General features: G+C 39.6%; 2 protein-coding genes and 1 pseudogene across 2 annotated transcripts; 1 reads left to right on the top strand and 2 right to left on the bottom strand.

Moving 5' to 3' along the window:
* Positions 1 to 9981: 9981 nt before the first annotated feature.
* On the bottom strand, positions 9982 to 10826 carry LOC105048376 (RING-H2 finger protein ATL32). The gene has a single exon (XM_010927677.4). It carries the CDS (start codon positions 10770 to 10772, stop codon positions 10260 to 10262), a length of 513 nt encoding a protein of 170 aa, XP_010925979.3. The 5' UTR covers positions 10773 to 10826; the 3' UTR covers positions 9982 to 10259.
* A 3777-nt stretch (positions 10827 to 14603) lies between these two features.
* Positions 14604 to 22622, top strand: LOC105048169 (protein IQ-DOMAIN 9-like; annotated as a pseudogene).
* Positions 22623 to 50885: 28263 nt separating this feature from the next.
* LOC105048170 (transcription factor TCP4) lies at positions 50886 to 53819 on the bottom strand. Its single transcript, XM_010927386.4, is given in 4 exon segments — positions 50886 to 51186; positions 51281 to 52203; positions 52206 to 53012; positions 53176 to 53819. Coding segments are annotated over 3 exon segments (1686 nt in total). The 5' UTR covers positions 53179 to 53819; the 3' UTR covers positions 50886 to 51186; positions 51281 to 51327.
* Between the last annotated feature and the right edge of the window lie 18270 nt (positions 53820 to 72089).

The following is a 72089-nucleotide window of genomic DNA, read 5'->3' as shown; positions in this document are numbered from 1 at the left end:
TTGGTATGATCGCACCCGGCTACTACATTATTTTAGAGCACAAATACTTTAGATTAGAAATACACTTTTTGCCTGTCAATTATGTACATTATTTATTAAATTTGGCTTACCTCTTTGGAAATAGTGTTATAACATTTAAATATAAAAACATACCTAACAAAGTGAGTGCTTATAACAGTACTCACTTAGTAAATGGTTAAAGCACAACATGGGATAAGGCGATTTAGCAGGCCACAAAGTCTTTCACAATTATATAGTACCCGACACATTTAAAAGATCCACAGCACTCATCATCAGCTATATCACTGTCGTGAAGGTATAAAATACCTCAGGGAGTTGTTTGTGTTGCGGTGATTTTTAAAAAAATAACTCTTCTATATGTTGTGACGAGGGTGTTGTGGAGTGGAATCTAGTCATCGGATCTCCTTGCGATGTTCAAATTGGAGTCACCTTCGGAGTGGTCCCCTGGCTCCAATACCGCATCTGTAATTAAATCACGCCACAACTATTGGAGCGGGACAAGTGAGCTGCCATGTGACCAATTCTTACGCTAAAAGTTCCACTCCTCGCATGACACGATGTGGAAAGCAGCGAGATATAGTTGTTAGATATACTGACTACATCAAAAGATACCCTCGTCTCTCGTCTTGCTCCAAGGATCTTCCATTATTTGCTTATTTATTAAACAGAGAGATAAGATCTATTGATATCCTCATGCTCTAATCGGTCACCTTCATTTCCTTCTTTCGAGCACTTAGCCTTAAACAACTTCTTTCTTAGTTTAATCCGTATGCTAGGCATTAATAAGCTAAAGAATCCAAAAACATGAATAGGCCACGTAAGAAGGAATGATTATAATGCTTAGAGGCATCTAAATGTAGTGTGAGAATCAATACAAGTGCGTATTTAATTTTATGTTGACTATGTATTAGATAAATCTTGAATACTTATATAAAACCAAGAAACTCAAATAACATCCTTCAGCTAATCTTTTCAGACGATGCTCTGGATCATTATAAGTGGTATCAAACTATATTTAGTCTATGACCCATGTGAACTTGGAGACTATGCATCATAGGTTTATTTGGGTTGAATTTAAATTTCTAATCTAGCTAAAATGCCAAAGCTTAATAAGGAAGAACATATAAAGACCTATGTAGACATATGTTTATTCTCGTATCGACTTTGCCTCAATAGAACTTCGATATTTATATAGGGTTAAAGAACTTAAATAACACTTCATGGATAGTTATTTTAAAGAGGTCTTGAATTGTTATATATAATCAACATAAAAATAAATAAATAGCCAAGTTGATGTTCAAAGCATTGTATCTTTGATAACATCAACTGTATATGATGGCTCCATCTCTCTTTTGGGAAATGAAGGGCAATGATGTCCACAATGGTTCTTATTTTTCTGAATGATTCATATATTTAAGGTTTGGTGAAGCATGTGGACATGCTTTTACTAACTTGCGTCTGTAGACCCGTGTTCTAATTGTAAAGATAACTCTATTAAAGAGGGCGCCAACTAGCTAAAGCTAGTAAAGTCATGCAAGATATCTAACTCTGGTTACATCTTCACTTGAATATTTGGCCATGTTTTTGCCCATCTTAATTCTCAAAAAATAATAATAATTATCGTTAGATTTTTTATTTTATCCTTCATTTTCTATAGGAGGAATATTAAATAAAAAGGAAATCTTTGTAGTGTGTAACATGTTTTGTTCTTACCTATATATGTAGCATAATACATCTTGATATCATAGTTACACAACCAAATTCCCACCATATTATCATGAAGTTATGGTGATATTTTCCACCAATGAAATATAACTTCTTTCTTAGTTTTATTTGAAAACAATTAAATTAATGCCATTTTTCCCTGAATGGAAAGCGTAAAGACCACCTTTTTCTCACTAGGGGATGCATCCGAAGCTAGACTTGCATACAACATCTTTTCCTATATAACTTTGGTCCCAAAGCATCATTTCCTTGCTTGGCTCTCAAGTGGGTACAGCATTTTGAAGCAACTCCATCAATTTATTGTTGTGCTAATATGAAAGGTGTGGTGGCAGGGTGGTTGTGTGGCAGGCTAGCTACAAGGTTGTGTGGGAGCACTCATCAACCTGCCATCTAGATAGGCATGCCTGAAAGAGGCCATATCATGTGGGCAAGGAGCTAGAGAAAGTGCCTTCCATGGGCATGACAACTCCAATGGGTAGGTCATTCACATGCAACTCATGTGCATCTCAGACTGCGAAAGGTGAAAGGGACTTGGACCGACCCATTGGTAGAAAGAAGTTGTAGCCAGTTCTGTGTGGGAGCCCCATCCAAGTACCCTGCCAAATTGGAAATCTATGAGATTGGATTGGAAATGCTCCATGGCTGAAAAATTTTTGGAAGCAAAGTATGACAGGAAAGTTGGATCCAAGGCCTGAGCTGGCTTGTCGTGACACATTGAACCATTAAGTTCATCTACTCGCCCTCCCAAAAAGAGAACCATTGCGTCCATTATTTCACTCTCAATTTGGTAGTGCATGGTCATACCGAGGAGGGGACCAGACACATCTTTGTTTGGTCAGTGGCTGGATAGTTACAAAAGAGATGGTTGTACTCGAATTTTGCATACTGTTACATTATATGACATATAAAGTTGCGAGGATCCTTTTCTTTACTTGCGATGCTCTCCATGATGCATCTCAGTTTCATCATTCACATACTCTAGGCCAGCCAGCACAAATTTATCTGGTTGGCAGTTCACTTCGCTTGAAAAGGATCCAAAACATGATGCAAAACATGAAGCAGTACCCCTGTTCTGTTTCTCAAAAATTTCTCATACAATCAAGGTAAAATATTGGAGTCCTCTCATATTATGCGTCCAGAGAATGTGATTCTGATTGCACAAAAACCTGTGACTCTTTTCCTAAGTAGTTGGTAGCCATCCTATCACACAAACGATGGAGTGATCTTTAAGGCTTTACGATGTTTTATACCTTCTTGGAAGGTCATTCAAGATTGGTTGGCAGCGGGTGGGACTCCGATCTTTGACACCTCGGTTGTTGAGGCAGAATTGAGGGCTGTTGGGGCTAATGTTTCCTATACTCGACATATCTTGAGAGCCGGCTCCATCCTGTTAGAGGATGACTCTACTACGGTGATAGATTGGATCCGGCGGCAAAGGCAGTGGGGATAGCACGCATCCTCTTCTGCGAGATATTTGGCAATTGACAAGTCGATTCACCTCCTTCTATGTAAGACAAAGCTATCAGAAAACAAACAAAACTACGGACTGGATGGCCTCCTTTGCTTATAAGCATTATGGAGAGACATTATGGACCGACTTCCGATCAATTTTAAAAGATTCAAAGATATTTTATTTTTTAATTTTTGTAATATATTTATATTAGAATCGTGTGAATCACCCACTTTTGCATTAAAAGAAAAAAAAGACTCTCAATTGGTTCATAAATTCAGAGAAGAAACGAAGATAAAGCCCAACCGCTTGGTCATGCAGATTCAAAGGACATGACGGCCCATTAAATGCTTAAATTGCGGCAAACTCCATCGTATATGACGAATGAACAGCTTTGATTTGTCTGTTTTCCGCAGTTGCCAACTGCAATTTCTGTCGTCGAGGTTCAGACGTGCCGTTCCGCACCGTCTTCTTTTACCATCGCTGGAACGGATACTAATTAAAGAACGGTCAAACTGTACATTTTCTTTTACCATCGAGGTTTAACTTCAAACTTCCCTTCATGTGACCACATAATTTGTTATTTTGTTAAAAAACGCATGAATCACTTCTTAAATTATTGAGGCAAGTTAGTCAAACGCTAGATAGCCAACTGGCCCTTTTTTTATGTCAAATGTTTTTGATGAGGGATTTTGGGCCTTTTTTTTATGTCAAATGTTTTTGGTGAGGGATTTTGTTCTTGTTTTATCTTCCGTAAAGACCACTTCAAGAAGCAACAAATGTGAACAATAATTATTTTTTATTTGTCAGACTAATCGGATTGTTTTCTGGGGAACATAATAGATTTTCAATGGGATGACGAGGACTGTGTATATTTGCATTTAGGGGCTATTTTTAATTATTTTGTTCCCTTTTTGTACCAATACACACACACACATATGCGCGCGCGCGCCCATTCTTTTATCGTGGTTAATGATGATTTGGATGCATATTTAAGCAAGCTTAATGAGACGCTATGTCTTGCATTGACCAATTACGTGTGTTGAGCTAGAAATTATAGCTAGCCGAGCCCCTAACCTCCCCAATCATGCATCCTATGCGTCACACTCCATTGCCACATTGGTTCACACTTCAACAACCACCAGGCAAACATGGTAGTCCCCTTCGATTACTTCTGATTCAACTTAGAATTGACGCACACTAAATCCAGACCGCTTGGTTGTCAGCCAAGAATTCGCCCTAACGATTAGGGGCACAAATGGGTTGGATCAGTTCCGGTCATGAATGATTCTGATCCGATTCAATTTGTTGATCGAATTCTAATATTACATCTAAATCCAACTCAATAGAAGATTGGATCATATCAGATCAGATGCATGGTCAAGATTTTTGATCCAATATATCATTTAGATTAGATCGAATCTATATATAATCCAATCTCAACTTGAAAAATTCGAATTCGAATCGGATCTGAGTTAAACATAGACAACTATCTTTTAATTAACTCATAACCAACTACTGTTAATCACATAAAATAAATAATAAATAATATTTTTTCATAAAATATTTGGATATAAAAATAATTTTTAAATTTATATTTATACTAAAGATATTATACAAATTTTAAATAACAATTTAAAGATTCAAACACGTTCGAATCCTAATGATATATCAGATTTGGATTGGGTCATATTCGAATTAAGTAAATCCAGACCTCACCTGAAAAATGTGGCTGGTCCAATTTTGAAACCTGATCCGATCCAACAGATCCTTTAAAATAAGTCGGATCGGATCCAAACGAGCCATCGAATCATGGGTCAACCCGACCTAGGTCACCAATGGACTAAGTATAGGTCTCGACCTGGCCCAAGTACCGCAATATGAAATCAATTTTGGCCCATGCCTGACAATTTATCTCGTCGAATAAAAGCATCATACAACAAAAAAAATTCTTTGTGCATTGCGTGCGATGTAGAAAATCTAAGATTGAGCATACTATCTTATCCAATTGGTCTACGTAGTCATCATTTTTCAATGCACATTTAATATCTGCAGCTGTACTTTTTCATTTAAAATTTTACATGACGAAAATACTTCGGTTTTTTAAAATAATTATAATATCCTATATCCATATTATGACATCTTGAGTATAAAAAGTCATAATTTTTGTCCACAGAATGTCATAATAGAATGCAAGATGTCATAATATGTACATGATGTCATAATTTTTTTTCAAAAAACAGGATATTTTCATCGTTCAAAATTTTTAAACGAAAAAGAGAAGCTGCAGGCATTAAATGCACGTTGGAAAGTGGTTGGACAAAAATGCCCCTTTCATATGATAACATCCTGAGCCATATCATGATATTCTGAGCCATATCATGACATTCTGAGCCATATCATGACATCCTGCATGCAGGAAGTCAAAATTTGATGCAGGATGTCATAATATGCACGGCATGTCATAAATTTTTAGACCATATTATATTATGATATCCTGCATACAAGAAGTCATAATATGTCATAGAATATTATAATTTTTTTTCAAAAGATAAAAATATTTTCGTCATATAAAATTTTTAAATAAAAAAATGAAATTATATGCATTAAATGTATGTTGAAAAATAATGGCTATATGAACCAATCACGTAAAGTGATACATATAAAAAAAATATAGAATAAATTTTTTATTTTATTATATTTTCTTAAAGCAGAAGTCCAAAAGCGAGGACTTCTCCGACCAACAGCCTTGTGATTTAAAAAAAAAAAAACAAAAAAGGAAACGAAATCCTGTGCTTAAGTAAGGACATGGGAAGGTTGACGTCTATTTCATAAACCTTACCACTTCGTAGTTTGTGTACTGCACAGAATCGATCCGGCAAACACTTCCATTTTACATCAATGTTTTCTCTTATCTCGATTTAACGGACATAATCTAACAATAAAACGTCTGCTGGCTTATGCTGAAAGCCGAAAAAGACACACCGTTCCCACAAGCAAAACCCAGACCATTTCAAATACCATCAGCAGTGAAAAATCTTCGCTTACAACATGAAATTAACCTCACCATCGACATCCCATCCCAACCCCTGTCATTTTTTTCTTTTTTGAACTTTGGATGTAAACCTCACCATTATCTTGTCCAAGAGAAGTGGACGCATAAAGCAAAATAAAGTATAACTAGCCGCATCTTCTGTTGTGGCAGAAAGGACGAGTTGTATCTTTCAAAAAAGAAGAAGGAGAAGAAGAAGAAATTTTCGAATCATCCACGGTTCATTTTAAGATCTATGCAGATGAATGAAAGATAGGATTGAGAATGCTTTGAAATATGTGTTGGTGATCCAATGCTGGATTCATTTGAAGAAAGAAAAAAAAAAAAAATTTTATGCAAAAGATACTACCGGTGTCTTGCTCTCATTTCCTTTCCTGCAGTTAGTTCCACATGTTTCCTTATGATTTTAATATATGCACAAAAAATTCTATCAAATTTCTTTTATGTATGCATCAAGTGAAAAAAAAATAAAAAAGAAAAAGAAAAGTAGCTTAGAGATTGCAGGTGATTCACCATTGTCCCACTAAACTTCAACAACGCCTCTTGCACCAATTCACATAATCAATCACTTGACTATTATCTTATTCTCCGGAACGAAGATCCCTGCTGCCAGCTGGCGGCACCTTTTGCAGTTGTCCCCTTAAAGGCACCACCGGCAAAGTTAGTGGGGCCAATTCCTCACCGACCTCCACTGTCTCGGCCACTTTAGACAGTGCAGTGGGCAAGTCAAGTGGGAATGTAACCGCACGTCAAAGCACTCAAGGTGGAACATGTGTTTGCATTTGGACGGCAGCCTCACCATCTCTCCTTCGTGAGCTAGGTCAAGAGTGATTGCACGCTGTACCAACGTGCCATTGTCTTTGCCATTGCCATCAAGAGCTCTTCAATAGGTCCAATGGCCCCCATAGGCCCATAAGCCAGGCTAAAATTAGCCTGGGGCTATGTTAAGGCGAGGCTGCTATCCGTTGTCTTAGTCCCACATTGATTAATTAAAGATATGTCCCATAAGTTATTAGCCTAAGCCGGTCCTCTTTCCAATAGCTTAAGCTTTTGAATAACGAGCCTATGACAAATGATATCAAAGTCAAGTCTACCGTGCATCATCATCTTTATTACTAACTAATTAAAAGGATACCATTTAGGTTTATTAGCCTAGATTGGTCCTCTATCCAACAGTTTAAACTTTTGGACTATAAGTTCTTGATATCGGACTCTCCTATTTTCTCTCTCCATATAGCTTTTGGACCATGAGTTCTTGACATCGAGCTCCCCTCTTTTCCTCTCCATGTGTGCTCCCTACCCCCATCACCCTCTTACCCTCCCTTCCTCTCCTCTCATTGAGCACAACTACCACCACACACCCTTTATCATGGATGCCTCCTATCATGCCACCTTCTAGCGACCATCTTGCTTTTTTTTCTTCATTGCTTTCTCACTCTCTTTTCTCTTCTCTCTGTCTAGCCAGTAGCCGTAATTCCTCTTTCTTTCTCTGTTTTCTCTCAATGTCATCCAAGCCTTTCTTCGACATGATCTATTCTCTTTCATTCTCACATTTTCTTCTATTTTCTCTCTCTATTACATAAAAATCTCTAATATTCTCTCTTCATCTCTATCAAAATTTTATGGCACACAATCTAACCCTTGATTTTGTTACTTGTGTAGGAAAAGATAACCACTGCTTTGGGAGAGAAGATATCGGATTGGAGGTCCGACTCTAGCTAGAGGTACAATTACGATAATTTTTAGCACTATTTTCATATTGTTTGTAGTTTTAGAGTAGATTTTGGAAAGCCCTAGGTCTAGGTCTATATCATTGATTATGTTCGACATGTTCCAGCTACATGTCCATATCTTTAGAGCTCTCATTTTCAATGGGTTCCAAAAAAACCAACTTCATAAAATTTAAAGACATTTTGATTAGTGTAGATTATTTTTATTATGGAAAGTGCCTAGATCTAAAATTGAAGGTTCTATAGGGACTTCTTGATTTGGCTAAAAATAGTCATAAATAAGTTTTCCTTTTCGACTGAAATATTTTTTCACCAAGTTTCATAATTTTTTAAATTTTATTTTGTTAATTAAAAATATTTGTGCCATGTATGGAATTTCAGGTGTTAATTGAATTAAAGATAATGTAGGTTTTAATGAGGTACTTGGATCTATCAGATGACTCGAGAGGCTATAGTTTGATGTTTTAATTATTTGAAATTGTTCGGTTACATGGAGAAGTTGGTTTGTATGGTGCCTTTGTTGGACTTGGTTATATAGAGAAGTTGGTTTGTATGGTGTCTATATTGGACTTAGACATATTAGTAAATAATACTCTATCAATTGCAACTCTATATTTTATATTTATGTGGCACTTTATCCTCTATGTGCATGTTTAAGGGTGTATTTATACTCATTAAAATTAATTTCAGATCTAAAATAAAATTTTGAGTGTTTAGCCATACTCTAAAAGTAATTATAGACTGTTTTTAAGATCCCTAAAAAATATAGTTTACATAAGGAAAGTTGATTTTTATTAAAAAAAATTAAGTGTTATCCTCTCATCTCCATCCATTACATTCCTTTTTTGCCGACTTCCTTATGTATCACAGCTCCTTCTTTCACTAATCTCTTCTTATGTCCATTTACGACGAATACATGAAGGTAATTTTGAAAGAAATAAAAAAATAATTTTAAAAAATATATAAAAAAGATGAAAAAAATAAAATAAAAATTTTATATCCATCATTTTTTATCATTTTGTCATTAAAAAATAATTTTTTAATCCGTTAACCAAACATACCGTAAATTATTTCTATGGCTTCAAAATAATTTAGACTATTGACAACCAAAACAAAAAAATTACTTTGGCATAAAATAGTTTTTGACATCAAGATGCAGTAGCTTTTACTTAAAATTATTTTTTCACCAAAAGCTGCAGCATCCCAAACAGATCCTGTAAACCTAAACTCCATGCAAGTAACAGAACAGACAATAACAAACTAAGGCGTGCGCCCTTTTTTTTGTCAGTTAAGAAGAGGAACTGAAAGCTAGACTAAAACATAAGAAACGAAGCGTAAGGTTACATCACAAAGACTAACAACCATACACCCTGTACAAAATTTGGAATCCCAGCATAGATACAACTCAGAAGTGAGCACCAAAACTATGAAGTGTTGTAGATGATCCATCCAGATACCAGTAGAAAGACGAAAGTTGAGATGCTGAGACTCCTCCATAGTAGCAGTCCACCAATGAAAATGGAGTGTATATAAAGCCAGCCACGATAAGATACAGCATATGTTATGTCGAAGAAAATAAAAGTAATGGATCCAGGTAATGTTTCAGCATGTGTCCAAGTATTCCACATAGCAGACATTGCTCCAGAATCAGTCTCCCAGCGATATATCCTACAGATCCTGATGACCTGAAAGGTAAAGCTAAACATTACAGCCCGAGGAAATATAGTAGGAGGAGCAGCAGTTATCAATATAACATTCATGTTAAGCCTTATCATCCCACAAATTGGTGTATCATATGTTCCCAGGACAAAGTAATCATTCATCATCGCCTGTGAAGCAGAACTGAAGTCTTCTATAACATTGACAGTCCAAACAGGTCCCCATGGTTGCTTGAATTCAGAACATATGGATCGGCCTTTTCACCGAGTACCAATTCTCTGAAGCTTCCACTCCGCCATTAATTAGCCAATCACCACCCAAAACCATGAAAACATGCTTGCAGATAAACACAACCCGAGCAGGCAAGCCCTTCACTAAACAGAATTCCTAGAGCAGGAACCCTTCATTTCTCTCAAATTTACAAGTCATCCATATAATTTACACGAAAATAAGGTAAATCAAAGAATAAATATACAGAATTTCACAAGTTAGGACTGCTTCTCCAAGTTTTCTCTCTCTTCAAAACTCAGCATCATCCAGAAGGGCGAATCCATTCTTGAAGCTAACCCCCTGCCTTTGAGCCCAACAAGCTCTCTCGCACTGCCACCACAATATCAACGACTCAGACGGCGGCGGCTGCAAGGTCGACGTCGCCTGCCACCGCCTTCTTGGCCGTCTTCCTGGGCTCGGCCGCGGTCCGACATAAGGGACAGGTGGAGTGGGAGTACAACCACATATCGATGCACTGTACATGGAAAACATGCTTACAGTTCGGCAGCAGTCTCACCTCCTCCCCGTCCTCCACCACGCTGATGCAGACCGCGCACTCCGCTGATGTCCCCTGTTTGCCCCCGTTGCCGGAGCCCTGATAGGTGGCTCTTCGGTAGGCGAAGGTGGGCAGGGCGCGGATGGCGGAGCGGTCGAGCCCGGCCGTAGCGCGCTCATGCCAGGTGTTCCCAAGCAAGCTGCGGGAGAAGAAGAAGACGATAAAAAGGATGGTGCAGGAACCCAAGAAGATGCCGAGGAGCACGAGTGTCGCCACCACGCTGCAGCAGCTCCCTGTTTGCTCCTCCATGGCGTGCCATCCGTTGCTGGACATGATGCTCTGGTTGGTAGAATCTTTTCTCCCCCCCATCTCTCTCTGTTATATATCTCTTAATCAACTTAACGACAAAAATTAAGCTATCACAATTGCTATGAGCGAACAGGGTATAGGGATGCGATGTGGCAAGAAACTTATGGTTTAAGATATCTGCCTGGAGTTCGACTCAAAAGATATTTTTGAAAGGACTGGATAAGTTGTGAGCGATAGAAACTCGATGTCTATCTCCATTTTTAAAAAAAAGAATTAAAGAAACTTGATGTCTATCAGCTGATACTCTTTTTTTTTGTTTTTGTTGGTAAACATCAACTGGTACTTCACTCGGTTCTTTTAGAGCTCAATACTGCGGTAGCCCCTGGTTTGGTGAGATGCGGAGGATATACTTTCGTTCTTTTGGAGCCCAATACTATTAAAAAATTATTGATCTGATCCGATTCATAGTGGAGCATAAATAATTTTATTTTATTTTATCCTCTCTTTTTTTGTTTCATGTGAAATAACAGCACATATTATCTTATATTTAATGTATTTTTGTATATTTTTTTTTTATTTTCTAACTAATAAATTATTCATATTCCACTGTAAATGAAGTCCAACAAATAATTTTTCCGGAGCCGCCGGTTGGGCGAGATGCACACGACGGGAGAGGATGAGGTGAGCCAGCATCTAGCATCTTGTGCCCCGTCGTTATAGCGCCAACTAGGACAAGGCTAAATTAACAAGAATCGTTCGTATACTTTTGGAACAAACATTTAAAATAATAATGAGGGATTGTCAGCTCCCAGACAATCACAGGACAAGTAGGAGCCGTTCGCCGCCGGACGGCTGCGATGACACGATTGTTCATGTTGAGTATCTATACTTATCCTACGAATCCGCTGCACCTTAAACAGAGAAGAATTCTTTGTGCGCCGCAGGTAATATAAAAAATGAATCATACCATCTTGTCCCTTATTTTTCAACACATATTTAATATTTAATTAATTTTTTTATTTAAAAATTTTATATAATAAAAATATTTTTATTTTTAAAAAAAAATTATAATATTTTATAACATAATATGATTCAAAATATTATAATATAATTTAAAATATTATAATATGAAAAAAATATTTTTATCTAACTATTTTCTAATGCACATTTAATGTCTACAGATCAATTTTTTCGTTTAAAAATTTTGAATGATGAAAATATTTTTATTATTTAAAAAAAATTATGATATCCTATACATATTACGACATCCCGCACTATATTATAATATCGTATGGACAAAAATTATGATTTTCTGAATGTAGGATGTCATAATTTGGACATAAAATGTCATAATTTTTTCAAAAAATAAAGATATTTTTATCATATAAAATTTTTAAATAAAAAAATTGATCTGTAAGTATTAAATACGTATTAAAAAATGATGATTATATGGTTCAATCGGATAAGATGATGCACTCTACATCAAATTTTTTAGGGCGCTTACGATGCACATAGTATTCCGCCTTAAACAAATTGAGTCTGCTTTTGAGATGCTTTGGACCAGAGGTGATGTATTGCTCAATGAACGTCCCAAGCCCACATAAGTCACGTTGGTTTGTGTGTATTTCATATATAACCGCACAAGTGGCTCTAGTTGCATTTTAGACTTGCACTACACATTTCATCTCATTTAAATTCAAGTTTAGCAGCTAGATTCAACCTGACCCACTTCGGGTCAAATCAAATAGTTTGAAAATACTAATTTTAATGAGGAATAAAAGTTAAGTAGGTGGATTGGGCTAAATACCAGTCCAATCATAGTTTTGATGTTGGATCCATGATTTGTACCTAGGAAATTCTGCAATAAATTACCCATGGTCAAAAACTTGAGAAATAACTCTGCTAATAAAAACTCCAAATTTGACGCCTTGCTTGCTTCCAAGCAAGGGATGACCATTGAACCAATTTAGCCTCTTCTTTTATTTTTTACAATATGATAGAGGGCTGGAGCTAATATATGCTAGGCAAAATGTATTTTTGTATCATCAATTTTTAGGTTACTAGCTAGCAATTAAGACTGAACTTTTAGATTTATCAAATTAGTCAGTAATCTTGATAAATCATGCAAAAATAGAAAGTCATACTAACATAACTCAACACTATTTGCTCTTTAACATCACATGGCCACACATAACTTTTTTCTAAATTTGCATCTAATGGATTGCAAAATTGCCATCTTGAAAGGCAATCCTCCATCCATTGAGCCCAATATTTAACATAGTGAAAGCTTTATTATTACCAAAACAAAGCTTGCACTATGTTAAATATCTTTTAACACCCATACAAGATTATCAAAACTAGTGAAATTAGTTCGCTAATTATTGTTGCCTTTCGAAATATTCCAATCCATCTGCACTCTTTATGTTGACTAGTTCAGCATCTTTCGAAAATGATGATCCTAGCCGTGATGTCAGCATGATTTCCTTCAACCCCGTCGGATCCTCGGCAGCCCCATCATTACACGCAGCCCAGACGGTCAGTTGTCTCCACTCACCCCAAACATAATTTACAATAATAAGATAAATAAGTCTACCAAATTTTGTAAATTATGGTCCCGTAGCTCAGTTGGTTAGAGCGTTGGTCTTATGAGCCGAAGGTCGCGAGTTGGGAACGGGTGATGGACCAAGTAAAAAAAAAGGGGAAGAATCGTCGGAAAGATGCATAGCATTGAGCATTTTCATCAAATTAAGAAACAAATACTTTATTTTATAAGACTCCATTAATTAGAACTATCACACAAAATACTATAAAGATTTTTTATTTTACAAATCTTTTCAAGCATTTTATGTGAGCCAACTATTAATCATGTTCGGAGAAGAAAGAGACCTCTTTCAACTCCAATCCCCCTTCAAGTAAGTTGTTTTTCCTTCGAATTTTGTGTAAATCAAACATGAAGTAAGTTATAAAGAAATATATCCTTCTAAATAATTTCAAAATTTTATCATCATAATCATATTGCTTTTTTTTTAAAAAAAATTTTGTGGATGAGTTGTGCTTGGTGGCACAAAAACATCCCCTCCAAAAGTCATATTTGAGATGTGCAATTAATCTTGTGCACCTTTATGCGATGGAGTCACAGTTAAGATTGTCTGTTAGGTGATGAACAACCAAGCTGCACTTTATTAATGTAATATTTTTATGTAAAATTTGTGTGTTACTTTATCATTACTCTTTGAGGAAAAAGGAGATTCAGGAAGATCCTAGTCAACCATCAAATGTACGGACTGTATAAAAAATATCTTTATTAGAGGACCATGCAATAGTTTTGTTATAACGTTCCCCAAAAAAAAAGAAAGAATAATTACAAAAACCCCTTAAAGCTTATATTTATTATATCTAATTAAATTAATAATATTAGTGCAATCATTTACCTCATGTGAAAGAAAAAAATATCTTTAGATGAGAAAGGCGATGCACATATTTTTCTTATATCGTTATATGGGTATTATGTTACTTAAAATTATTTTTATTATTTTTTTGAATTTTTTTTGATGTGATATTTAAATCTCATTTAAAATTAACGGTTTGATTGATGTTTTGTTAAATTATAGATTAAAATATTAAAAAAATAAATATCAACGGGATGAGTGCAAATTTTTTAAATTATTGAATGTAAATAAAATTTATCTTTAATTTAGACAGAATTTTTATAATTTACTTAAAAAAAAAATCCTTTAGCCGTATTCCCTTAATCCAAGCAAGCATGCTTGTATTCCACGTCGACAGATCAAATTATTGCGGCAGGATTGTCTTCAGATTATCTTGCAAGACTATAAAACATTTAAATTCCTTCACATTGTTTGTTTCCCCTGTCGCTGTACTGATGTCCGAACCCAGCAACAGCCCGCCCTGCCGAATTATGTCTGGAGACGCTTCGGTTGTACTCAATTTGAGGTCTTCTTTTCCCTTTTTGATCCTTTGAAGAGGGAAAAAGAGAAACCAAGCCCGAAGGCTAAAAGAAAAGCGAAAAGGCGAATAGACAAGGCAGTGGAGCCGGGCCATGGCAATAGATATCGTCCCCACCCGCGCCCTTCTTTCTCTGACTACTAATCCACATTGCTTCGTCTGGGTGGCTTCTGTCTTCCTCTACACCGACCTCTCCTCCTTTGAAAGCCTCACACCACCATTAGCCTCTTTTCCTCCATCTTTACAGGCCTTTGCTACAGGGTGCTGCCGCCACTTCAGTTTCTTATTCCACAGTGGAGTTGATGCACACGACGTTTATGTAGATTTTTCCCCGGATTTGTCAGAACAGAGGTTGGTGAGAATTTGTGGGTTTAGATTAGTTCTCGTGTTTCGATGGTCTTGATGTTTGGTACAATTTAATGGTAGTCCTTGTCATGTAAAGTTTTTATGGTCTGGTGGGCTGTTTTGCAAACCGAGCAATGATATATGCTTTCAGTTTAGACATGCTTGATGGTTTGCTTATACGTTATAGATTTGCTGCAATTGATGAAATTACTTGGGTGCGGAGAGTGGGATCTGAGTTTCTCAGAGATTGTTAGGCCGTGCGTTTCATAATTTGGTTATACCGTGAACTTTTCTTCTGAAATTATTTATGTTTGTTCTATCTGTGTTCTCGTTAATCTATAACTCTCTGGCATTGTGGATTAATCTGCTCACGTATTGGATGTTTGAGTTCATGATTGTCATTATTCAGTAGCTATTTAATTTGGTTAGATAAGAGTGGTTGGGTTAATGCGTCAACAGGCCTTAAATTCATGAATAATTGAAAGGAATGTGATTAACTGATGTATTTGGCAATATTCTGCTGATAAAAAGAAATTCAGGAAATGTTATGGTTGGATGTTTCACCTTTCTAATGCTCCTTTTACCTATGCATCTTCAATCATATGAATATAGAAACAGCTTGATAGGATTTGAGATATGTAGAGAGTAGAATGAATTGCTGTTTGAGTCAAATCCTCAGTAAGGCCTAGAGGATTTCAATTGTAAGGACTAGGGCATTGTGGATCAATAGCTTGTTTTTTGCAGGTTGTGTGCACTGGATGATGTATTTAGAGTCAAAATCCTCAATAAGGCTTAGGGGATTTCAATTGTAAAGACTAGGGCATTGTGGATCTAGTAGCTTGTTTTTTGCAGGTTGTGTGCACTGGATGATGTATTCTTGTGCTAATGAAGCTGTTCATCAAGATAAGGTTATTCTGGATCTAACAGTTTGTTTTTACAGGTTTTCTATGCTGAGTGATGTATTTTTGTGCTTCTGTTCAGTAAGGAGCTGCAAACATTGGTTACTTACAAATGTAACTAAGGCACTGCACCTTTAGGTTGTTTTTTTTTTGCAAAATTTAGTTTTATAGCCATATGTTGTTTTCCATCATAAAAGGTTTTAGAGAGTAGCTAGCCTCATTATGTTGAAGAATTATACTTATTTTCATCCATGCCTGCTCGAATTTCTTGGAGTTGGATAACCAATATGGAACAACAGCCACACCAGCTAAGCTGTAACTCAACAATATGTCACCAGGACTTCATTATATTAGAAGCCTGTTAATTTTTAAATCTACATGTCATATATCACATATACCTTGTTTAAATAAATCATCTTAGCTGGACATCTAGCATCCTCAATTCTGTATCTACCATAATTTCACCTGTTATTCTGTCTCCACATTCTATGAAAACAGGGTTATATGGCCCATGGTAATTTGTTTGCATGATGATTCATTTGTCATTTTGCTATCAAGGTTACATTAACCTAAGTTTTGTGCCAGGCTTCGTGTTTTATGCCAAACATTAAGTGAATTGCACATAAAGAAAATGGGTTCTGGAGATTGGCTTAAAACAATTATCAGCTGGAAGAAAACAAAGCAATCTCAGTCAAAGCAAGTGAAGGTAAAACATTAACTTATTTGATTGGTTATCTGCTTCTTCTTTTGACCATGCTCTAACTTTGTCTAGCTTGAATGAGAAGAGGATGCATGCCTATGCTGGAGTGTATTGAGATTCTTAAAATATCCCAGAAGTTGGAAAGTCTAGGAAATATGAAGTAATCTTAGCAATAGTGAAGTGCTAGATATTGACTTCTACAGAATCCTGGAAAAAGCATAAAGTTGAGCATTTAATATATGTTTTGCTTGTAGATCTGTACTTGGTAAATGCAATGTGATGATCATAGATTATGCTTAACTAATGAGGGAGTTGGATGTGCCAAGGAGAGATGCAGTCATGAATACTGCAAAAATCAACTTCTGTGACATTGGTTTGGGCCCGCATGGGCACCTTCATAATCTAGGTACATAAACACATGGCATTTTAGTAAAGCCCTAATGCTCTTAAAGCATCATGGTTGATGCCTCTGCACCTAGACAGACAACTTCAGATTTAAAGTGGTGTCAATAACACATAGTAGTGCTTAATAAATTTGAAAAATGAACGACACTATAACTGATTTCTATCATGCATTAACATGTAACGAGAACTGGTTTCAGCATCATTTGGAGAATCTAAAAGTATGTACCTGACTTTTTTTTGGTGCATTTTCACTCCATCATCTTATGGTGTAGTTTTAAAACCTGTAAAGGTGAATATGCAGTACAAAAGTACATAGTGCAAACTGTCTTCCAGTCTTCTCCGATAGGCTATTAGATGTGCTGCTTCATACTTCGGTAGGCAAGGAATAGAGGGCTTGATATGGAAAAACACTTAAATTGTGTTTGAAGGGTCCAGCAGGTTTACAAAGTTATCCTTATCTGTTCTTTGTTGCTTAACAGAAACATGCAAAAATTGATTGGTTGCAGAGTGGGGGATGAACCATGGTCTGTTCCAAACTAGGTTGAAGGTGTGGCTTATAGACCACAATGAGGTAAATATAAGAGACTTGGTAAAGCTTAACATCAACATTTAAAAATAAATAAGAATTACAGTAATGGGATTTGAATTACAGTATCTATCTCGACATTCTAGCTAACTCAGAGTTTAGGATCGATACAGGGACATGATGTTGCTTTGTAAGTTTTTTTGTCAAGATAAAAGGTCGAATATCATTGACCATTCCCAAATTATAGAAACAATCAAATAGGGTTTCATTTTTTACTGGAAAAGAAGAAAAGATGAATTGGAAAGTTGAATTGATGATATGGAATTATTAAACTTTAGCTAGCTGCAAGGTTTAGGCAGATGTTATAAGGAAAATTGAAATAAGTCTGGTGACTTCATTTATTTATGAAAAAATAGAATACCTTGTACACAGGCAAGTAAACAAGAGAAGAAAAAAAGAAGATGGCATAAAAACATTATCTGTTAAGACTAAAAAGTTGGTGTTATAGCTGTAGAAGCAAAGCAACTGGGTCAGATCAAGTTAGGCAATGGTAGCAATACTGTAGCAGGAATCCTAGATACAATTACCAATTGTTCCCCTAAACAATGGGGCTCAGTAAGTGGGGGAAGAAATGAACCCTCTTAACAAATAAATTGCTCACCAGTACTTATTTCTTTATCTAGTTAAAATGCCATATGGCTAGATGTATAATTTAGTATATTTGCTCATAATATGGATATGGATGATGGTTTTAAATTGCTATTGTTGGATGTACTGGTTGATGTTGATGTTGGTTCTCTAATAGTCACCTTCTGTTTATTCACATCAATCAGCAATTGTTTCTTGCATTTCAACTTGTTCATGATTCACACATATGCTGCCTCGAACAGGGCACTTCTTGTCAACAATCAAATGGGTTCAAGTGGAGAAATCAATCTCACAGAAAATCTAATAAATTATATAATGGTGCTTTCAGTGAGAACCCTCATTGTGGTAGCATGAGTATTGAGGATTTAGCAGCCATTTGTATTCAAACCGCATTTCGAGGCTTCAGGGTATATATGAAAACATTTTATGCTATATGCCCTTCCATGTCTTCTTCCATAAATGTTTATGTTTGGATTTTATGCATAGTATGATGTCATTCAATTTGATATGAGTTTCTTTCTCAGTTCATTGTGGAGCATGATTTTTATTGAATCATATTGCTGCTGCATCCATGCAATCAGCTGTTACCTGTAAAATTGTTTCGTGAAAACATTTTAAGCTGTATTACCTACTTCATCCCTATTTGTGCATCAGCTAGTGCTGTAAATTATGGAAAAGAGGTAAGGTGGGGGCAGGTTGCTTAAGTCTAGAGTTTTTGTTCTGTTGGTCTGCGAAAAAAGGGTTGGGAAGTGAAAAAGGGATTATAGAAACCTCTCGCCTCTGGGCTAAAGAAATGTATCATGCCATGTTGACATGAATATGAGTGGATTTGCATCGTAGAGACTATTATTTATTTGTTTTGGCATGTACCATGCACATGGTTTAATCAAGATGGTGGAGCATTTGATGGATGCTCGTGGTAGCCTCATCCATTAGAAAGGCTGATCATCAAGAAGCATCAACAAAGAGAGACATTCTGATAGTACGATATCTGCAGGCAAGAAATTCTCAAAGGAATAATATATAAGCCATGTGTCTGTTTGTATTTATAGATGTGTGTGAATGAATGAGAGATGCCAGAACTTACATTTAAAAAGTGTCATGATGTCCAACCACCATGCATGGCCGGATCCTAACTCTTTGCCATTATAAAACATTGTAGATGTAGAGTGTGACTACAAAATATCAGACAGCCATTCATCTAGCAACCATTTTCATTTTCCCTCAATTAATTACTTTCATGATCATCCTATGCTTTGATTAATGCCTCCATGGTACCATCATTTGCTTTGTTGTCCTTGTCCACCTCACTTTTAGACTACAATTACCTGATTTGGCTAGTGAATGTTTTAATTAACTCTTCACTTCTGGCTTCTATATGTCAGCTGGAGATTCCCTCATCCTCTTGAAAAGAAAGAAACATATTATTGTGTTGCTCAACTGCCAAGGAAATGTGTTAGTGCTAAATTTCATGATGCTAAAGAGGTTGTGTGGCTCCATTACATTGTCGATGATGCTAGTGTAACATCTAATTCCATGACTTTGGTATATCATGATCATTGAAGTGCTATGCTAGTATCAATCTTGAGTTTTTTCTCAAGTTGAGAAACCACAATATGATTGATTTCCACTACCGTTACCACTTTTTCCACATATACATATCCAATCTATATAACAATGCCCAGAATTCGTTACCAATATTCATACTGCCATCTCTCTCATTTTATCTGGAAATTTCTCTGCTGGTGATCCATTGAGGGGATATGCCACAGATCCATGTACAGTAGTATTATGTGACTTGCCTTTTATTGGTGGATTTATTGCATTTTAACATGGAATCTTTTAACTCTTCAAAATGCAATTTTTTGTTTGTTTGTTATATGATAACCTCATTATGACATGTTGAGATCTTCAGCATTTGCAGTGAATATAGTCGTATTCAATTTTCACAATTTTCTCGTGACTAACTCCTTGTTAGTGAAGGGAACATTATGGTGTCTCATGCTCGGTAGCTTTATATGGTAAATATCTGATGTCCTTTTCTTTCTCCTCCCCAAAATTACCCACCTCCAATTATGGATTGGGTCATAGTAATGGACCTTTTTTTCTTATGATGGCTTTTGTTAAGTGGCTTTACTACTAATCTATTTCATATCCAAATACAGATTCTTTGTCATGAAACTGTATTGATCTGTCACAGCAGGTATCTCCCATGTTGATCTGCAGATCCTTGTTAGTGAAGGGAACATTATGGTGTCTCATGCTCGGTAGCTTTATATGGTAAATATCTGATGTCCTTTTCTTTCTCCTCCCCAAAATTACCCACCTCCAATTATGGATTGGGTCATAGTAATGGACCTTTTTTTCTTATGATGGCTTTTGTTAAGTGGCTTTACTACTAATCTATTTCATATCCAAATACAGATTCTTTGTCATGAAACTGTATTGATCTGTCACAGCAGGTATCTCCCATGTTGATGTGCAGATCCTTGTTAGTGAAGGGAACATTATGGTGTCTCATGCTCAGTAGCTTTATATGGTAAATATCTGATGTCCTTTTCTTTCTCCTCCCCAAAATTACCCACCTCCAATTATGGATTGGGTCATAGTAATGGACCTTTTTTTCTTATGATGGCTTTTGTTAAGTGGCTTTACTACTAATCTATTTCATATCCAAATACAGATTCTTTGTCATGAAACTGTATTGATCTGTCACAGCAGGTATCTCCCATGTTGATCTGCAGATTGATAGAATAATATGCATGCAGGCTAGGAAAAACCTTTGTTCTTTGAAAAGGATAGAAAGACTTCAATTCCTTGCCCAAGGCCATTCTGTTAACAAGCAGGCATCAACCACTTTGAGTTATATCCAATCTTGGAGCAAAATACAAGCACAAATCAAAGCTCGCTGTATTTGTATGGTAACTGAAAGCCGCATTAGGGTGAAGAAACAAGACAATCAATTGAAACTTGAGGCTAAGCTTCATGACTTAGAGGTAGGTGATGTCCATCATGTTACTTGTTTTTTGCATGTCTGAACTCAATCTGTTCTATTAGAATTTATGAGGTAATATTGTAAAACCTTAATCATAGCTCAATGCATGTGGTATGGCAATAGTGGCTTTCTGAAATAGACATGATGGGACATCAGTTGATTTTGGTTTTGTGATGAATGCTGCGGCATTGTCATGGTTTCCTGGTTTCAGATAGTTGTTAATTTTGTTTGGTAGAAGATAATCATGTTAGATGACCAGCTTAAGGGTTGTGTGCTGGAAGATCATTTATTTGTTTTGTTCTAACTACTTGCTCATTGAATTGGTTTTCCATGTCAATGGTCTTAACAATACTCATTTTGATAAAATACAAGTCACTTCTTAGTCTTCCATGTAGGGCCGGAGCTAGAAAATTGAGTAACATTTAAGATCTCTTATCTTGTGCACATGTGATGAATTTTCATCCGTTTGGGCTGATTAGGTAGATATCCACATGGTTGAGTCAGGAACCAACAGATTATATTATCTTCCTGTTCATTTAGAGCCTGGCCCTGACCTCTGATTTCCAAACAGGTGGAATGGTGTGGAGGCTCTGAAACGATGGAGGAAATAATTGACAGGATACAGCAAAGAGAAGAAGCGGCAATCAAGCATGAACGAGCCATGGCATATGCATGTTCGCATCAGGTCTGGTTTTGAAGAACTAGCTCAATATCTTAAGCATGTAAGTAATGCAGATTCACCATAGGACTCATGTATTTTTGCTTTTGCCTGTAGTGGAGGGCCAACCCTGGCTTGAACCAGGGACCTTTTGTTTATGAATGTGGAAAGGTAATTGGGAGTGGAGTTGGATGGATCGGTGGATTGCAGCTCGTCCATGGGAAACCCGGCTGCCCCCTCATTCTGTGATCCCCAAGCAAGCCCAGGCCAAGGCAACAAGCACAGTTGGCAAGAATACAAATCCATCCACCGAGAAAGTTTCAGATTCTGTTAAACCTGCAGCGACTGATGGGAAAGGCTCTACAAATAGATCACCTCAATCACATGATGGAAAAATAGTTAACCGAGAGCAAATTGTCAAGGCAGCAGCTTCCCAAGAATGCAAAGATGAAGCAGGAGCAGCACCTTCCTGCACAAACAAGTGAAATTACTGCCTGAGTCTAGCTTAAGATTATGTGCCAGATAAAACCAATTCATTGTTTGCAGAAGTGAGAACATTCATGATTTATATATCTATATAGAAATGATGCCGTGAAGTATTGCAAGAAAATGATGGTGTGAGTGATAATTTTCTGTTGTTCTTTATTAAACCATTGATTAAGCAGAATAAAAGAGGCCATTTGCCATTGAGGCTATAAAAAATTATTGAATGTATATATGCATGTGCTTTCATGTGAAGAAACATCGTAGATTGGCTGTCCGTGGAGTGGGCCTTCTTGTTCCTGCTCGGTTCCTTCAACAAGATTGGCATGGTCGCCTGGCTGATTGGGACTGGACAAGTCCTTTGTTGGCCTTGGCTGTTGCAGAAGAAAAACCCCTTTAAACTGGTATCCATTTGTGATCATTCTTAATGGTTCATCCGTTTTCTGAATGCTTTGTAGCTTGGAGCAAAGATACAAATTCGTCAGCATGTGGATTATTAGCTAACTGCATTCTTATTGTTGCGAAAGAAATCTGCTGGTCGGGACCCATCCTCTATTAAAATACATCTAAAATAATGTAGTGAAGTCGCACTAACTGTGAACTTAGGACCACCAAATTGGCTAGCTGTGGGAGAAATCTGTGTCTGATATCGATGCCGAAACAGCTTCGATGAATGTAGACTTTCTTGCAGGTACTCTCCGACATCATTGACCTTGACAGGCATTCAGCTCCAATCACATCAACATCCTATCTTAATCTTGCGGCAATACTTATATATTGATGTCTGCAAGTCTTCTTCATGCCACATGACACAGCAGTAATTTACATACCTTAGATCAGATGGATGGTGGAATTTACTAAAACACAAACATACTCCCGGTACATTCCTCATCGGCAGCCATTTTAATTCTTATAAACGCCGCAGGTTGACGAAGAAGTACAAAACTTTCCCTTAAATCCATGAGACCTAGATGTTACCTACGTATACCTCCCTAAGGATGCTGTCTTGTTTTTAATCATTGGAAATGCGGCTATACTGTGCATGAACTTTTTCCCAAAAAAAAAAATAGTGTGCATGAACTGGTGCCATCCCTGCATATCGACTGCCACCAATGCAAAGCTGCTCACGAGGCCTCTCATTGGCCAAATCCCGTTCTTGGGTTTTTATATCTCGTGGAAATCAACCGAGCACTTCACATCTCAAAAGAGATTCTTTGCCCCCTGGAAATCCAATGTGAGGCGCACTATTTTATTTCAACAGATCGATTTTTTTATTTTAAAATTTTATATGTAAAAAATATTAAACTGAAACGGAATATCATAATTTTTGTGGAGGATGTCATAATTTTTAAAGAATATGATAATACTATTTTCGTATATATTCATTATCTTTTTTCTTCCGTACAGTATTATGACGTCTCTTATTAAAAATTATGATATCCCTTTACAAAAATTATGATATCCTGCTTCAGTTTAGTATTTTCTGCAGGAATGTCATAATTTTTGTGAAGGGATGTCATAATTTTTCAGAAGAATATTTTTGTTATACAAAATTTTTAAATGAAAAAATCGATCTACTGACGTTAAATGTGCGTTGGGAAGCGGTGGCTATGTGGATCAATCGAACAAGATAGTATGCTCCACATCAAATTTTCTATACTGTATGCGGTGCACAAAAAATTTCTTCACGTCTCAAATAGTTTGGTGCCTCAAAGAAAATTACTGAAAAGATGCTGACAAATATGACCAAGCAAATAACTTTCAACTTGCGTAGAAATGATAAAAGACGTTATTGTAGTACACTAATGCTAATGAAAAGAGACAACTTGGTTTCGCCTAAGCTTGTAGTGAAAGTTCATTACGCCTGCGTGTCTGAGACCGGTGTACATGGCTAAATCTGTCTACATCTGAGGCGAAAAGAGACAACTTGGTTTCGCCTAAGCTTGTAGTGAAAGTTCATTACGCCTGCGTGTCTGAGACCAGTGTACATGGCTAAATCTGTCTACATCTGAGGCGATTGGCTAAACCAGTTAAATCCTAGATGCTAGATTTGGTAAGATAATGGAGACCGTTGTACTACCAAAAACATAATCAAAGCTCTGAAATTTAATGAAAAGTGAATACTTGAAAAAAAAAAAAAAAAATTTTATGCCCATACTCTATGATTCTGATTTCCTGACTTGGGTGGTATTACTGCAAACTAACAAACTGACGGGATGAGACTTCTTGGTAGTGCGTGAGGAATTACACGGCCTCTGTGCGGGCTTGGTAGCCAAAAGCTTAAAGTTAGATCTTGAATTACTTTAAAAAAATCTTTGATTCGTGTTGCGGCCAATCTCCTCATCGTCTGATCACCGGAAATGAGCGCCTGCAAAAAAAGAAGTCCACACTGACCGGAGGCAGCTCCGGCGGAGATCCTCCGACGGTCAAGTCAGAGAGGTGACTGGGCAACAGTGAAATGAAGACAGAGAGTTCAAACGAGAGAGAGAAAGAGAGAGAGAGAGGAGGAGAAAGCCTGTGGTTTTCCCGTCCCCTTGCACTGTTGCCTTCCCCGATATTTATAGTGGAGCGCGGTATGGCGCCGTCATTAATGGCGCGGACAATTGAGGAATTGTCAACTCACTGTAGACTGTCAGAGTCGCCGTAAAAGTATCATATCGCCGTGGGGCTGTCAAATCACTAGGGTTGACAATGCCCTAGGCGGGATAATGCCCTTAGGTGGCAGTGCCGCATGTTGCTGTCAGGACTGACAAGCTCTGGCGGCTGTACGGCGATCGGAGGAGTCGACCGAACCTAGGTCGGTGGCCATCTGTGTGGCGTCGGGTGGAGATTCGGGCCCCTTTGACGATCAGCGAGTCATGTTGCGAGAGTCGGCCATCAGACTCTCTGGTTCGGTCGGCCCGGAGAGTGGAAACCCGATCGACATATCCACGGACGGAAAGGGGCCGTTAATCGATCGGTCGGTCGGTCGGTCCCTCCGACAGTCGGTCAGTCGGACGGTCCCTCCGGCAATCGGTCGGTGGGTCCCTCCGGCAGTTGGTCGGTCGGACGGTCCCCCCACCAGTCGGTCGGTCGGACCCTCCGGCAGTCGGTCGGTCGGACGGTCCCCCCACCAGTCGGTCGGTCGGACCCTCCGGCAGTCGGTCGGTCGGACGGTCCCTCCGGCAGTCGGTCGGTCGGACGGTCGGTCGGACGGTCCCTCCAGCAGTCGGTCGGTCGGACGGTCGGTCGATCCCTCCGGCAGTCGGTCGGTGGGTCGGTGGGTCGGTCGGTATTCCCCAATAGTTGCCCCCCTCTACTCCTGAGTCGGACGGTGAGCTGGCCGATGCCATTGCTTGGACAGCGACGCTGGGCGACAAGGAGTGGAATCACCGTGTGCCCAATTCCGACCGTACCGCGGGTTGATGCGATGTCAAGCGTCCTATGAATGCCTTGCGATCCGCTGGCGTCAAGCATCCAGTCGGTGTCAGGTGTCACGTCGGCGTCAGGTGTCACGTCGGCGTCAGGTGGTCGGGTGCCGGATGATTCGGTGTCAGACGATCGGATGTCCGGCGCCTTCTGGGGAACGCAAACCGTCGCCCAGCGCCGATTCTGGGAGCGCGGGGCGCTGTCAGGCGTCCCATCGGGAACGCGAATCGCTGCGGGCGCTTTAATTCGGAACCGTGGCCTCTTTCGCCACGTGTCAGAGGTGGTTGGGCCGGCGCCCCTCGCATTAAATGAAGGCGGTGCGGTCGTCCCGGGATGGGCGCGCCGAATCATCGGGCCGAAGGGAGGGCCCGGAGGCCGCCATGTGTCGCACATCCGTGAGACCTTGGTCGACGCGGGGGCATCTCGGCCGTCGGACGGCCCTATATATATAGGACCATCCGCACTCAAAACCCCATTCTTGACGTTTTTGCTGCAGAGACTCTGTCCGGGCGATTTCTCCGTCGTCGCCGGCAGTCGTCTCTCCTCCCGCTCCCCAAAGGGTCCATTTCCGGTTTGTGATCTCCTCTTCTTCCTTCTTCTTCTTCTTTCTTCCTCTTCTTCTTTGCTTTTCCTTCGGTTCTGGTGCGATGGCCGGAAATCCATCTCGGGGGGCTCGGTCGGAAAATCCGATCGATGACTCTCGGTCGACTCCGGAAGTTGAGGTTTCCTCGCTTTCGGGGCCGAACGTTGATCGGCTTCGGGAACAGTATCGCATCCCGGAGCAGTTTCAACTTTCCGCCCCAGGGGCTGGCGGTCGGGTTAACAACCCTCCGTCGGGCCAACTGGCGCTGTACGTCGAAGATCTCCGCGCGGGTCTTCGGCTTCCGATTCTGGAGTTCGTCCGAAATCTGCTAGATTATTATGGACTCTGTCCGGCGCAACTGGCGCCGAACTCCGTCCGACTGATAATCAGCTTCGCGCTGTTGTGTCAGCTTCTGCCGACCAACCCTCGCATCTCGCTCTTTCGGACATTTTTTGTGCTCCGACCCCACCCTAAGGCCCGAGGGTGGTGGCTCTTCAACTCCCGGAAGGGTCTTTCCTTCATCACTGGCCTTCCATCGTCCATCCACGGGTGGAAGAACCAGTTTTTCTTCGTCTCATCTTCTTCTCCCTGGGGCTTTCCTTCCCACTAGGACGTGCCCCGAACCGAAGCAAACGACAACAGCCGGGTGGAGGCAGACGACCGGGAGGACTTCCACCGACTCAAAGACATGTCGGTTCCGAAGCAGAGGGAGCTTGTTACCGAACAAGCTCTCTATGACGCCAGCCTGAGCTTGGTCCCCCGACTAGGTATCGCCCGATCCCCCGGTCCTCTTTTCATTCGGCCCTTATTCCGGCTCTCAGATTAATATTTCTGTCGGTACCGCAGGGACACCTCCGAGGATGCGGCCAACCGACGTCGAGATTCGGCAGTACGCAGTGAGGAAGAGGCCGGCATCGGGGGCAGGACCTTCGCGTCCAACGAAGAAGCCCACTCCAGCGGCGCCGACCGTCGAAGCGTCGGCGACCGACCAATCGGAGCCGGTGATAGCGCTCGCGGCTCCGGCAGCGCATCCGGAGGAGAGGCCGGTGGAAGAAGTGGCCGAAGGGACATCGACGGTCTCGCCGGCGGGGGTGGCGCCGGATGACGTTCGGGAAATCGAACACCCTCCGACGGCGTCTGCGGCCGCAATGGGGGGTGCCGGTTCAAACTCGAGCATCCCCTCCCTGTCGGTTCCGTCGGTCGGGGCGGCCGATCGGGGGAAGGCCCCGATGGACCCCGCGGACGACGCGAGGTCGGGGAGTCGCACCGTGCCGCCCAGCGCACAGTTCCCCAAAGGGGCGTCGGCGTTGGCCGACCACAACCTGGCCAGGAGGCTGTGCTAGGGAATCCTCCTCCCAGCCGACGTGGAGGCGCTAAGGTCTCGGCAAGTGACCGAGATGTTATCTTCATTCTACCCGACCATGGTCGAGGTAAGTTCCGTTTCGCCTCCTTTTTCCTTAGTATTTTCGTTACTTTATTTTCCTGACGAAACGCTTGCGTCGGCAGCTGATCTACACCATGTCGGAAGTCGAAGCCGGATATCGGAGGTTCGGGAACGTCCGGGCGGCTTGGAAAGAAAGGTCGACGGCGGCCGAAGCCGACCGGGCAATGCTGGTCGACCACCTAAAGCAGTCGGCCGACCGGGAGGCCAAGTTGGTGGACGAAGTCTCCCGCCTCGGGTCCGAGCTAAGGTCGGCTAGAAAAGAAGCCAAACGCAAGGGTCGAACCGTGCACCGTCTGCGGCGCGAGCGCGACGGTGTTGCCGCCGAACTCGAGGGTGAGCGCGAGCAGCTTCGAGTCAGCCTGGAAAAACTTGCCAAGGCTGAGGAGGATCTGTCAATCGCCCAGGCCGACGCCGACATATCGAAGGCAGAGGCAGAGTCGGCAAGGGACTCGCTCGGCCGGGCGGAAGCGGAAGTGAGGTCGGCGAAGGAGTCGGCCAGTCGGGCGGTGGACGACTTTCGCGCCACCGACCAGTACCGGGAGGAAATGCTGGAGTCTGGCTTCGCGTCATACCGGGTGGGGTACGAGGACGATCGGGATGCGGTCCAAGCCCTGTACCCGGAGCTGGACCTCAGCAGTATCGTCCCACCGGGGGCCGAGGAGCAAGTCACTGAAGAGATGGCCGACCCGCCATCGGGAGGCGTCGTCATGGCGGGGGAGGCCGTCCAGGAACAAGGGGCCGAAGGAGGGACGGCTGCGACTCGTGTCCCGGCGCCGACTGCCAGCTCCCCGACGACCGACGATCCTGCTTCGGCCGTCGACCCAGCGCCGGTCGTGGTGGATACGCCGGTCATCCCCGATCTTCCGTCGGTCGAGGAGATCGACTCGGAAGGATGACCGCGGCCTCGTCGGCCTTTATCTTTTTTCGTTTTTCTTCTTAGAACAATTGTAACTGGGCTTCGGCCCGATTTTGTAAGCTCCTTTTTGACCTTGAATGAAATCAGTCCTTAAACATTTTTTTCTGCTTGTTTTTCTTTCTCTTATGTGTTGTAGAATGCCTTCGTAAGTCGCTAACTCATATAGGTCGGTTAGGACGTTTGGCAACTCGTGCCGCCACAAAAGTAGGACAAGTCCCGACTTTGGACCGGACAAGTCCCGACTTCGGTGGTCGAGGTCGTAAGTCGGGCGTCCTTACTCCGGCCATGAGTCGGGTGCGTCCGTTGAGTCGGAAGCCGACCAACCGTGGGATAAAAGTGCGGTAGTCGAGTCTCTTCCGACACGTTCAGTCGAATGTCGTCCGGCGCATTTAGTCGGGGGAGCACCGATAAGTCAGACCCCGATACCCTTGTGTCGGTTATCCGTACTGCGCCTCACGATATACGGTGGTAAGCCGAATATCTTCCGGCCGACCGTAGCCCGATCGGTGAATCATGAATGCGACTGAGGTCGCATTGTGCGATAGACGGTGGTAAGCCGAATATCCTTCGACCGACCGTAGCTCGGTCGGGAGTCGCGACGGCGGTCGCGCAGGCATTCCGCCTTTCTTTGGTCAGATTTCGATCGGCATGTTAGCCGATGGTCTGGCCCGAAAGTTCGACCGTAGGAGGAGTGTCAACTCCCGTCAATATAAATGTATCGATCCTCGTAAGAGTCCGATGGGTCACCGACGATGGGGTCGTCGGTTTCAGGCGGATACCAAGTCCAAGTCGGCATGTCGGTGCTCGACCTTGGTGAGCGCCGATCGTCAGTTGAAGAGTTAAACTCCGAGATTTCAAATCGGATTTGTATTCCGACTGGACAAGTACAAAGTTCATTGGTAATACAACTTCAGGTTGTTGGCGTTTCACGTTCGGAGAATGGGTTTTCCTTTCAGAGTCTCCAGTCGGTAGGCCCTCGGGCCATAGGTGTCTGACACCGTGTAGGGCCCTTCCCAGTTCGGAGCTAGCTTCCCTTGGTCCAGGGGCTTCGAGACCTCTACCTTTCTCAGGACCAAGTCACCAGGCCTGAAGAGCTTTGGTTTGACTCTGGCGTTGTAATACCGGGCCACCCTCTGTCGGTATGAAGCCATGCGAAGTTGAGCCTCGTTTCGCAGTTCAGGAAGGAGGTCTAGGTCGGCCCTCCGACAATCAGAGTTGTCCGGCTCTTGATACCGCTCGACCCTTGTAGACGGCAGCCCAATCTCGAGTGGGATCATTGCTTCCGTCCCATAGGCCAAGCTGAAAGGCGACTCCCCGGTCGGAATGCGGAGGGTCGTTCGGTAAGCCCACAGAACGGAGCCTAGCTCGTCGACCCAGAGGCCTTTGGCTTCATTTAGTCGGGTTTTGAGCCCGTGCAGTATGGTCCGGTTGGTTACTTCGACTTCGTCGTTGGACTGAGGATGCCCGACCGAAGTCAGTCGGTGCGTGACGTGAAACCTTGCGCAGAAGTCTCTGAAGTCTTGGTTGTCGAATTATCGCCCATTGTCGGTGATAATGGTATGCGGCAATCCGAACCTGAAGATGATGGATTTTTGGACAAAATCCTCCATCTTCCGCTCGGTAATCTGCGCCAGAGGTTCGGCCTCCACCCACTTGGTGAAGTAGTCGATGGCGATAACTATGAACTTTTTTTGACCCGATGCTGGAGGAAAAGGACCAAGAATGTCGTGTTGGGAATAGTGTCCCAAAGCCAATCGTCAGCCTGTTGATGGTTGTGCTCCTTTTGTATTAGTACATGAATTATAAATAAATAAAAGTTATTTTGGTATTTTTTCATCACAAATGTTTCATCTTCTAATGAACTCCTATGTTGTGGTGAAGTCCTTAGGACTATTTAGACTCGACAAAGGAGGATTTGTCGTTTAGTCCTTAAACATGTTCGCGACCAAATGATACGTTGTTACCAAGGACGACAATATTTATCGAGCATAGGTCGTTGTGTGCCATATGGGTTGGTTGTCCTCATAACCAAAGAGTGTGGAGACACTGGTATGGCATACAGGTGAGATGTAATGGTACATCTGCACTGAACGTGACCAACTCCGGAGCTATTTCTGCTGTCAAGATTTGCTCCGATGGGATATGGGTATAAATGTCCCTCCGACCTGAGACCGCCACGGTGACTTGCAAGCAACTCACTGCACTTAGGCACTGGACTACCTGAATTTCTAATTCAGTGACGGAAGGTTGCTGGGTGTAGTCAAGTACTTGACTTGTCAGTGTGTGTGTCAAGATGGGATTGACCACTCCAGTTTAGGAGCTGTGTACAGTCGTGTTTCAATTTAGCAAAACCTTGGCCAGGGTAGTCCTAGTGAGGAGTCACAGGACTAATTGAGTTGAGCACGATTCGGATGATATGATCAGGGTTGACAGTTTAACTCTGAGTCATCCTAAATACAGGGGTCAAAAGGGATGAATTATACGGTAACCATATTCACGTAGGTTCTGAATGTTGCGATTGCGATTATTTGACCTATCCGGTCGTCGGGTACCATTGCTAGATGGTCACTTCGATTAGTACAGAAATTGGTTCCTGTGCTACCGGCTTAGGTTCGAACCTGCGGGGTCACACACATTAGAGGTTCCTTTCTGATCTGATGGCTGATTATGAGTCTTATCTATCTGAAACTCTATGATTGAGAATTAGGATTCTCTAATCATGAGTTCCACACATTTTGGGTATCGGGGTCAAAATTTTGAATTTCGAATTTTGAATTTGAAATTTGAACTCTTTGATCAGGGTTTCATATCGATGGTCTCTGATGCCTGATTGCCCATCGGATTTGGACTCAACATTTATGAGAGGTTTAATTAGTGATTTAATTACTAATTAACTCAATTTGATTGAGTAATTATTTTTGAATCAAGTTCAATTGAATTGGATTCAGTTTGGATTGACCCGATTAGGTTAAATGTTGACCTAATCGCAAAGGTGGTTTAGTCCCTGATTTGATCAGGGGTTAGGTTTAGTTAATTCTTGATTTGATTAGGATTTTATTAAGCCTAATTAAGCTTAATTATGTTGGATTTAATTTGGTCTAATTGTGCTCAACCTATTTTAAACTAGGTTGGCTCAATTTGAATCAAACCACCTTGTTTTAAATTCCCTGCGTCACCCAACTTCCTTGCACCCATTTGAATTCACGAGAAGAAACTTCTCGTGAAATTTTTCTCACATAAAACCCTTCCCCACGTCCTCATTTGTGCACCATATGGATGGATAAATTAATTAGTTAGCCATTCAAATTCAAAGCATGTTTGAATTTGAATGGATAACTTATCACTTGCCCTTTCATCCTTATCCATTTTGTGCGCCACATTACTTACACGAGAAAAGGTTTCTCATGAAACTTTTCCACGCACAAAGAGCCACGCCCCTTCTCTTCTCATGCCCAAAAGGATAGGGATAAGTTGGTTTTCGTTTGAATTCAAATTTGATTTGAATTCAAATGTATAACCTCTTGTCTTTATCCTCTCACGCGGATAAGACACGTTCGACGTTGTTTTAAAAAGAGGAAAAAGGTGGGACGTGCGTAGAAAAATTAGGAGAGAAACTTTGGGGCGTGAGGAAGGCTTCTGCATAAGGTGAAGGTCCAAAACCTTCCGAGAGAAAAAGAAAGAAAAGAGAGAAAATTGGGCGCAGGGTTTTTAGTGTGTACCCTAGGGTTTCTACCTAGGGTTCGGGAAGTGAGATTGGTGTGCCACGAGTGTCGTGAGTCCACCAAATTTCAGAGAGAGATCCATCAGCCTCTCAAGTAACTGTGCAGATGATCCAGAGCATCCGAGAAGTCAGCACACATCGATCGAAGGAGTTCGATCAACATCTGCCATCAAAAGGGTGAAATCACGAACTAGCATTCGTGAGGAGCTGATCAGACGGGAGCTTCGTGTGGATGATCCGCAGAGGCCAGACAGTTGGGTGGCTGTGACGTGATGATCAGAGCCCTCCGACGGTGATCAGATTGCGGTGATCAACTACCCACAAAAGATGATGTGTTCTGAACACAGTACTGTAAAACGTTTACTGATTCAAATTTGAATTTCAAATTTAAATGCATGCTATTGTATCATATTTAGATCCTAGTGTAGGGTTAATTAGTATTAATTAATGAGATTAATTAATAATTTTGCTGTAAAATAGTAATTTTGAAAAAAATTTTAAAATTATCATTTTGCCCCTGCACTAAATTTTTGCTTCATGTCGACCCCCCACTGAGCGAAGGGCCATGGAGCAACAATAGGAGCGATTTGGCTGGCCGGTCGGTGCTGTACGTTAGCATATTTCTGGCAAGGTTCGCACCTCCGGACCAATTCGGCCGCGTCCTTCCTCATGGTAGGCCAGTAGTAACCCTGTCGCAGGACTTTGTAGGCTAGAGACTTGCCCCCCAAGTGATTCCCGCAGATCCCTCCGTGCACTTCTCGAAGAGCATAGTCTGCGTCGGTCGGTCCCAAGCATCTGAGCAAGGGGAGGGAGAACGACCTTTTGTAGAGTCGGCCGTCCACGATCACATATTGGGAGGCCGACCATCGAAGCCGCTTGGCCTCCGTGGGATCTTCAGGACAGATTCCGTCAGTTAGGAATCGGACAATCGGATCCATCCAGCTTGGCTCAGCTGCCAGCTGCTGTATTTCTTCGACCCGATCGATGCTCGACTGCTCGAGGTTCTCCACGAACGTCCGACCCAAAGAGTCAGAGGCCGAAGTCGCCAGTCTGGAGAGTGCGTCGGCACGAGCGTTCTCTGACCTAGGGATGTGAAAAATTTTGAAATACCTGAGGCGCGCTACGAGATCCTTCACTTTCTGAAGATATTTAATCATGGTCGGATCTCGTGCCTCGAATTCGCCTTTGACCTACCCCACGATCAGCTGAGAGTCGGAGAATGCCCGGAGGCTTTCGACGCCCAGCTTCCTTGCCATCCTCAAGCCGGCGAGGAGTGCTTCGTACTCCGCTTGATTATTGGAGGCCTTGAAGTCGAATCGGAGGGCGTACTCGGCGACTACCCCATCCGAATTTGTGAGCAGGAGCCCTGCCCCGCTCCCCTGAGCATTTGAAGCTCCGTCGATGTGCAGTACCCAGGTAGAGACCGGGTCTGGCTCGGAGACCGCGTCTTGTCCTGGGTCCGCAGCTCCCGACCCTTGGTCGGTGGTCGGGCACTCGACGATGAAGTCGGTCAGGACCTGAGCCTTCAAGGCAGGCCACAGTCGGTACTGAATGTCAAACTCGCTGAGCTTCATCGCCCACTTTGCCAGTCGTCCCGATGTGTCCGGTCGGCGCAATATCGCCCTCAGGGGCTGGTTGGTGAGAACCACTATGGCATGAGCCTGGAAGTATGGACGGAGTCGTTGTGCGGAGACGGTCAGGGTGAAAATCATCTTTTCCATCTTCGAATATCGGGCTTCGGCACCGTGGAGTACCTTGCTGGTATAGTAGATAGGCTGATGGGTTCGGCTCTTGTTTTCTCGGACGAGCACCGAACTGACTGCCTTAGAGGATGTGGCCAAATAGAGATACAAGGTCTCCCCGACCTGCGGCTTTACGAGCAGCGACGGGGAAGCCAAGTACTTCTTCAAATCTTCGAAGACCCGTTGGCACTCATCCGACCAAGAAAAACCATTTGCCTGCCGCAAAGTTTTGAAAAATGGGAGGCATCTTTCAGCTGATCGGGAAATGAACCGGCTAAGAGCGACGATTTTTCTGTTCAGCTACTGGACTTCCTTCTTGGTGTTCGGATGATGCATGTCGATGATCGCCTTTATTTTTTCGGGGTTGGCCTCGATCCCTCTCTGAGAAATGAGGAATCCGAGGAACTTTCCCGAGGTCACCCCAAAAGCACACTTGGTCGGATTAAGCTTCATTCGATGTCGTCGTAGAGTGCGGAAGGTCTCCTCGAGATCCCGAACATGATCCGGGATCTACGCACTTTTCACCAACATGTCATCCACGTATACCTCCATGTTGCGTCCGATCTGGTCTTTAAATACCTTATTGACAAGTCGCTGGTAGGTGGCGCCGGCGTTCTTCAGCCCGAAGGGCATCACCCGATAACAGTAGAGGCCCTTGGGGGTCACGAAGGTAGTGTGCTCCTCATCTTCAGGCGCCATCCGGATCAGGTTGTATCCAGCGAAGGCGTCCATGAAGCTGAGCAGTCAAAATTCGGACGTCGCATCCACCAGCTGGTCGATCTTTGGAAATGGAAAGCTATCTTTTGGGCAGGCTCGATTCAGGTCGGTATAGTCGATGCAAATTCTCCACTTTCCGTTGGCTTTTTTGACCATGACAACATTGGCGAGCCAATCGGGATACGTGGATTCTCGGATGAAGTCTGCTTCGAGCAGCTTGTCTACTTCTTCGTCGATGGCCCTCTGTCTCTCTGGAGTGAAGGACCTTTTCTTCTGCCTCACCGGCCTCATCGTCGGGTCGACTTTGAGTCGGTGGGTTATTGTCTCTGGGGGGATGCCCGACATATCCGCTGCTGACCAAGCAAATATGTCGGCATTGGCCGTCAGCAGCTCCGTCAATCGTCGTCATTCGGGGTCGGGCAGTTGAGACCCGACCCATACCTTCCGGTCAGGATCCCCGGCTGTTGCCCAGCTATGCAACCCAAGAGGGGGGGGGTGAATTTGGTTTCTAAAAATTTTAAGCTTAACTAATGACTTATGAAAAATGTTCGTCAATAGCTAAATGAATGAGGAGAATAAACTTAATTCAAGATTAATTGCCAAAAGCAAGAATGCAAGGAAATAATGAAGAGTTAAAGAGAAGCAATTATGCACATCACAAACAAAAGGATTTATAGTGGTTCGGTGCCAACCTTGCACCTACATCCACTCCCCAAGCTCCTACTTGAGAATTCCAATCCACTAATCTTGTATTCAACCCGAATACAAACATCGGAAACTCCGACACTAGCTATCCCAAGCTAGTCCACTTATTTTTCGGGTACAAGCCAACCCAATACACTTCGATTCTAGGTTCGGATCAACCTTCCCTTATTTTGGAACCCCTCCAAAACAAAAATAATTACTCAAAATGAGTAAAATAATTTATAGTAAAAATAAGTACAAGAAAAGCTCCTTTAATGAGCGAATATAACTTTAAATACACTTTACTCAAGAGAAGAAGTCTCTTTTTTTGGATTTTCTCAAGGTGGATGGAGAATTGATTGAGCACTTGAGGAGTTGGTGAGCTTGGATTTATGACTTCTTGAAGGTTTTAAATGAGCTCTTGATTAGGTCTGAAAAGTTGGCTTGAGAAACCCTTTTTCAAATTCTCTCTTTTGAATGCTCTTGAATGCTCTCTTGAATGCTCTTCTTTTTCTTTTCAATCTCTTGCTATCTCTTGCTTGTTTCCCACCTTTTGAATCCTTTTATAACTTTAAGAAATAGAGGAAAACATTCTAGGCTGAAAAAGAGCCGTTAGACCACATTAAATGAGCATTAAAAGTACTTAAAATGGGTTAAAAACTAGCCGTTGCGAAAAAATCCCGTCACAGGGGTCGACTCATGCCTCAGGGGTCGACTCATGAGTCGACCTCTGTTGAAGCAACCAGAAAACAGGGTTCTGTAACTTTTGGCCTAAAACTACAGGGGTCGACTCATGAGTCGACTCTCAGGCCGTGCCAAGCTAAAAATTCTGCGTGCCAAACTGCTCATTGTGCCATGAGCTGACTCATGGGTCGACTCATGGATTTCAAACATGTATAACTTCAAAAATATAAGTCCAAAAATAATAAAATTTTTGTCAATAGATCACAAATCTTTTGTTCTACCAAATGATACTATTAAATCAGGGTTTTGGTAAAATTATGATTTTGCCCCTGAAGAGCACAAAGACTTTTCCAAATAAAAAATATTGGTATCCCTTCAATCTGCTTTGTAATCATCAAAATCAATCTAGGGAGCAACAATCTCCCTCTTTTTGATGATGACAAAATACTTGAACAAAAGCATTTATGTGAATCATGAATTTCAAAAGGATGCATTATAAGTGCATTTGCTTGAAAAAATATTGATTCTTTTGGCATGTGATACAAATAGTCATATGCATAAATGGTTTGCCCATTTGCTTAAAGATTTGAAAATTTGCTCATTGGATTATGTGATTTTGGTGTTAGAGCAGAAAATTTATTTTTGTTATCAGAGCAAGTTGTATCTTAAAAATTTTGCTCATTCTCATTTGATTATTTAGTTTTAGTATCAGAGCAAAAATAATTAAGTGTACCAATGCATGTCTAAGAATTAATTTGTAAAGAATATCAGAGTATGCTAAATTTAAGATGTATCAGAGCAAGTTAAATTTTAAAGCATATCAGAGCATGTTTAAAGAAGTAATTTTAAAGGTTGCTCATTTGCATTGTACTTAGCAATTTACTCATTGTATTTTTAAGTCATTTAATAATTTTACTTTTGATATTGTTCTTTAATTTCTCCCCAATTCATTCATTTTATTTTCAAGTCTTTTTATAATTTTGCTTTTGATATGTTTCTTTTTCTTTAATTTCTAATAATTTATAATTTTGCTTTTGATGGATTTCTTATTCTTTAATTTCTCTCCCTTTTTGACATCATCAAACATTGTTAACTTCCCCTCTTTTTCTGAATACGTTTTCTCTTTAATACTTCTAGTGCTAATCATTAATGTTTGCTCCCCCTGAATACAGCAATCATGAACCAAAATATGCCATAGATTATCATAGATATGAATCATCAACAAAGAGAAGTTGTTTCAACAATGAGAAGATATATAACCAAAAGATGATTGACATCATTACAAAGAGTAGATATATAAGTAAAAGATGATTAAAAATATAGTTGTTTCAATACAAATTTCATAACATAAAAGTCAGCTAGCTAATGTCATTACATGGCCCCAAAATACAGATCCTAGAAAGAACAAGAGACTAACACCTAGGATCTAGTAAAGCTCATGACTGGATGGATCGAAGTCATCAGAGATAGGATGAGGAGATGATGGATCTCGACCAGAAGAACGTCCTCTACCCCGTCTGCCTCTGCCACGAGCAGGTGAGCGAGATGAACTAGGAGGCTGAGAACGTTGCGAGGCCAAGGACTGGACTGAAAGAGTGAGTCTAATGGAATCAAGAACGTTCAGTGCTCTCGAAACAGACTGAAGTAGAGCAGTGAACTGAGTAGATGCATGCTCACTCGAGCCTTTGATCTCTCTCTTCAATAACTCATAACCACCCTCCAATGCACCTCTGAGCCTGCCAGCCTCTGCAGTAAGGTCTGTGACCTCAATAGAGCTCTCCTGTGGCTGAGGATGGGCCAAAGCTAAGACTTGCCCCTGCAAGTCAAGAACTCTCCCAGTCAGTCTCCAAATGCTGTCATCTAGCTGCTGAATCCGAATAGACTGATCTGAGATCAACTGAAATACAGTAGAGATATGAGAAATCAAGGTCTGATCAGATGAATCTAATGAAGTGGACTCTGGTGTAAATATAGAAGTGCTCCACTGTCGAAAAAGCAAGGAAGCCACACGCTGAGAAATCTACTCGATCTGATCATCAGCTAATCTGAACTCTGGAGGAGGTGCTCTGCTCTCTGGCTGATGTACTGGTGTGTACCTCCTGGCAGAATCTGAAGGGCCAGCCTCTGGGTCTGAAACAAACTGGATATCTGGAGATGCTGTCCTGAAGTCAAGGAGAGGAGATGAGGGACCTTCTTCTTCAGCTCTGTCCTCAGCTCTCTCCTCAGAACCTTGATCCAACCACCATCAGTTTTAGTAAATCCCATGCGGTGCAGAGTGTGTTGGTTGATGGTGTCTGCGTGAGAAAGCTTAGCAGATGCCTCCCCCTCAAAACTGACTCCAAACCTCCTGAAAACTAGTGTGAGAGCCATACCAAAGGCAGATGTGCCTTGGATCTGTTCAGTGTCTCTCTCATGGCCTCAATCATTAAAGCAGGGAGGTTTAATGGGGTTTGAGTGATCACATGAAATATTATACAAATATCTCTGCCAGAAAGGAGGTCATGCCTACCACTCCTTGGGAAGAAAAGCTTTGTCACTAATTGATGTAAGATTTTCATTTCAATTGACAAAATTTTGGCTTCCAATTTATTCAAACTTTCGAGTAGGTTCCTCCTAGAATTACATTGATCTCCTCTTCCTTCACTGGAGTTCCATGTAAGAATATCCCTCACAGGGCAAATGTAGTATCTCTCCCAAAATAATAGGATCCAGACAGATATCAACTCCCTTAACTGTAGAAGTCACTGTTCCATTGTCATAATGCAGATTTTGATAAAATTCTCTAACCAAGTCTACAAAAGTAACTTCCTTGAGAGAGCAGTAGAAACCCCAACCCTGATTTTTTATCTTTGTTCCAAAGGTGAAATCCTCTTTTTCAAAGAATCTAAAATCCACATTCTTTCCGGTTTTAACCTTCCTATTAGATAGAGGGATTTTACTAGGGCTAAGGGAGACTGAGATGGACCTTGAGCTGACACAGAAGTCGGAATGGGAGCAGTGGAGGACTGAGCAGCTTGCCTTTTTCTGCGGACGTTTTCTTCTAGCTCACGGACCGATTTTCTTCTCTGAGGGAGCTTCATCTTTGGAGCCATTCTCACCACAGCAGTAGGCAGGGAGACTCGGAGGATCAAGTGGATGAGTAGAGGAAGGGTTACAAAAGGATGGAGAGGGATTTTGGCGGAGAGAAGAGGCGATTTTGAGAAGAACGGTGGAGACTAGGGCACGCTCCAACCGCTTCAATCAAAGGGAAAGATGCGAAAATCTCCTTTCCAGGCGGTGATTTGTGGAGGAGAGGAGAAGGGAGAACAATCTTGAGCTAAATCCTTGGTTTTGGAGAGAATGAGGATGAGGATGATGGTTCTTGGAGGAGGAAGACGAAGAGAATGAGTCGGCTCATGAACAGACTTCAAATTAAAAAGAAAGAGCCTGTGGGAAGTTGGCAATAATTTCAAGTATGCCCTAGGGTCGACCCTAGGGGGTCGACTCATGAAACTCAAAAATTCAGAAAAAATATGAATAAATTTTGAAAAAAGTTAAAATTTTGAGAAAAAAATTTTGCTCAGTGACAAGTTGTGAAAATGATAATCTTGAGCTTTTAGGACCAAGAGAGATGATGGAAATTGAGCTCAAAGAATTTTTGACATCAAAACTTTGGAATTGGAGAAATATTTAGGCATAAAGATCAAGAATTCCTAGATTTCTCCTAATTTCATAGAATCTGTCCTCACTAAGGGCCTTTGTAAAGATATCAGCTAATTGATTTTCAGTGCAAATATATTCAAGAATTATATTTTTGTTTTGAACATGTTCTCTTATAAAATGATGTCTTATTTCAATATGTTTGGACCTTGAGTGTTGAATTGGATTTTTAGATAGATTTATGCACTTGTGTTGTCACATCTTATTGGTGTTTCATTAAGTTTGATTCCAAAGTCTTCAATTGTTGCTTAATCCACAAGATTTGAGCATAACAACTTCCAGCTGCAATGTATTCGGCCTCAGCCGTAGACAGTGCTATCGAATTTTGTTTCTTGCTAAACCAGGAGATTAGGTTAACTCCAAGAAATTGGCAAGTTTCACTTGTGCTTTTTCTATCTAATCTACATCCAGCAAAATCAGCATCTGAATATCCTAATAAATCAATTAGTGAGTCCTTAGAGTACCATAACCCTAGAGTTTGAGTACCATTCAAGTATCTAAGGATTCTTTTAACAGCATTCAAATAAAATTCTTTAGATTAGATTGATATCTAGCACACAAACAAACACTAAACATGATATCAGGCCTACTTGCAGTTAAATATAATAAAGAGCCAATCATACCTCTATAGTATTTTAAGTCTACACATTTACTTTCTTCATCCTTGTCAAGCTTACATGAGGGGCTCATTGGTGTGCCAATTGCTTTGAAGTTCTCCATTCCAAATCTTTTGAGTAATTCCTTGGTGTACTTGCTTTGGATGATAGAGATTCTTCTTTTGTTTGTTTGATTTGGAGTCCGAGGAAGAAAGTGAGTTCTCCCATCATGCTCATTTCGAACTCCTCCTGTATGAGCTTAGCAAAGTCTTGACAAAGAGATTCATTAGTAGATCCAAAAATTATGTCATCAACATAAATTTGTATTACTAACATATTATTTTGATTTCTTTTAATAAAGAGGGTTGTATCTACATTACCTCTTGAAAAACTATTATTTAGTAAAAATTTGCTTAGCCTATCATACCAAGCTCTACGTGCTTGTTTTAATCCATATAAAGCTTTATTTAATTTAAAAATATGATTAGGAAAAGCATGATTTTCAAATCCTGGGGTTGTTCTACATAGACTTCTTCAGCAATATATCCATTCAAAAATGCACTTTTGACATCCATTTGAAATAATTTGAATTTCATAAAGCAAGCATATCAAGTAGAAGTCTAATGGCTTCTAATCTAGCAACAGATGCAAAGGTCTCATCAAAATCAATTCCTTTTCTTGATTATAACCTTTAGCAACCAATCTTACTTTATTTCTTATTACATTACCATGTTCATCTAATTTGTTCCTAAAGACCCATTTTGTGCCAATTATTGAATAATTTTTAGGTCTTGATACTAAAGTCCAAACATTATTTCTTTCAAATTGATTAAGTTCCTCTTGCATTGCATTAATTCAATTATGATCATTTTCAGCTTCTTCAATATTTTTGGTTCAAGATGAGATACAAAAGCACAATGATTAAATACATCTCTAAGTGAAGAACGAGTTTTTACCCCATGCATAGGATCACCAATAATTAACTCCTTAGGGTGATTGTGAACATACCTCCATTCCTTGGATAGGTCATTTGTACCTTAAGTTGTTCTTGAATTTCTTCACCTCTCTCATCTTGTTTGTCTTCTTGTTCCTCGTCCTCTTGAGTTGTTGAATCTTTCAGAGTGATCTCCTTCATTCCTTCTATTAGAGGATCTGCATCATCAACACCCTCATTCTTCCTTGAAGGAAGATCATTAGATTCATCAAAAACAACATATATGGACTCCTCTACTACTAAAGTTTTTTTGTTAAAAACTCTAAAAGCTTTACTAGTGGAGGAGTAACCAAGAAAGATCGCTTCATCTGATTTTGCATCAAATTTATCAAGTCTTTCTTTACCATTATTTAACATAAAACATCGGCAACCAAAAATATGAAAATAAGTAATATTAGGTTTTCTTTCTTTCCAAAGCTCATAGGGGGTTTTCTTTAAAATTTGTCTAATCAAAGTACGATTTAAAATGTAACATGCTGTGTTGATAGCTTCCGCCCAAAAATATCTTGGAAGGTTGCTTTCACAAAGTATGGTTCGGGTCATTTTTCTAAGGTTCTATTTTTCCTTTCTACTACCCCATTTTGTTGGGAGTCCTAGGAGCAGAGAAGTTATGGCCAATTTCATTTTCATTACAAAAGTTTTCAAAGTCTTGATTTTCAAATTCAGTTCCATGATCGCTTCGAATATTTTGAATTGAAAATCCTTTTTCATTAGTGACTTTTCGATAAAATTTAGTGAAAATATGAAAAATTTCATCTTTGTGTGCTAAAAAAAAATCAAGTAAAACGAGAGTAATCATCTATAATTACAAAACCATATCATTTTCCTCCTAGACTAGTGGTTCTAGTTGGTCCAAATAAGTCTATATGCAGAAGTTCTAAAGGTCTAGAGGTTGAAATAATATTTTTGGATTTAAATGAAACTCTTGTTTATTTTTCTAGTTGGCATGCATCACAAATTCTATCCTTTTCGAAATTCAGTTTTAGCAAACCAAGAACTAATTCTTTCTTAATTAATTTTGAAAGAGAATGCATGCTAATGTGTGCAAGTCTACGATGCCAAAGCCAACTAGTCTCATTAACTTTAGCATTCAAGGATACTAGGCATTGCATGTTTATTTTGGCTAAATCATTTAAATCTACCATATAAACATTGCCATGTCTATGTCCAATAAATTTAATGCCATCGTTAATAGGACTAGTTACAATGCAAACAGATGATTCAAAAATAACTTTATATCCTTTATCACAAAATTGACTAATGCTTAGTAAATTATGCTTTAAACCATTAACTAACAAAATATTTTCAATGTATTTGGAGGGAGTGATACCAATGTTACCTATACCGATGATCTTTCTTTTGCCATTGTCTCCAAAGGTGACCATCCCTCCATCCTTAGCATCAAGCGTGATGAATTGTGATTCATCACCAGTCATGTGTCTCGAGCATCCACTATCAAGATACCATTTTCTGTTTCCTCCTTGGGATGCTAGACACACCTGCAAGCAAAAGTCAAATTTTGTTTTAGGTACCCAAGCTTTCTTGGGTCCTTTTTGGTTAGTCATAATGGTTCCTTTTGGAACCCATATTTTCTTTATAGTTGATTTTGCAGATTTGTTAGAGAAGCAAGTGTATGATTTATGTCCTACTATACACATTTGAAACAATAATATTGTAAATTTGTTACTTAAAGAGTTTATATAAATATTTTTCAGATATTTTTGTTTCTTCAAGGGGTTATAGCCAAGTCCAGCCTTATCATACACGGCTTTTTGATTATCAAGGATCATATTGAGTTTATTTGAACTCAAGGTGAACTTTTCTACTATTGGTTTTAGCTTGGCAATTTCATTCTTTAAGCTTTGATTTTCTTGAAGCAGGATAGATTTTTCAATTGAAATATTTTCAGTTTGTTTCAATAAAGATTGATTTTTCAATTTTAGTTCTTTGTTCTTCATCCCTAGTTTCTTTAATTCATCAACTAAATCATAGAATGCTTCATGTAATTTTCAAATGTAAAGTCACTAGGGGTTTCGAAAATTACCTCATTTTCGTGTGCCATAAGGCACAAGTTGGCTTGTTCGATTGAGGTTTCCTCATCGGAGCTTGAGTCATCACTCGCACTCCATGTGGCCATCATGGCCTTCTTCTTGAACTTCTTGGGACCTTTCTTCAGTTGTGGACATTCGGATTTGAAGTGTCCGGCTTCTTGCACTCGTAGCAGATAAGGGGTTGGTCTTTCTCTTTTTCTTTGCTTTGTTCCCCTTTTGTGAATGGCCTCTTCCTCATCTCCTGTTTCCTTTTTCTCAAAATTTTTTGAATCTTCGGGTGATGAGTGCCATCTCTTCATCCTGTTCTTCATCTTCAGTGTCATCAGTTTCTTCATCTGGTGGAGCTGTGGATTTGAGGGCAATGGTTCTTTTCTTTTTGACTTCTTCCTCTTGATGTTGCTTCATGCTTAGCTCATGAGTCATCAAAGATCCAAGAAGCTCTTCTAGAGGTAGAGTGTTCAAGTCCTTGGCTTCTTGGATGGCAGTCACTTTGGCTTCCCAAGTTCTTGGTAAGGACCTGAGAATCTTTCTTACAAGCTCACTGTTAGTATAGGACTTATCAAGACTCTTTAAACTATTAATAATATCAGTAAAGCGAGTAAATATTTCAGTAATGGACTCATCATGCTCCATTTTAAACAATTCATATTTATGCACAAGCATGTTTATTTTAGACTCTTTTACTTGATTGGTTCCTCATGGGTTACTTCTAACCTATCCCATATTTCTTTAGCAGATGAGCAAGTAGAAATGCGATTAAATTCGTTTGCATCAAGAGCACAATAAAGAACATTCATTGCTTTAGCATTTAATTGGGCCATCTTCTTATCAACCTCATCCCATTCTTTCTCGGGTTTGGTTGATTCCTCACCATCTATAATTTTAGTGGGTGTGTGAGGACCGTTCACTATGATACTCCATATATCATAGTCGAGTGCTTGTATGAATATTTTCATCCAACTTTCCAATAGGTGTAATTAGACCCATTGAAAAGTGGAGATCGGTTGGTGGATTGCCCCTCGGCTAGAGAAGTACCGACGTGGGTTGCCATAGATCTTTGGCTCTTTGATTGTTTAGATCAAAGAAGGGCTAGAGCATCGGGCTCTGATACCACTTGTTGCCCAGCTATGCAATCCAAGAGGGGGGGTGAATTGGGTTTCTAAAAATTTTAAGCTTAACTAATGACTTATGAAAAATTTCATCCATAGCTAAATGAATGAGGAGAATAAACTTAATTCAAGACTAATTGCCAAAAGTAAAAATGCAAGAAATAATGAAGAGTTAAAGAGAAGCAATTATGCACATCACAAACAAAAGAATTTATAGTGGTTCGGTGCCAACCTTGCACCTACATCCACTCCCAAGCTCCTACTTGAGAATTTCAATCCACTAATCTTGTATTCAACCCGAATACAAACGTCGGAAACTCCGACACTAGCTATCCCAAGCTAGTCCACTTATTTCTCGGGTACAAACCAACCCAATACACTCCGATTCTAGGTTCGGATCAACCTTCCCTTGTTTTGGAACCCCTCCAAAACAAAAACAATCACTCAAAATGAGTAAAATAATTTATAGCACAAATAAGTACAAGAAAAGCTCCTTTAATGAGCGAATATAACTTTAAATACACTTTACTCAAGAGAAGAAGCCCCTTTTTTTGGATTTCCCCAAGGTGGATGGAGAATTGATTGAGCACTTGAGGAGTTGGTGAGCTTGGATTTATGGCTTCTTGAAGGCTTTAAATGAGCTCTTGATTAGGTCTGAAAAGTTGGCTTGAGAAACCCTTTTTCAAATTCTCTCTTTTGAATGCTCTTGAATGCTCTCTTGAATGCTCTTCTTTTTCTTTTCAATCTCTTGCTATCTCTTGCTTGTTTCCACCTTTTGAATCCTTTTATAGCTTTAAGAAATAGAGGAAAACATTCTAGGCTGAAAAAGAGCCGTTAGACCACATTAAATGAGTATTAAAAGTACTTAAAATAGGTTAAAAACTAGCCGTTGTGGAAAAATTCCATCACAGGGGTCAACTCATGAGTCGACTCATGCCTCAGGGGTCGACTCATGAGTCGACCTCTGTTGAAGCAACCAGAAAACAGGGTTCTGTAACTTTTGGCCTAAAACTGCAGGGGTCGACTCATGAGTCGACTCATGCCTTGAGGGTCGACTCATGAGTCGACTCTCAGGCCGTGCCAAGCCAAAAATTCTGCGTGCCAAACTGCTCATTGTGCCATGAGCTGACTCATGGTCGACTCATGGATTTCAAACATGCATAACTTCAAAAATACAAGTCCAAAAACAATAAAATTTTCGTCAATAGATCACAAATCTTTTGTTCTACCAAATGATACTATTAAATCAGAGTTTTGATAAAATTATGATTTTACCCCTGAAGAGCACAAAGACTTTTCCAAATAAAAAATATTGGTACCCCTTCAATCTATTTTGTAATCATCAAAATCAATCTAGGGAGCAACACCGGCCATCGGGATGGGGACGAGCTGCTCAGCCGGTTCACCCCATTCTCCCTCCTCCCGTGGGTCCAGCTTGTCGATCGCCAGGGAGCCCTTCAACTCATCGCTTTGGGCGGAGATCTGGAAGCATCGTCGGGCGAGCTGTTGATCCCCGGCATCTCTCCGACCCTTTTTTGGTCGAAAACCGAACGAAGAGATGGTACGTCGAGACGATTGCCTTGAGGGCGTTTAGTCCGGGTCGTCCAAGTATGGCGTTGTAGGTCGAAGGCACTTGGACGACAGCAAAAGTTAAGGGGATCGTGCTTTGTCGTGGTTCGGTGCCGGCCATCACAGGCAGGGTAATTTCCCCTTCCGTCGTGACAGCGTCCCCGGCAAAGCCGATCAAGGGCGTAGAGACCCTCTTAAGTCGGTCGGTTGACAGTTGCATCCGGGAGAAGGTCGAGTAAAACAAAATATTTGTCGAACTTCCATTATCTACAAAAATTCTTTTTACATCGTAGTTTGCTATTGTGGCCGAAACAACAACAGCGTCGTCGTGGGGAGTTTGGATCCCGAACGTCTTCCTCTGTAAAAGTGATCATGTCATTCGGACGCAGCTTTTTCGTCGGCTCCCCTCCCGCAGGTGTCCCCGGGCCCAGCCGCTTGGAGATCATATTGATGACCCCGACCGTCGGCTGATTAGTCGTCGCTTCTTCGGTCGGCTGGGGTCGTCGGTCGGCAACTGGTTGGGTCGGCGGGTTCTTCCAAATTTATCGAGATACCTCCGGTGGATGAGGGCTTCGATCTCATCCTTAAGCTGGATGCATTGCTCGGTGTTGTGGCCGTGGCCTCGATGGAATCGGCAGTACTTCCGACGGTCGAGGCCTTTTGCCTTCAGAGGTGGAGGCCGTCGCAGGTATTCTTTCCCCTCAATCTCCATTAGAATCTGCGCACGGGGAGCGGAGAGAGGGGTGTAGGAATCATACCTGGGGCGTGTCGGCCTTGGAGTCTGTCGCCGGGGCGACTTTTGGTTTCGTCGCGGTGGCGAGACCCGACTATCGGTCGGGGGCCTGCTGGGTTCGGCGGGGTCCCGACCCTTTTTTCGTTTTTCCTTCGGGCCCTTGAACTCGGTCGAGCGTCGTCGGAGGCCCCTTCGTCCGCGCGCATATATTTGTATGCGCGCTCCAGCAGCTCGGCGTATGTACGGGGGAGGGTCTTGTCCAGGGAGTAGGTGAATCGGGACGTCCTCAGTCCACGTTTCATGGCCGAGATAGCCATGTCCTCGTTGAGATCCCGGACCTCAAGCGTGGCCGTATTGAATCGCGCCACGAAGTGTCGGAGCGTCTCATTCTCTCCCTGTTTGAGGAGAAAAAGCTGTCCGACGTTCGCGGCGGCTTCCGGCTGGTGCTGAAGTGAGCCACGAAAGAGTGCTCGAGCTGCCGAAGGAGTGGATACTTTCCGATCGAAGACCGGAGTACCAGGCCCTGGCAGCCTTGCGGAGTGTGGCGGGGAAGCCGATGCAAAAGAGAGCGTCGGTTGCCCCCTAAATCGTCATGAGAGCTTTGTAGCTCTAAGGTGGTCGATTGGGTCGGTGGAGCCATCGTATGGCTCCACGTGCGGCATCTTGAACCGACTGGGATCGGTTCGTCGAGAACGAGTCGAGAGAGAGGTTGGGCGGTCTGGAAGTCGACGTCGTTCGAAGACTTCTGGCCGTCCACCTGCAACTGCGTAAGCCGACGGTCGATTTCTCGAACCTGCGCTCGTAGTCGTCCGTCCGTCGGTGCTGGGAGACCCCAGGAGTGGAGTCTCCGGAAGATTCCGAGAGGGAGGCGACGGCGTTCGCAGTCGCTTCTCCTTCCTCGCCCGCTCCAGTAGGGAAGGAGAGAACTGTGGGACTGTCGGGCATTGCGCCATGGCCGTCCCTCCTCCTCTCCGTGGGAGCGCTGTTGCGGGCGCTCGTGCGGAGGCGACGGGGATCGGCGCGGGCGCCGGCGGCTGCTCCTTGAGGGCATCGGACGGGCCGCCGGTTGTTGCTGGAGGCTCTTGACCGTATCCGTCAGCACGGTCATCTGCCGTACGATGGCCGCGATCTGCACCTCCGTGGTCACCACGGGGTGTGGAGAGCTGGGCTCCGCGCTGAGGGTGGCGGGGAGGCCTCTTCCCGGCGGGAAGAGCACCTCGCCGACCCGGTGACCCTCGATCGCTGGGCTCTTGTCTTCGTCATCAGTATCTTCTGCTTGGGGAGGCTTGGTGCCGTGTCGCTCCCCCTTCCTGGCGCGCCAATCTGTTGCGGCCAATCCCCTCGTCGCCTGATCGCCGGGAACGAGCGTCTGCAAAAAAGAAAGTCCACACTGACCGGAGGCAGCTCCGACGGGGACCCTCCGACGGTCAAGTCAGAGAGGTGACTGGGCAACAGTGAAATGAAGACAGAGAGCTCAAACGAGAGAGAGAAAGAGAGAGAGAGGAGGAGCAAGCCTGTGGTTTGCTCCGTCCCTTGCACTGTTGCCTTCCCCGATATTTATAGTAAAGCACGGTATGGCCCGTCATTAATGGCGCGGACAATTGAGAAATTGTCAACTCACTGTAGACTGTCAGAGTCGCCGTAAAATGTCATATCACCGTGGGGCTGTCAAATCACTAGGATTGACAATGCCCTAGGCGGGATAATGCCCTTAGGTGGCAGTGCCGCATGTTGCTGTCAGGACTGACAAGCTCTGACGGCTGTACGGCGATCGGAGGAGTCAACCGACCCTAGGTCGGTGGCCATCTGTGTGGCGTCGGGTGGAGATTCGGGCCCCTTTGACATCAGCGAGTCATGTTGCGAGAGTCGGCCATCAAACTCCCTGGTTCGGTCGGCCCGGAGAGTGGAAACCCGATCGACATATCCACGGACGGAAAGGGGCCGTTAATCGATCGGTCGGTCGGTCGGTCGGTCCCTCCGACAGTCGGTCGGTCGGACGGTCCCCCCACCAGTCGGTCGGTCGGACGGTCCCTCCGGCAGTCGGTCGGTCGGACGGTCGGTCGATCCCTCCGGCAGTCGGTCGGTGGGTCGGTCGGTCGGTCGGTATTCCCCAACAATTCGTAATAGAAATCGAAATAAAAATAAAAATTAGAATAGTTTGAAATCAAAATCAGAATGATCAAATCCTCCGAAGTATTTGGTTCGTACAGAATTGGAATCAAAATTGAAATAAAAATTTGAATTTACAGAAGAGAGTAAGAATTGAGTTCTATATAGATTAAGCCATTTCCATTCCACTCTAGAATCAGAATCAGAATGAGACTCCTTCTAACCAAACGATTGGAACGGGAGCTATCCATTTCGATTCTGATTCCAAATCTCTACTCTCTCCAGCAAAAATCCCTAAAGATTCTGTTCAGTCTAAAGTATTATTTTTCTTTTAATTTTTAGAAGATAAGAAGAGCACCATATACTTTCTGTTTTTCTTTCTATACCAAGATGAAAGAATAAGGAGATACTTTCAGATCACTTATAGGCCTCTTCATATGATAATCCCCTTGAATATTAAACTAAATAATTCAATGCCATAGATCTATACAACATAAAAATTAGGATTATAGAGGCTATTTTTTAGTTGGTTGCTTCCTTCTCATGCTTGATAATAATTAAGAAGTATTATTGGAGGAATGTGCAAATAAGTTTGATCAATAGGAAACAAAGGTGAAAGGATTTTATCCAAAGATTGAAAGCTGATTCCCTCTCCAAAGAAAATCCTTCAATAATGTTTCCCACCAAAAGCAACATTTCAAAGAGCAAGATAGTACAGAAAAGAAAGATATAGTGAAAGCCAATCATCAAGAAAAAAAATACAATCAAAAAATATGTTATGTGAAAACAGACTCAAAATCATAAAGATGTTCTCCTACAACGTTAGGGAATATTTGCTTCGCAACTGGAATCAGAACAGGAATGAAAATTGGAATGGCTTGGAATCGAAATCGGAATGATCAAATCCTCCAAAATATTTGTTCGATATTGAAATCGAAATCGAAATAGAAATAGAAAATTGAATCCATAGAGAAGACTAGAGATTGAGTTTTATATAGATCAAAACATGAATGAAAATCGGAATGGCTTGGAATCGAAATCGGAATGACCAAATCCTCCAAAGTGTTTGATTCGATATCGTAATCGGAATCGAAATTGAAATAGAAAATTGAATCCATAGAGAAGACTAGGGATTGAATTCTATATAGATTGAGCCATTTCCATTCCACCCTGAAATCGAAATGGGACTCCTTCCAACCAAATGATTGGAATGAAAATCAGTCATTCCGATTCCAATTCCAGATCTTCACTCTCCTCAACTAAATATTTTTTTATAGTAAAAAAGCTCCAAGTAATCTCGTAAAGATTCTAGCTTCTTTTTTTATGCTCTTAAACATTTTTTTCCCCTTATTTTGCTGCTTAAACCGGGAATTGGCTCATGAGAAATAATATGTGGTCGGGCTCTGAAAGCAGCTACAACCACGAAAGTTTTCAATGGGAAAGAGACCTATTTCCAACATTTTCGAAATGGGATGGGGATGTGCAATCATGAAAGTGCATTTTAAACCATCTTTTTTAGGTTTTTGAGAAAGGGGAAGCACCATCAGTGCCATTGCTTCTCTTTTTTAACACTAACACGAAACAAAATGTCGCCGAGGAATTGGGAAAAGGACAATTCGTTTCCAATCCAAGCCAAGCCGGCTCCATCCCCTTATCAGTATGAAAACAACATCTGGCTTCCATGTCAAAAACTTGAAGGGTTTTTGCCCCACTCGATCGCGCAGTCATCTTGGAACACTCACCATTTATTGAACTCAACACAGAATCATTCACTCGAGGCATTTCCGAGTGACCAGAATCCAGAAACATCTCTACCTTTTGACGACAGCTAAAAGGGTAAACAGTCACAACGACAAGAGCAGCAACAGCAGCAACATGAAGCAAATCGAACAAACTACTTCAAGTACAACAGTAACCAAGACCAACCATGGCAAACAAACGAAGGACTATCGAAGCCCATTAAAACAATACCAAGAGAACGAGAGAAGAGAGGAAACGCCCAACCAGAGAATCAAAAGAAAATGGCTTCGTGCGTTTCAGCAGAAATATTGCTTCCTTTGCATCACCTTCCTCGACATAACCAAGCAATCCTTCCAGGGAAAAAAAGGTGGCATTTTTTCAGGGTGAATGGTAATGATATAAGCAATAGAAAAAGTTTATAAAGAAAAAATTGAGGTAAATTACCAGAGGTGGTGGGAATTGGTGGTTGTCAGTGCTCTTCTTCCGCTCCATCAATGGTGAGAAGCAGAGGAAGCAGAGGGCGGCTTGTCGGAGGTGCCGTCGCGCTCCTCTTCGCCCTGAATCCGTGCTGGAAAGCGAAACCCCGGGAAGCCGGCACCAGACGCGAACCCAATTGACGACACCGACGGACGGAGCGCAGGGTGCATCTGGTGATCGGTCGTCGAAGCAATGGGGTCCGCCCAAGCACGAATGGCGGGCGAGTTACTGGACTGAAGGGGTCCCCTCTGAGTAAAAAACTGGCTTTGGCCGAGCACCGGGTGCAGCGGCACAGCCTGCGGTGGTGCTGGCGGCGGCACGTTGAACTCGTAACCCCCACCGCCGCCGCCACCGCCACAGCTCGTCTCCGCTACATTCCACGGTACCATCCTCTGGCTCTGCTCGGACCAGCCGGCGGAGGCCGTGTCATAGGCCAAATGGGCGGAGACGGAGAAAAGGGCGTGCTGAGTGGAAGGAGTGGGGTCCTGGTGGTGGTGTTGGCTATGGGGGTGGTGGCTGGGGTCGGGGTTGTGAAAGATCGGGTCTTGGAAGGATTGGAGGGACAGTTGGAGGTCCTGCCTGCTAGCGTGCGACGCGAGGTCCGACGGGTAATTCTGAAAGCCGATTGCAGGACTTGAAGATGGCGCGGTGGCGGCGGGGGCGGCCATTGGGAAGAAGGACTTGATGGTATCGGCTATAGCATCGGAATCGAGAGACGGCGGGAGAAAACTACCACTGCCACCACCACCACCACCACCAAAGCCAAAGGCGGCAGAAGCAACCGGTTCAGCACCTGGAATTGGTTTCTTGCTAGAATCTCCAACTGGCTGATTGGCCGCGGCGGTTTCCTGAGGATTCAAGGCGGAAGGAGGGTTGGAAGATGAGGCGGAGCGGGGAGCCCGGCGAGCTCGTCGATGGCGGCTTGAGCGTTCCTGATGAGCCAGTCGACGGCCTTGCTGGGGCGGTCGTAGCCGAGGCGGTCCTGGACGTCGTAGAACTGGATGGCGGTGTGGGCGGAGAGGCGGACGCGGCGATCTCGGGGGCCCTTGGCGGTGCACACCTTGCTGTGCCGGTCCTTGCGCCCGGTGGACCGCACAATGTGGCCTCCCTGGACCTCCACGATCTCCCCGGCGCCCCTCAGCCCTCCAACGAACCTCGGCCGCTGGTGCTGCCGCTGGTGGCCGTAGCCATGGCCTTCCGCCTCGGCCATCCGGTCGGACGGACGGGCATGGTCGGAGAAGGAAGCCGTGGTAGGCGAGGAGGAGGAGGAGGAGGAAGGGGACGGGAAATAGGAGCGGTCCCCAGGTGGTGGATTCTGGTGATGGTGGAGGGGACGAAGCCGGAAGCGTTGAGGTTGCTGTTCTTCTTCTTGGGGTTGCTCTCCTTCCTCTTCTTCTCTTTCGCTTCCTCTTGGGTTGGGAATTGGGCGGTACGGAGTTCTCCGGGGATCCAGATCCTTGGCCGCTCTCTTCTGCCTTCCGTCCAGCTTTGTGTTCGCCGCTAGTGGGATTCCTCTCTCTCGGCTCCCTCGCGCCGCTTCTCTTGTGCCTTCTGCTGCTCTGGAAGTAGTATCCGGTGGTGCTGGCGTTGGTGCTTTTCTTGTCTCTGCTTCCAAAAGGCTTGGCCATCCAACTCCCAGAATTCCATCACCATCACCACCACCTCGGCTGGGGCTAACAACAATGACAGGCCACAAAGTCTTAAAGAAAAAAAGAAAAAAAAAAAAAAAAATCAGAAATTGAACGAGTAGGAACAGAACAAGCTACAGGTAAAGGCTACGCCCTCTTTATGGAAAGCACAGGCCTGTGCAAGCGTGTACAAGGAAAGAACCTATTGGCTTGTATGTACTACTCGCCCCTCACCATTCTCCTGCAAAGCAACCACTAGCCGAGTTAGAGAACCGGACCGGCCTTTTCTCTGTGGACCAAGAACCTCAAAACAAGCTTCCGATCTCACCCATCGCATTCTAGCAAACAGATGGGGAGTACAGGATCGACAAGAGAAAGGAAGAGGGACTAGGGCAAGGAGTCATAACAAATAGAGAAGGGATTTGGGCGGTAGGGGGGGGACAAGAGTGTTATCTTGGGCCGGGCCTATAGGACAGAGGAGCCGGTTGAGGGGATACTAAATGATAAGGGGTGGGTGAGAGGGTGGCACGGACAGACATGCACCAGATATTAAAGATCCTGGTGATCCCACCCATCTCCCAAAATAAAAACCCCCAGCCCCAGCATCGGCCCTCTCGGCTAGATGTCCTGTTTGGAAAAGCAAAGAGGCAAGCAAAGCAAACTACCACAAGCTAGCTACAACTCTCTTCCCCTTCCTTTATCTCTCTAGTCCCTCCTTCTCCTGCCCGTTTGTCGATCAGTCTCTCTCTTTCTTAGAGGACGACAGCGACTCTTGCTGCTTTTGGTTTTTTGTCACTGCTTTGACAAAAGAAACATCGCCTTTCCCAACACGGTGTTGCCAAGTTACCCCCTTACGCCCTCCCCGTTTTCTCACTACCCTTGCCTCCCTCATCAGCCCACTGGAACACAGTCCTACGCCCTCCCCGTTTTCTCACTACCGTTATTTCCCCTCATGAGCACACTGTAACACAGGCTTACCTTCGTCACTTCCATTCCCTTCGCTGCCTCACCCAGGCATTCCTGGAACAAACGGCATTACTCGATGTCTCACATCACGCCTTTACATTTCAATAATTATTTAATCTCCGACATCATTATTCTAAATTATTGTTTGTTACGCGTGTCACAATGAAGGTAATCTAAACGCGAAGAAAGGGTATTTTGGTAAGAAAACAAGAATGGAGGTGGACGTTTGCACTGTGGGGGCCCCCTGGTGACGACGGTGGACCCTGACAAAATTCCTAATATGCCCCCAGTCCATTTCCCTTCTCCAAAGCTACATGCATTTTTGTTCCCGAAAGCTAGCGATCATCTAAGATTCCCACGCGTCACTTTGATTTGATTGCATGGTTGGTAGCACCAACGCAGCCCAGCCCATAAAATGTAATATAACCGCTTGTTTTTAATGTACTTTAGAGCGGATAAAAAGGAGGGGAGATTAATAATATAGTATTTGTCGTGGAAAGAAGCAAGTCTATTCTATCCCATCTATGAAATACATTTATTTATTTATTTATTGAGAACGACATCTCTTGATTAGCGAGGAAATATACCACCTCGTCGGGTCAAAAAGATCATTTGACGGGACAAGAATGGGAATAGAAGGATATCCCATCGTTCTCATAATTAATGGAACTACCTACGCCCATACGAATTCGCCCCAGGCCCAGAAAAAGAACACCAAAAGCATGGGTTTCTTGTATTCCTTTATTATTCTCTTGCAATATTTATATATAGATGAGGCGGGGGATGTATGGGTGGAGGCTTGTGGGGGAGGATTTTGCGTGCCAATGTCAATGCGCTGTGTGGCGTCTCTTTCCATTTCTCGCCGCCCCACAACCCCGTCCGCGTCTTCCTATTGCATCCATCTCTCCTCACTCCTCTTTCTCTCTCCATTACTCAAATGTCAGCGGGCCAGCAACAGCACACGGCAGAAGCCACAGCAACAGCTACAGCCAGGAGGAGCAGAAAATAGCACCGGCAGCGGCTTTCTCATTCTCTCCATTAATTTTATATTTGGTCACAGACCAACTTGTTCGCTCTTTACAGTTGGTCTAGTTTATTGCAGGCCTATGCTAGCTCACGCTCCAAAGCCAAAACTCTATAGCAGTAGCAGCAGTTCAATCCCCATCTCTCAATTAATCAGCCCATCCACGTCTCCATTTGTACGTCACTCGAAAGAATAGGCATGATTAGAAGCCACATGGGCAATGAGTGTACGTGGCAATGAGTCGTAGCTAGGATGAGCTGTCCACCTCTACGACAAAGGGGCAGGCATGGGCGGCTGTTTCGTGTGTGCATCCCGAGCACCGGACTTCTGTATGATGGGGGCACGTTAGGCGGTGCAAGACCAACGACCAAGAGCGCCAGCCAAGAAAGAAAGCAAGCCGGCACACAATATTTGTAACATGACGCATGGAAGGGTTGTTGGATTTGACTCTAATATGTAGTCTAATTACCATTTAGTTAGATTTAATCCATTAGGTCAACTATATATATTGAATCAATGACAGTAAATTCAATTAACTGAGAGTTCTATTTCTAATCAGATATAGATTGAAAGTCAACTATAATTAGAGTTAGCCTTTTTGATGAGACAAAACAAGTGCAGATATAAATATAAAGATGGTCTGGTCTCTTTCTCCAATTTTTAGAAAAAGTGTAAATGATTTTCTTCAATCGTCCATATTAAAAAGGAGGGTGAGAAGAGAGAAAATCAAATGCCTACAAGAGAAGATCAGACATCTTGCGGATTATGTGATCATTATATTGGATAAACAATGATGCAAGGTATGATTTATTTATGATTTTGATTTTTTTTGTATAATCATAAAAACACGATCCAAATATAACATATTAAAATTATCTAACATGTGGTATCAGAGCTCCGATTTCATGCTTCGTGTTCATATAAAAATTTTTGATTTATTTTCAAAATATTAAAATCATTTTTTTTTTTATTTTTTCAAAATAATTCAAAGTTTAGAAAATTAAATTATAGTTTTCTTAATTTCTTGCAAATAAATATAAAAAAAAATTTTGGGCCAACCTGTGATGTTCAACGATGGGGCAGCAGCCATGGCCGGTGAACGGGGTAGCGGCAGTTGTTGCCATGACGATGGTGAATCGCTGGATTGGGGGGCTATTGCTTCCCAACCGTGGTGGCACCGCCACATGCGGGGTCTCGGTGCAACCGCGGGAGCGGCGGCTTCACTACTAGAATTTAGCCTTCTAACGATGACAAATTTAATCACAAATCTTTCTACTTTCATCAGTAAAAATTTTTAATGATCACAAATATTTCGTCACTAGATGGTTACTAAAGGTACCGTAGCTAAAAATTTTAGTGACTACAATATAAAATCATCAAAAAAAATTTATTATATTGAATGATGAAATATAAATGGTCATTCAAGATAAATATTAATGATGATTATATTTGTAGTAAAAAAATTAAAAAATGATTGTTAAAGATCTAAAAAATAATGATTTGATAAGAAATTAATGATCAAAAATAAATTTTAATGAGAATCTAATATTGTTGCTAAAATTTTTTTTATGATGAATCTATATAATAATAGTTAAGCGATATACATGTATTATGAGTGACATTCCATATTGACACGTAAAATTATAGGATAATCTCTCATAATTTTACATATCAAAATTTATTTTTTTTATTTTATATATTTTTAAATAAAAAATATAAATATAAATAGTATCTATATGATAATATCTATCTATCTATATAATAATAGTAAAGCAACATACGAATATTAGGGGTGACATTTCATGTTAACATGTAAGATTATAGTTATCCTATAGTTATCCCTTTAATGATTATAATTTTATAAAAGTAATTTATGACCCTTATTATTTATGTTATCTAATATCGTTAATGATGAATTATATTAATTATAGTTATCCCTTTAATATCGTTATCTAATATCAAGATAAATTATAGTTATCCCTTTAATGATGAATTATAAAATTATAATTATTAAGTTGATCAAAATTAATTTTAATATTAAAATTATTGTTCATAATAAAAATTTTATTTAATGATAAATTATTTATAATAAATTAAAAAATAGTCATAAAAGATATATATCTTATGATGAAATCTCATTTCATCATTAAAGATACTAATTAAAATGATTTGTTATGATCATTTTTTATTATCGTCACTAAATATGAGGCTTTAGTGACTAGACTTATATTTTACTAATAAAAATTTATCAATAAAAATCTAAATTTTTATAGTGCTTGTATCGCTACAATGGGAGGTAGTGGATCTTCTGCTGTCCTCTGGCGAGGGCGCCAGTCTGCCACCCTCCCTGCTTCTTTCTCCGACGGTCGGAGTAGATATAGGCGGCCGTTTAGGGCTGGAAGAAAAGGGTATCGGATTTCAGATCCTAATGGATCCAAATCTGTTCTATTTTAGGTACTACCTATTATGATATTTGGGTTTCAAGTTTTTGGATTTAATCCACTAAGATTTCGGATTAGATCCGAACCTGATAATCTGAGATTATTTAAATATTTTATAAATAATATCTTGAAAAATAGTTTATTATAGAAAGATCCCTGTCATTTTCTGATAAACTTATTTTAAGCAGCTGTTTTATAGAAAATTACTTTTCTTTCTGTTATTTATGTTAAGTCCCCTATTATTAAAATTTTTGATAAAATCACTGTAACTTACTCGTTTTCTTTCGATTTGAGTGATTTTTGAATCATTAGACTCATGATGGCTTGAAGAACACTTTGGTTCAATTCCCTATACATAATAAAATATTTACATAATTTAGATTATTTATTTAAAAAATTCTGCTCACTATTGCACTGTTCAAGTATATTTTCGTGTAGCCCCAAAGGATCCACAGCACTCTATGGATCTTGGGTAGTTGAGTCAATGAGAGCAATAATTTTTTTCTCATTATAGTTTGAAATTGTATAAAGTTGTATCTATTACAGTTGACCCAAAGATGATTGTAATTAGGTATAAAATTGACAGCAATAAGTTGACTAATTTGAATTGCATAAAGATGGAGAGTTCTACATCCAAAGATGAGAATAACCTCAGACTTTTGTAATCATAGTTAGTTAAAATACTGAAAGTATAACTAATATGATTAGTCACAGTTTAAACATAAATTATGTGTTCATACCATAATTATTGTTCTTGCTCATATATTTCATATTATTGTTGGTTATGAAAAAATTTCATATTTATGATTTATGTAGTGCATACTTTGGTATTGATTATTATGTTTAGATTTATGATTAAATTAATTACAACACTTATTATATGCTACGATTTTTACCTAAGATATTTTATAGTTATATAATAAGTGTCATTAGCAGAATTATCTTTTGAACTCTGCATCATGATCATAATTGTAAGCATATTCTTTTATTTACTGCTATGATCTCTGCTTCACTCTCGTCACATCTATCTAATATTTTCATACTAAATGGATCTAATTATTCTGATTGACATGAACAGCTTCTCATTATCTTAAGATGCCTAGACCTAAATTCACTATAAGAAAACTGACTATTGCGATGACTAATTATTGTCACTAATAATCAGTTTGTTGTTGCTAAAAATTGATAAAAATATCTTCATCGCTAATTGTCTTATTAACGATGATGATTTTATCATCGCAATAATGATAATCAGCGACGATGATGCCGTCACTCATATTTTTTATTTTTTAATTATAACTTTTAAAAAATTATTAGCGATGACATTAATGATGACTGTCGTTGCTAATAGTTTTTTATTTTTTTAATTATAAATTTTAAAAAACTATTAGCAATGACAAGCCATCGCTAATAGTTTTTATTTTTTTTAAAAAATATTAGCGATGGCATTACCATTACTAATACCATCGCTAATAGTTTTTATTTTTTAAAAAATTATAATTAAATATTTTAAAATTTATTTTATAATTATTTTTTAAATTTTATTATAAATAAAATAATAATTATTTAATATAATTATAAATAAAAAATTAATTATATTATATTAAAAATTTAAATTATTTAACATAATTTTATGTAGAAAACTAAATAAGTATAGCTGTTAATAGTGGATGTCTGTTAAGTCATTGGAATGTGAAACATATCAAAACAAACTATTCTCCATATTTATATGAAAGTAAAATGGCTAAAAGATCATAAGGATAGCCAAGAAGAAGGGGCGCAAATAAGCAAGAGTTAAAGAAAGAAGTGAAGCATGCAAGATTTTTAAATATTTTAAGACGATCGGTGGTACTTTTATACTTTGATTTCACAGTGCATTCCATTACTTTATTCACTGAACTATAGTGAGTTAACTTATTCCATAAATTATGCTGGATAAAAATTTGGATCATTATCAAGGTGTGAAAATTGCTCAAGTATTAGAATGAATAGTTGGAAGCCGCCATTAAATGAGAGCACTGCTTGCTTAAAGTTAATAAGAAAGCATGCATGTGGCAACAATTGCTGAGAACACTCTTTGATGTCCTTATATTTCAAATGATCAAAACTATCATTTTTTGTCAAGAAAACCTCTAAAATAGATCTAATCTTGTAAGGACAGATACAACATATTCTTGATAGCTATATTTCATCATTTTTTTTATTTAAGTTATCTGAGGTCAAGGCAAAGAAGTGTCAAATAAAATTATGGTCTCATTGTCAAAAAGAAAATCCTATAAAAATGAATTTTCTTTGGAGATACAAAATTCTTCTTCAAAAATTTGACTATACAAGAATTTTTATCCTTGCATTCACAAATTGTTTCAAGCAATCCAAGATTGTTTCTTATTTTGATCATCATATATGATAAGTAGTCTAAGGTGCAATCGACATTAATTGATATTAGTGAATTAATCAAACTGGACATACAAAAATTAATATCAAGATATTTAGGTTTGGGGAGAAGAAAACATTAATATGTAACAAGTAAAAATTTGCTGTTTAACAATATCAATCTATGATCTAGTAGGAAGAATCGAAATCTTGACACTAACTTATTCATAAAAGGATATAAGTTCTGCTGCAGCATCAAACCAACAAATGCAATTTATATTCTTAAACACTAAGAAAGTAAAGCCAGTGTAATATAATAATATACTCGATTTGCTTTATGACCAAGCCCTTGAATGTATGTACTCAATTCGGTTAATTTACAAGTATGAGAACTGTTTTCAGAATCATGGATCAGCAAACATTAATCTAAGCCCTTGGATACAAAACAAGATCTGATAACATAAAGAAGTTAGTGTGCCCATGAAACTAGCTAATGAATAAAAAAATAAAATATTAATGCATACACATGTGAATAATAAAAATTTAAAAATAAAATACTACATCAGGTTTTCAGAATCATGATGCATGAATGGGCAGTATAGAATTATCCAATAACTCCTTTAACTATAATCCAACCATGTTATCATTATAATTCTCCACTTGTATACTAACATTTGGACAACAATAACCACCAAACAAAATATCAAGAAACCATCAGAAATAAAGATCCAAAAGATTAAACCATCACATACTGATAATCGATGATTTGATCAGAGGAAGGTGGGCTGGGGGCTCGGGGAGGCAACTGAGGGGCTTGGGATCCGGTGGACGGAGGCTCGGAGAGGTGGCCGAGGGGAGGGGGCCAAGGGCTCAAAGAGGCGCTGGGGGGTTGGGGCTCAGAGAGGCGGTCGGAGGAGGCAAGCCGAGGGCTCGGGGCTTAGGGAGGCAGCCGACGGTTCAAGGAAGTTAGATCCAACGATGGAGAAAAGAGGGGATCGGAGGTAGCGGGGAAAGTGGGCCAAGGGCTCAATGAGGCAATCGAGGCTCGAGGAGGTGGGAGGTGGCCAAAGGGCTCAGGATCCGACAGATGGGGCTCAGGGCGATTGTGGGGTCATGTCGGGGACATCGGAGTGGGGGTGGGGGCTTGCAGGCCGATGGGGCGGGGCCATGGGTTAGGGGCAGGGGCAGGTCGGGCAGGGGCCGCAGGGCCGGTGGGTTTGGCCGTGAGGCCAGGTCGAGTAGGGGCCATGGGGTTGGCCAGGATAGGGGCCGCGGGCTACTCGGGGATGGGCTATGGTGTCGGAGCTGCCGGGGACGTCGGAGAGACCGAAGGAAAAGGGGGTTGGGGGGTGAGGGCACCGGCTAGAGGAAATAAGGGGCAAAAATGGGAGAGAATGAGTGGGCAAGTGAAAAATTTTTCTCCTGTGGTGGTTTATATAGCGGACTATTGGCAACGGTAAATATGCCGTCGCTAATACCGTCGATAAAGATATTAGTGACGGCATATTTGTCATCGCTAAAATCCATCGCTAATAGCCATGACTCCATTCATAAAAAATTGTTGAAACATGATATAATTTTAAAATTTAAAATCCATCTTTACTATTTATTATCTAAATAATTATCATTAAAATATCATCATAATAAATCACCTTAATCTGATAGCCCTAGCTATGTCGACTTAATAAAATTTAATTTTGATGATCACGAATAACCGTATGATGATCTGATAGATAAAGACCATCAATAGGTTTGAAACTTTAATGATAATTTTAATGATATTTATAGCATACTATCAAAATTTTATTTGAATCGAACATCATTATCATAGTGAATTTAGCATGGAATGATTTCGATCGTTAAATAAAACTGAGTTATCAAAAGGCCAAACGACATCCGATTAAGATGATTTTTTATATAAATAATTTTTGTTACTATTTTAATTATTGATATGGTGATGATTATAAAATTCAAACCATACATATATGAACTATCCACGTTAAGCAGATCCTACAAAAGCACAAGTATAATTACTTTAGGACTTTAAGAATGAGTATCAAGAGACATAGTTTTGGATCGTTCATATATGCACAGTTTGAATTTTATGATCATCATCATACAAACGATCAAAATAGTAGTAAAGATCATTTATCTAAAAAATTATATTATAATCGGATGTCGTTTGGCTTTTAATCACTTGATTTTTATTTAACGACTCAAATCATTCCATACTAAATTGATCATGATAATGATGTCTGATTGAAGTAAAATTTTGATAGTATACTAAAATATCATTAAATTATTATTATAATTTTCAGATCCATCGATAGTCTCTATCTATCATCTCATCATACAGTCGTTTGTGACCATCAAAATCAAATTTTAATGATCGACATATCTAGGGCCACCAGATCAAGATGATTTTTTGTAACAATACTCTAACGATAATTATTTAGATAATGAATAGTGAAGAAAGACTTTAAATTTAAAATTATATCATAGTAGAGAAAAAAAAAAAAAAAATTTTTCTTTTTGCGACGAACGTTCTATCGCTAATAGTTTTATCGCTAATAATTATTAGCGATAGCATTTGCCATCTCTAATACTTTTCACACTATCGCTAATAATTATAATAAATAAATAATTTTTTTATTTTTTGTGATGGATATGCCATCGCTAATGTTATTAGCGACGACACTTACCATCGTTAATGGTAAGTACTATCATAATATTTTTTTCATGATCACTAATAATTTTAATAAATAATAAAAAAAATTTGATAGCTAATAATATTAAAAAATATTTTTTATTAGAGATGAAAAAATATCATTGCTAATAATTAAGAATTCATTGCTAATAATCTTTAAAAAATAAAAAAAAAATTTATTAGCGACAGTAAAATCACCATTACTAATTACCGTCAATAAAAATATTTATTAACGACGGTTGATCTACCATCACTAATACCCAATTTTTTATAGTATTTGGCCCTTCGTACGTAAGACTCAGTCTGATCTATTTACTCCCATTAGTTCTCCAGATCAAAAAAAATTATATAAAAAATAGAAGCATTCTAATAAATTATCTCTCATAATTATTAAAAGCTTTATAGCGAGAGATATTGAGGGATCTGTTTCTGATAATGAATTGATCTTTGGATACCTTTTTTTTATAGAATAATAGTTTACTAAATCAAATAAAATCTTAGTCGATACCCTAATGAATAAGTTAACCTTTATAAACTATGATAAAATTTTTGAAGCACGAAAGCACATTATGGAAATGCATGATATCGTTGAAAAATTGAATAACTTAGGAATGACAGCATCTGAAAACTTTCTTATCTAGTTTATTTTAATTTTCTTTCATCATAATTTATCCAATTTAAAATTTACTATAATACACATAAGAATTATGGTCAATGAATAAGCTCATCTCCTAGTGTGTACAAGAGGAAGAGAGATTGAAATAGGAAGGGGTCCCAATTATTCACGTGGTTATAGAGGAGCATCCTAAAAGAAAGAAGGCAAAAAAAGTAAATAAAGAATCAATAATCCACCAAAAAAAATTTCACAAATTAAAATATTTTTTCTGTAACAAGTAAGAATATATCGATAGGGATTGTGAGAAAATAAGAAAATGATTCAAAAAGAAGGGTATTCCCTTATCACTTGTTTGTTTTGAAATTAATTTTATTGATGTTCTTTTTAATATTGATGGATTGATTTGAATACTGTAATTTATGTTTCTAATTCATTATAGAAATTTCTTTTAAGTCGAAAGCCAAATAACAAAGAACGATAGATCTTTATGGGGGATCGGGTGAAGTTTAAGGTCATTTCAATTAGGACTTGCAGATTTATTACTGACACCGAATTCAAATTAGACCTACATAATATTTTTATTTCTTTCAGTATCTAAAAATTTAGTTTCTTTATTAAAGCTTGATTTAGAAGATTTTTTATTTACTTTTATGAATTTTAGTTTTAAATTGATTAAAAATTTCATTTTGCTTGGTACTAGGACCTTGTGCAATGCATTTTATAGAGTAAATTTGAATTCTTCTTTTGCACAATCTTTACTTATTTTGAATATCAACATTGGAATAAAATATAGTATTGTAAATGAGAGTTCTTCAATATTGTGGTATATATGATTAGATCATATATCAAAAGAAAGGATAACTAGATTGATTAAGAAAATTATTTTATCAAATCTGAATTTTTAATAATTTTAGTATGTGCATAGATTGCATTAAAGAAAAATAAATAAAAAGCAGAAAAAGCATACCACTAGAAGTTAAAAACTCTTAGACAGAAAGTCTGAAGTTTTGAAAGTCTTTAAGATGTACAAAGCTGAAGTAGAAAATCAATTAGACAGAAAAATTAAGATTGTAAGATCTAAAGGAGTGGTGAATAATATAATAGATATGATGAATCTAACCATAATTCTGATTTTTTTTTCAAATTGTTTGAACAGCATGGCATTGTAGCACAGTATATTATGCTAAAAAATTTTAATAAAATGATGTAGTTGAAAGGTGTAATCGCACCTTAATAGACATAGTGAGGAGTATGATAAGTAATTTCTCATTATCCTTCAATTTGTAAGGAGAAGTCTTGAAAACCATAAGGTATATCCTAAATCGGGTACCTAGTAAGGCCATTCCTAAAATTCCTTTTGAGTTGTGGATGGATAAGAAATGAAGTTTATCATATTTACATGTTTGAGATTATTCTGCAGAGGCTCGATTATATAATCCACAAGAAAAAAAATTGGATCTAAGAATTGTTAGTAGTTATTTTATAGAGTATCCAGAAAGATCAAAGAATTTTAGATTTTATTGTCCATCACACACCACAAAAATTATTAAAATTGAAACAGCTAAGTTCATTGAGGATGATAAAAATAGGAGTGGTGAACCACATAACGCAGTGTTAAAAAAAATAAGAGAATCTTTTCCTATTATAGTAATACCTATAGATATTGCACATAAATCTGTTCAACTTGAGATTGTGGAACATTAACAAATGGTTAATACACCACTTTTTGAATAGTACATTAATGAACCTGATCCGATTGAAAATGATCATAATAATGATACTGAATCTGGAATATTGTGGAGATCTACTCAAATTAGAAGTTTGGCCATTCCAGATGATTATATTATTTACCTACGATAATGCGATTATGATATTAAGATGAAGATGATCCTGTCTCATTTAAGGATGTCATAAATAGTGATGATTCTGAATTTTGGTTAGACACCATGAAAATTGAGATGGAATCCATGAGTAAAAATCAAATCTAAAAACTTGTCGAATTATGTAAAGATCTAAGCCTGTTGATTGTAAGTGAATTTTTAAAATCAAATAGGACTTCAAAGGCAATATCGAAAGATATAAGGCTAGATTTACAGTAAAGAAATTCACTCAAAAAGAGGACATCAATTATCATAAAATATTTTTTTTTATTTTTAAAAATGATTCATTCAGAATCATTATTGTATTAGTAGCTTATTTTGATTTAGAGCTATACCAAATAGATGTCAAGACTGCATTCTTGAATAAAGATTTAAAGGAAGAGGTGTATATGGAACAACCTGAAGAATTTTCAGTGCAGAAAAATAAAATACTGGTATGTAAATTAAAATATATATATATATATGGTCTTAAACAAGCTTTTAGATAATGATATTTAAAGTTTAATCATATCATTGCTTCCTTCAGATTTAAAGAAAACATTACTGGTCAATATATATATATATCCGAAAGTAAGTGGGAGTAAGTTTATATTTTTGAAACTATATATGGATGATATCTTACTAGCCAGCAGTGATTTGGATCTCTTGCATGAAATAAAAGTTTTTTTTTGATTATTTTGACATAAAAGATATAAAAGATACTTCTTACATACTTGGCATAGAAATCCATTGTAATAAGGGTAAGAAATTGCTTGGTTTATCTTAGAGGACTTACATTACTAAGATTCTAAACAGATTTGAAATATCGAGCTGCTGATCAAGTGAAGTATCAAGTATTAAGAATGATAAATTCAGTAAATTTTAGTATCCCAGGAATGAGATTGAGAGAAATCAGATGAAAAATATATCCTATATATCCGTAGTGGATAGTCTGATGTATGCTCAAGTATATACTCATCCTAATATTAGTTTTGCTATGAAAATGCTTGGTAGATATCAGAGTGATTCAGGTATGGATTAGTGGAAAGCTACAAAAAGGTAATGCACTATCTTCAGGGGACTAAGGACTACATGCTCATGTTGGAAAATAGGCAGTTCAAGGCATGTATTTTTTTTATAGCAAAAGTAGTAGATAAACTATTTAATCTCTTATACATGTTTTAGATCAGATCTAAACTACCTTTCTAAGGATCTATGATATGAAAATATTGCACAAAAAATCTAATCTAAAAAAAATACTGCATCGATTGTATCGATGCCCTGAATCAGATCTAACGTTTAGATCTGATCCGATGAGTTCAGAATTCATTACCTAATTGTGGGTCGACGATCACTATTGTTGATGGATATGGTAAGAAGTCTTCATGATGTCAAGCAGCAGCACAGCATGTCCGACCTCTACAGGTAATCCACTTGAAGCTCCAAGCAGATCGTCCTTCCTAGGAGTGCTAGCTCGCGATGAAAGATCTGGATGGCTAATGGAGACTCCTTTCTTCATATCAAATAGACACCTTCAGATCAGGAAAAAGAGCTTTTCAAGGAGAAAATGGTGTGGAAGAAAAAAAATAATTTTTTTTTATTTTTCTCTCTTGCAAAATAGGAACTAGAAAACCCTAGAACCCCCAACTTAGATCTCATGCCCCAAAGAGGATCTTCTTCCTCTTTTATTCACGCACGGATGCCCACCCCTCTTTCTCAAATCTCTCATACACTCTCTGAGATTTTCTCACACCAAATTGAAGTGGTTTGGCACACAAAACTAGCCCTTCTTAAAGGTGGTGTCCCATATAGTGTTTGGATAATCTGATTTAGCTTCAAAACAACCTTTGATCTTATCACGAATTCAAATTAAATTTGAATTTTATTTTAAATTAGATTTAATACATACATAAGGGATTCAGAAAAGAGGGTGACACAACTCAGATTGGCACAAAAAATATCACACAAAAATTTGTTTGTGCATGAGAAAGAAGGTTGGTCGGCGCAATGAAGAGTCCCACAAAACTTGGACTCTTGGTTTAAGCTTGATCTCAAACCAATTCAAAGTCAAACTTGAACCAACTAAATCTTGATCCAAAGAGAATCAGAGAAGGTGTCACACACCTTCTGGATACAAAAAATTCTACATGAAAACCAATTTCACATGTGGAGAAAAGCAGGGCGCAATGAAAGGTGGTGCATGGGGTGTTCTTGTTCTTTCAAATTCGAATTTGCATTCATTTCTAATTAGGTTCTGGATCCAATCAAATTAGGTTAGACCTAATTAGATTATTTAATCTAATTAGATAATAAATGATCTTGATTAAATTTTAATCAAATTAAAAATTAATCAAGTTTGAATCAGAAATCGAACACCCTTAGCGATTAGGTCATCTCATAACCTAATCGGATCAAACCAAATTGAATCCTATTCAATTAGATTTAATCCAAACTTTAATATTCAATCAAATTGAGTTAATTAATAATCTAATCACTAATCAATCCTCCTATAATTTACTAAAATTAGTAAATTAATTTATTATAATTTTTGCATAAGGTTAATCATCAATCGAATTGACGATTAAATACTAGAACGATTCTCAATCGTTGATCAGCCACATGATCAATCAAAATTTCTTTTGAGTGCGATCTTATAGATTCGAACCTAAGTGGTAGCACAGAAATAACTTTCTGAACTAATCGATGTAACCATCTAGCAATAGGATCCGACGTTCGGATAGGTCGAAAGATTGTAAAGCAACATTCATTAACCTATTGGCATATGATTACGTATAATTCATTCCGTCGACCCTAATGCTCAAGATGACCTGAAGTTTCATTGCTAAACCCAGATTAGTCAACTACATTATGATTCAACCTTTCAAATTCATCACATGGATTACCCTGACCAAAATTTTACTAAATTAAACACACTGATGCATTAACTCCTACTTATTCGGAGGGATCAATTTCATCTTGACTCACACACTGACTTCGTAAATACTTGATTATATCCATAAACTTCCATCACTGAATTAAAAATTTAGATAGTTCGGCATCAAAGCACAGTGAGTTACTTGCAAGTCACCGTAATTATCTCAGGTCGGAGGGACACTTACACTTATATCCTTCGTAAGTTACTCTTGACAGCAGAGTGTCTAGCAGTTGGTTACATTCAATATGATGTATTTGATAAGTCATATATTTTATATTATTTTAGATATTTTTGATAATTTATGGAGCTAACATTTTCTAAAAAATCTAATTTCATAAATAAAATAATTTTTTTTATAAAAATAAATATTTTTAAAAAAAAATAAAATTAGAGTATATTTATGAAAAATAGATGTCAAATTAATTGAGCAAATTAAATACTAAAATAATAAAAAATTAATAAGTAATTTAATTCATATTTTTTTTCTATTATTCAGACATAAAATTGGAGTAAAATCAAGCCAAAATATCCAAAAAATTAATTTTTATAGCTTTCGGTGCACGGTGGACCGACTGCTCGATCACATAATCAAGGGCGTGTCCATAGAAAGTCTCACGGTCTTTAATGTAGTTGACAGGCGGGCAAAGAGTTTTATGTAATTGAACGATTGAAATCATACCAGATATGCGATCGAAAAGCTAAGGACGTGCTTTACCATATCCAGCGGTGGTTGCCCACTTTCAATGCGTAATCCGATGGTCCAAATTAATTTGAAGTAAGATCGAATGGCTGTGGTTCATTATCGACGAGAACTAACCAGAAGAAAAATTTTTTTAATGTGATCTAACGATCGAAATTCGATCCAACGGCTGGTATTCATCCTGACTGAGAATAGGAAGATCTGTGTGTTGATCAACGACCCAAATTCCATTCGATGATCGATCGATGGCTGTCGTTGTTCCCAATCGAGAGAAGGAGATAAAATATAATTTTTGGGCTGATCTGGGCGGTCCAAACAAGATCTAACGCCCAAAATTAAAGAACACAGGTTTAACATGATTTTGTGGGGTTTTAGGACTCTGTTTGCTACCAGAAAAAGGTGAAAAATTCACCTATAAATAAAAATCTGAAAATAAGAGAAAAAATAAAAAAAATTATATAAAAATAAAAAAATAAAAAAAATAGAGAGATTCAGGGATCCAAGGAGAAGGAGAGAAGTCAATTCGTTCTACGGAGTACGAAGAAAAAAGAAGAGGTTGTCAACCATTTTTCCGACGAGACTGCACTGATCAACTTCAGATTTTTATTATAATTTTATTTTATTATTTTTTTAAATTTTTGTAATTAAATTTCAACTTTCAATTAATGTAAAATTTATTTTATTGTACTTTAAATTTCTGTCTTTTATTTTTATTACAAGTAGATGCTAGGATCTAGTTAGTGGATCTTAGTATCAATTTATTTTTATACTCTTTAAATTTTTATTATTTATTTTTATTGAAAGTAGAAGCTAGGATCTAAATAGTAGATCTTAGTATCTGATTTATTTTTCATACTTTTAATTTCTGTTTTCCAACTTGAATTGCTTTCCTCAAAATTTTATTTTCTTTTTATAAAATCAAAAATTTCAGATTAAACTACTGTCTTCTCTATGAATTCGATCTGACTTACTACTTTCTACTTATTTTTAATATTTTTATAATCAAAATTAATTTAATAATCACGGTATCCTAATGACAACAATGCGATCTTATCAATTTTTGGCACCATTGTCAGGGAGGACATCAATTTTAATATTTAATTTCTTTGATTTTTTTGTGAATATAGCTTACTAATTTTTTTTAATTTTTTTTATTTTTTTGCACAAAAAATAGAAGAAGAGAAGAAAAGAAGGATGAAAACATCAATTGGGTGAGATCAATCCTAGCCTTAATCCTAAACTTTTTTTAGTATTAATTACTATTTTTTTTCAAATTGACCTAAAATTCGCCCACATAAATTGAATAAAAATTACATGATAAGAATAAAAACTTAATTATTTAGAAACATTCATCATCTTAGATTTACTTTTGGTGATCGCTGAAGACAAGGTAAGCTTTCAAGTTTGATTAGTTTCATGCATCTAATTAAGTTGCGTAGAACCTCTTGTTTGAAATTGGTTATGCATATTCATCTCAAATCAACTTAAGGACAACACCTATTAAAAAGATAAGGTGGGAATTTCATTATTCTTTTTAATCCAAAAATAGCCAACCAGCATCCGCATTAATCCAAGCTTAACTAAAATTAAGTAGACATTGGTCCCTAGGATCAATCGAGTTCAGTTTGAGTATTGTGGTGAAGTTGAGTGCAAAGTAAATTTGAACTCATCTCTAAAACTAATATTTAAGGCAAAAGGTTACAAAGACTAAGCATAAATGGACTCATGATTAATTAATTGGTTTTGTTAGCTTATCTGACCAATCTAATTAGTGTCTAAGGCAAGCAACAGGAGGACCCCCACGACCCCACCTCTTACCTGGCTAATTGAAGAAAGTGAGAACAAACCCAACTTGCATCTAAGCCGAGCCACTCTATATTGAACTAAGAAATCCTAGTCTAGGTAACTGATGCAATAAACTAGAAATAATTCTTCATCTATCATTAGGATTTCTAGTTCACTTTAAATCTTTTTTTTTTTTTTTTTTCTTCTTAAAAAAATAAAATATGAACCATGCACATTAGGGTTTGCACTGGTAAATGCACGATAGGAGATTTTTTTATCCTGATCTAATTGAACCTAATCTTGAAATTAAACAACTGATTCACATTAAACCTAAAAATCAAATGGGTGGAAACCCTAGAGAACCACCTAGGCAGATTAAAGAATTATTTCTTCCACTTATAACCCATCGACTTGTATCCACTTACTTGATATCCTACAAGCTATTATGAGATCAAGTCAACCATAATCCAAATGCTCCCATCTTTCTTTGGGAACACCAATAAAGATCCTTACAAGCATCTAGATGAGTTCTTAAAAATCTATTCCACGGTGAAGATTCAAAATTTTACTGATGATGCACTTAAACTGATTCCATTTTCCTTCTCACTTAAGAACAAAGTCAAGTACTGGCTTAGCACCATAGAGAGACCAATTCAAACTTGGACTGAAATACAGCACGAGCTTCTTAAGAAATTCTATCCCATAGATCGAACCAACACCATAAGACGAGCCATCACTGGATTTACTCAGCTTCTAGGAAAATAAATTCATGAGTAGGGGTGGCAATTGGGTCGGATCAGATCATAAATGGGTCGGGTCAATATGGATCGGATCAGAAAATCATCAATCCAAATTCGATTTGTTTATTAAATGGATCAAAAATTCAAATCTGAACCCAATCTATTTATTAAATAGGTAACCCGAGCTGACCCATTTAATCTGTTTATTAAATAGGTTAAATTAGGTTAAACGGGTTAAACATGTTGGATTAAATGAGTCATAAACAGGTTAAACGGATCTTAAATGGGTTAAATGGGTTAAACAAGTCAGGTTAAATGGGTCAGAAATAGGTTAAACAGGTTAAACAGATTAAATAAATTATCTGACTCAACCTACCTGAATATTAAATAGGTTAAACGGATTAAACGGATTAAACGGGTCAGATATCTAAAACTCAAATATGACCCACTTATTAAACGGGTTAAATGGATTGATCCGTTTATGATCCAAACCTGCTTAACCTATTTCAAATCTATTTATGGTGGATCGAACATGGGTCGGATTGGCGGGTCGGGTCATATTTTGCCAGTCCTATTCACGAATCATGGGAGAGACTTAAGGAACTTCTTAAAAAAAATCACATCATGGTCTATCTAAATAGTAAATTGTTCAAGCTTTCTATAAGGTTTAGGTGACCAATACAGACAGATGGTAGATACATCTTGTGGAGGTGCATTCATGAGTAAGAGTGAGAATGAAACCTACACTTTGTTTGAAACCTTGAGTGAAAACTCGATTAACTATACTTCATTATCTTCTTATGAAATATCGATCCCTCACCAAAAATGGACAGAATTTTTGAGATCAAACAAACAGACTCTAGTTTTAAGACTGATTTGAATCTAATAGCTCAAAAATTAGATAAAGTCAACTTTTTTACCCCAAAATTAGATCAGTTTCTAACCCTGCGTCAACAATCTCTTGCACAATACACACAACCTCTCAATTATCAGGAGATTTAT

The sequence above is a fragment of the Elaeis guineensis genome, chromosome 7, assembly GCF_000442705.2.
Source record: "Elaeis guineensis isolate ETL-2024a chromosome 7, EG11, whole genome shotgun sequence".
Taxonomy (NCBI): Eukaryota; Viridiplantae; Streptophyta; class Magnoliopsida; order Arecales; family Arecaceae; genus Elaeis; species Elaeis guineensis.
The sequence above is the reverse complement of the archived record's forward strand: the minus strand, read 5'-3'. Positions and strand labels throughout refer to the sequence as shown.

Coding starts and splice junctions, on each gene's coding strand:
- LOC105048376 (XM_010927677.4), bottom strand. CDS start 10,772: ATGGGGGGGAGAAAAGATTCTACCAACCAGAGCATCATGTCCAGCAAC.